Source organism: Opisthorchis viverrini (assembly GCF_000715545.1).
Source record: "Opisthorchis viverrini unplaced genomic scaffold opera_v5_133, whole genome shotgun sequence".
Taxonomy (NCBI): domain Eukaryota; kingdom Metazoa; phylum Platyhelminthes; class Trematoda; order Opisthorchiida; family Opisthorchiidae; genus Opisthorchis; species Opisthorchis viverrini.
In genome coordinates, this window is record NW_008751791.1 from 205,268 (window position 1) to 264,882 (window position 59,615).

Below are 59,615 nucleotides of genomic sequence, written 5' to 3' on the forward strand. Positions count from 1 at the left end.
GATGAAAAGAAACTTAAAATTCTAAATCAGTTAGAAAGAATCCCCCACTTTAAAATTAACTCGCAGATAAATCCCTAAAAATTCTGTCCATATAAAGTTAGGAGAGAATGCCAATTTTTGTGATCACTGCCTATCTGCGGCCTTATCAGTGAGTGTCCAATCACTTGACAGTATTTTACTTCGTCTTCTCGTTGTCCGTATCATCAAAACGGGCGATTCTTTTGCAGGAGACGTTCCTTGCATTAATTCTTTAGATGCGATGATATAAAATCCTTGAAAAGGAGCAATGTTGTTCGTAGCGCTTCAATCGCACTGTTGCTGTCTAGCCGGTACCGCTAATGTTAAATGGTCAGTAAACAAGGTCAACATCGTATATCTTTCAATTTAGGTTCATCAGTTTCTGTTTATTGTTGGCGCTATTATCGTGAAAATTAGCCATCCATTTGTCAGTAACTTTCTTACTAGACGTTTGTACCGTCGCTTCATTGGTGTGCTTATTCTTTTAGCTTTGGCTTCCGTTCCTTGAGGAGGATCATTGTGTGTTTTGTCCTCACAAGCGTCCCTTTTGATAAAGTTCATGATTTCTTATTAGTTAACACAACGTTGAAGCTTTATTGAATGAAAAGTGACTAGCCACACGTGTCAAATGAGAAAAATTTCCAATTCGACAGGTATTTAGATTGGCTGGTTCCACCTATTCCTCAATTTTGTATATATACTCTCCGGGAGAAATTCAGACTGATGCGTTCTTACCAATAAAAAACGGCGAACAAGTTTTTTCTGCCTACCAAAATTGTCACACCGTACAGATGACACCAGACGACTACCAGTAGTCGACATCCCATTTTTCGGCAGAATTTCGTCCATACATAGTGTGATAGAAGGGTCGGATTATTTACATTACATTGTGGCTAGAATTTCAGTCATTAAATTACTGCGATTCTTAGAGAATTGCCTAGCAGTCTTTAGTGTTGAAATACATGTTCATATTGCAAACTACTGAGAAATATTTCTCTCTCCTACTATAGTCCCTTTTTTTAACTGTCAGTGTATTGTGTACCATGTCATTTTAGGTTGAGGATAAAGTACAAAGCACAACTCAACACTACTTAGAATTGCATCTCATTTACCAAGAGGGAAGCAGATCCTAAAGTAGATGACATATTTGCTTAAACTACAGGATAAAACCGGAAAATTTGAATGGTGCTTGTTGTATTCCAAGGCCCCACAGATTTCAACTCCAGTAAAAAGCGTTTACTTAACTTTTTAGCACAAAATTGTTGTGCTTTAGCTTCGCATGTTGTTTCTCCTAAATTTTTTATCGTGATATAGATGAGAGATGATGTGACCTGAGAACGTCAAAGGATTCGGCTGTAACTCGAACCACAGAAAAGGGTGTGGCAGCTGGACGGAAGCCTCAGAACTTTTTCAGTGTCAGGTGGCTGCGAAATTTCAATTAATGCAACTCGCTCATCGAGATTAGCTCATCCAACCTCGGTGTTGGATTACATTCTTTTCCACTTTCCTTTGGTGCTGCCTCGTGTGTGCGTGAATGTCGTCATACCCTGGTAACCATGGTAATAGAAGCCACACGCACGCGACAAGGGGTGCAAAACCGAATTCTGCGTTTGTTGTTTGAACTTTTTCCCCAACCACCTATTCTTAAGGGTCCACTTGCTCGAAAACCACAACGCTTTACTTGTACGTGGTCAGAATCTTGTGAGAACACACACACATGAACGGATGGAAGTCAGGAAAAGACTATTTGCTCTGTTGAGTAAACTCGTGTTCAAACCAGTTCTTGTTGACCATGTAGTCTGAAGGCAACTGATATGGCCACGCCTTCCTCGTCAATTTACCTGACTAAATAAGTTTAAGTAAACCTAGGTGAATAGAACGTATTCCAAAGTTTTGAGATTATTTGACTATAAGGGAACCTTTTCTAAATGGTTAATTCCGGTCTGAAATTGCCAAGGTTTATACTTTGAAACCATGAAATTCCAATTTACACAGCCCTATAAAAGTCCCCTAAAGCCGAAAAACGTTACTTGATTGAACTTTACTACAGTAGCCAATTGCATAATAAATATCCTTGCTTGCAAAAAGACGTCCAACAAATGGGGGAGGGAGCGTTTTCCTCCATGAGAGCCTATGCCTCTTAAGTGAAACCAAACAGATGGTGATATTAGGAAATCATGGTTTATCAACTTGAGAGACATCTATGACTTATTTCAGAAGTCCCTTCTTAGCGGCGTTTGTATGGCGTTCGCAACTGGTCCCTGCTTTTAGCCCTACCTTAGTATATGAAGTTTATCAATTCATAGTGTTTTCTTGCCATTTCCACTGTGAAGTGCTCTCACAATCGAACGCTGAGTGTAGAATACTTGAAAAACCATCTAGTGGTCAAACCATATTGGCTATCGATATCGTCAGATGAAAATATTATATTGTGCGCTGTGTATCTTTGGGAGACGTTAACCCGGTGACCAAACGCAGTATCGGTGTTACAAAAGTGATCGTGGTTTCAAATTAAACGTTCATGTAATGATCACCTGACTAGAAAAAACGATTGTAAGCTGTACAAATAAAAAAAGATTGCACTTACGTGTCCAAGATGGTTTTGTAATCCAAAATACCAGAGATTAACTGAGCCGCAAATCTGTCGAAACAACACAGCAGAAACCGATAAATTAATTCGCAAATTAACGGGAAAAATGAAGGAGAATAGGTTTTAATCGAACTATTTCACACATATCAGTTAATTTCAGACGAATTGATGAACGCTTCTCAAAATGCGTACTGAATCGTACTCCATGTAGATCGTGGTTTCTTAGAACGGCAGTCAGATATACGGCTTGTCTAAAAATTTGGCCTTATTCTCTGGTAGATGAAGGGTTTTCCTAAGTTTTGGTGGGGCTGTCAACAGACCGAAGATAAGCTCGCTTTTTCAACCTAGCAGAAGAGGATTTTTTAAATCAAGTTTAATCGATCAGACACTCGGTACTGTTGGCGTGGCACCAATAGTAGGATTTTAGTTCTCATACTTATACAAAATACGATGCGCTCAACGTTTTATACTTTTATGTGGTCTGGTGCTTACGCAGTGACCGAATCCTAAGTTTCCCCGCACAACAATGTACTTGCAAGAGTGAAACGTTATTTAGAGTGTCTTAATAAGTACTGCCATCTTTTTGTGCCCTGTTCGTTTACTCGGTAATTTCGCGATAAGAGCTTATTTTTTAAATTGCTGACCATTTGCCTTTTTATACGTGTTTCTTGGAGCAAGTTCGACTATTCACACTAGTCGCACAAATTCTACAAAGTTCAATGGGGTGATTTGTTAGTGGCATCGTGTATTTCCACAGCGCAATACCTTCCATATCACAGACCACTGAATCAAACAAACGAGTTCGTCTGATTCCATGGCTGAAGGATTTATCCGAAAGGACAGTGTACAAAAATGTGACCGACGTCATCACCCCTATCCAACGGTATGCGTTGACAGCAGCACACTGTTGTTCACATGACTTGGTATGATTGACAGTCAGGTAGGGAACAGGTTCGAACATTTCGCGCAGCTGCAGCTTGGGTTGGAGGTAGTCGGACGAAAATAGAATTAGCTAACCTTCTACACTATATTAGTGTAGTCCATCTTCGTAGAAAGCATAAATTGAAGAGAGCGCCGGTGAAGAAACAAATCTGGTGCTTTTCATCACCAGCAAACCCTCCGCCGAGAAGTTCCGCTTAAGAAACAAACTGATGAGCAAAAGCAACTTGATAGTGTGGCAGTTTGGGTGCACTGTATTGCCAAAACGTTGAATAAACCGAGGGAAGTGCACTAGAAATACCCCGAAGACTGCCCGGGAAAACGTGGAATAGTCATCGGAGTGGTGTGTAGTTTCAGATACGTATGCGATGATGACCTCATTTCGCTCGGCACACAAAGTGAACAGCACCAACCTAACTTATTCCAAGTCATCCAAAAAATAACAAGTGAACTGCATTCTGTTGTTGAACGCAGTTCGTATCATTCACCCAAACTCTATTACGAGCGAAGCGTCAACTATTATTGAAGCTGCTTTATTTCTCCTAAGCTACTACGTACCACTCGAGCAGTAATGGAGATGTTTCGAATCCACACGCTCTGAGAAATTACCACACACTGTATAATTTTCACAACAAATACGTAGACGATGGCACATTTGTGCACAGTAAGAAGGCTCAGAGAAGGTACACCACCCAGGAACGCAGTATTTTCGCAAAAAAAAACTTTGAAAAACTTATTAATTTTTCTAGCCACTTTCCCAATTCACGCGTAGCTTTATAGAAATTAGAAAAAGCAAAACCTCACAACTCTGCTTGTTTCCAGCGCCACTCTAGGTAAAAACCCCTAATCAAGCAATTCCCACCAGTGTTTGCCGGTCAAAATCATACAGATTCGACTTCGTGTTCTCAAATGACAGGACTTCTTTACGATCACGCGGACAGTGTTGTTTGGGAATCCCAGTGGCTTCAGAGAACAGTATACAGATCTCCAAAATTTTGTTAGAATTTTGCTGCAGCACCAAGCGAAGAATAAATTTAAAATAGTTAAGTTTAGGATAAGTCAACGTAGTTCACTCCAACCACATTGCAGTTGAAGAGCTGTCTGTCTGTTATGCTGTAATAATCTTCATCCCAGGTGAACCTAGCCAGTGGTTTACTTTTTCACAGGTCATCCTCATTAATATGGACTCCAATTTAAACTTCGGAGCAAGTACACCTAGGCGTTACCTCTCCAGGGTATGCTAGAAAAAATCACAAACACAAATGTACTTTTGCGTCGTTGTTAATTAACATGAACAAAGGTATTTCGTTTTTTAAACTTATATCTGCATTGTAATGGTGAGGGCTGGTGCACACGTTGAAACTGCTCAGGTAAGATGGAACCCGGATTCACTATTTTATTCACTCAGCAACATAGGCTGAGAATATTGATCTAGTGCTTCAGTAAACATAGGTAAACCCCAAGTTATTCAGTGCATCACCAAACGAGAGTTCCTGTGGGTGGATTTTGACTTAAGCACAGTGGAGAAGCGTGGTTTAGGTTCCATGATAAAAAGGGATGTAAACCTGGAGGTATCCATCCAAATGGTTACAGCAACGTAAGATAGGACCCAAGACTGAAGTTCGTTTATCTGTATTGCTGTTGTTAGTGGAATACCCAAAGATTATTTGTCACCGTGATGTGTAGCTGTAGGTCATTTTGGATGGACAACTACAGTATACTGGCGTAGCTGGACCACTTGGTTGCAGTCTTACCATAAAGTATGCAAAGGGATCGTCATAAAGTCACCGTAAAACACTCGGAATAGGAACATTTTTTCACTGGTTAGATAATATGTAAGGGTGTCATTCTGTAAATCCTAAGAGTAGCAAGTACTTTAGGGTTCCACTATGCTAAAATATTATGATCATTGGTAAATAAGCCTAACTCATTGCCGGAGTGATTTGGACACGGAGTGCGTGTTAACTATTCAAGCCTATTCAGATAGGCTGAAATCAATTTTATTCCTGTCAGTTCTCCGTGTGTTTGCAGGCAAGAGGTAGTCATAAAACTGACTGAAGAAGGTCTTTCGGACTGGGAGCAGCTATTCTTGTATACAAAGTCAGCAGCACTAAACTTACGCTACAGTTTGGAACGACGTGGTGCTTTTGTCCACTCAGTATAAATGGACTGTAAAAGTTCTGTCTAAGTGCACTATGCAAGCATTCGAACATCAAATCCGTTTGCGGAAGGGTTTCCACATGATTCTTTGACCATCTAATTCAATCTTGGTTATCCGAAATCGGATTACCTCATCTAGTACACCAAGCTCGGATGCGCAGCAAAATAGCTGGTAACTTAGTTACCGATTTGTCTAACCGGATCCTTTTGCCCTGGGGATTTTTAATGGCACCCTACTGAGTTGAGTTTGCCTGAATCGACAAAGTGGGACTTGTTTGAGAAACTTCTTCCACCCACAAGTCTTTAATGGGCGGTCGTCACTTTGGTTTGTGAAAAGAAAGCAACTAATAACTAATTTCCCTGAATAAAAAATCAATTCATCAGCAAGTGAATCTACAGGTTGATTCAACCTGAAGTGATATAAAGTTAGATAATAAACTTCAGGAGACCTCAACCTCATCTTTCAAAACCGAGTGGGTGCTTCTCGTCATTGCCCACATTGCTATTTACATCTGCCAAAGCAGTTCACAAAGACCGCTTTTTGCTCGTGTGAGAGATAACAAGTAAGTCCTTGAGTTGCTTCGTATACAGCACCTAAGCCCTATTGAAAACACCTTTAGTTTAATGATTTGCCACAAACGCAGTCTCTCAGATACACAAAGAGTTGCCTACCTGTGCAACACATTCAGAGCTCAGCTTCCTAATGTGTGTTTCAAATGAACCCCGGGGTCTGCGAAATGGGTCCCGCTATTGATGAGTGGCTGTGAATCCAATGAACTAAATTTATGTGAGCTGTTTTCTAAAAAACATTGCTTACCAGCGGTACCCTCTCCCTACTTATCGGATACTTATCGACTTACACTGTTTTATAATTTAGTTTCATTCTACCACTGCGTAATTCCAAGGATCATATCTAAAGCAACGAGCCTCTGTAGCCTCGTGCTCTTTTTAAAGGGAAGAACCGCCAAGACACGAACTAAACTTCACGCGCAGCAGTTTGTCTATCTCTATAGGTATTAGTAGGCAAACGACGACATGAAGAATACGTACCTACAAACAACTCCGATCCCCTGAAGTATTTTAACAGAGTGACATGAGACGCATAGAATTTACGCCCACCCACCCAAATTAACATTGAGAATTCGATGGGTTGCTTTTCAAGTGAGCGTTTCTCGGTAACCTGAGCTTCACGTAGTGAAATTCATTCTGAATAACCTTAGAAATCTATAGATTTTAAGAAAAATATTCAAGCTCTTTTATTACCCCGAGTTTGTTTGTTTAAGGCCTCCCCTCCTCCACTTGACTGTCAATAAATTAGTGCGATAATCCATTGAGGTCAGCGTGAAAAAATGATTTGTTTGAGTTAGGATTCCCTATCACTAGACTAAACCAACAAACTAGTCGCATGATAGTTGTCAAATGGTTGGTCTACAATACGCCTTTTCTTCCAAACTCAGTGCTAACTGAGACCGGCTGCACTAAAGGGTAAATAATATGTTTGTGGTAAGTATCGAAAATGCGGAAGAAGAAAACTGACTGAGATTTAGATTGAGAATTTTTGGATCTGCTAGCCAGTGGATCGAGCGGTGTCGTTACATAATCCATTCTTTTTATGGCACGATTCATGCCCTAAGGGGCACAGCTTTAAATGCGAGATAGTGCTCAATTTCAAAATCTACAGGCTTCGAAATGCTCACACTAATTTAACATTAAAAATGAGACGATTTTCTGCTCCCAACCTCTGCTTTCCAAGTCATGCGTTGAAATAGATCTCTTCCTGATTCGGAAAACTTGAGTGAAAAAATCGTGTGTTTGTTTAGATAATCAGGGTATTATCAGGGTATTATGTATCTTTTGGGGAATAAATGATCTTGGTTTAACATGTTCAAAAAAGAATTACTGTGTCATTTTTGTCACGGCAATGATTCTGTGACTCGTACGTTCCATACGTGTACTATGCGTGCCACATTTTGTGGTAAGGTTTGGACAAACGTGTCTTCAATCAGGTAATGGAACATATTTATCATTCATAAATCACGTTAGGCCCTTTATTAACCACTCTTTCAGTATCGTGTATAACAACTGTACGTTTTCCGTTTACACCTCACACTCTGGTGTCAAACTAGAGGTTTCTGTGGGAAGCTCAGGTATCGTTCAATAGTGCTAGACATTTGCGTGCAACATATGGACAGGCTGCGATAGGCCTGTTACCTTCTCATCCAACAAAATGACCCTGGAAATCCCGTCCATATTGGGAATCTGCTTGAGATACCTGACTCAAATGACTTATGTGGAGATGCAGGGATTTTATCAAAAGAAATTTCGTTCTGCAGTTAGCGCCAGTCTGTGCCGCGGAGATGAGAAGCACTGCGTAACTATCTTGTCCTTTTCCATTATTAACGGTGTAGATTTCACTGACCTCCATGAGGGAGTCAGAAGCACAACCTGTGAATGCAGTATATGGAGGCCAAACAGTCTGACCAATGGAAATGGTCATTAATGTGGGTAAAACTTGGCACCACTCATCGTTTGCTCATGGGAGTCACATCTAAGTACTTATTAAGTGGCTGTTCTGCTGATGACTACCCAGATAGATGTTCAGTTGCTCCCAGGGGGAATGATGGCGTTTTTCACTTCCTTTGTTTCTTCTTTGTCTGATTGTTTCTGCGATCACTGGTTGCACAACCTGAGAAATTCCGTATTCTAAAATGACTCCAGACTCTTTAAGCGGCACCTCACGATATTACCCGTGGTTTTACATCTTCGACTGCAATAATGGTTGCAGTAGCAGCTCATGACTTGGTTCTGGGTCGCACATTGTTGGCACTTACAACATATAACTTGCAAGACATGCTGGAATCCGGGAAAACCTCTCGGTGAAAATATCATTGTACAGTCATGTCCAAAATGTACACTGATCTCTGGCTTGCTTTAAGAACCCACCTGCTATCTGGCTTCATAATTGCTAAAGACAGTCATAGAATTTTTGCGAGTGAGGTTTTGACATTCGTAATGAAGAAATTTGGAACTGTGCATGTTGCTTGTACAGGTGAGCCAAAAGACGACCCACAATGTTGTGTAATACAGACGTGGATTTGTATCCGAATAGAAAAGTGTTTTTCCTGATGTCTGGAGCAGTTTTCAGGATACAGAATATACGGGAATTTCTTTGTCCTAACTCAGAGTGCCCATCTTGCAATATTTTAATTTACCATGTTTTACTGCCACTAAGGTGGTTTTATTCTCCTCACAACCACCGGGGTCCTTGAGTTGTCGCAGTGGTATCAAGCAATGACGAAAACCTGGTTTGAATACGTATGAAACTATGGTTTAACTGGTCCATTTAAAAAATTCCAATGGAGGTCCCACAGCACAAGTGGTATCTATCTATGCTCAAAAAACTTAGAAGGTTTCTTGCTGTTGGAAATCATTAACGATGTGCATCGCAAGAACTCCTGGTATATTTGAACCCACGCACTCTCGATTAATTGTTGAACTCTGCACGGCTGTGCACAGTGTGACAAAAGTGTGACTGAATCTAAGTAAGACTCCTGCATACTGATGGTCAGCGACTCGTGTTAGAGTGAAAAAGTGTTCAGGCGGGGAATTTCGGTTACGAATTTCCCCAGAGTTTATTGATGTGCATAAAACTGATAACTTCTAACATGGCACAGTCTTACTTTTCTTGGATTTCCACATAGAGTGACGTCATTTCACACGTTAAATTTTTTTCAGACTCCCAGCAAACTATGTGCAAAGTGTCGTTTTGAATGTAACCCAACGCATGATTAGACATTTATATGAGTGGACAATTCGAACCATAATAATTACCATAACGCTTAGTGCCGCAAGATAAAGTAGATGAACGTTCCCTCCGCACGTGAGCAGAAGCTTCACGGTCACCATCGTTTCTCTGTTCCACTGTCCGCTTGATATGTAGGATCACGTGGGACGTCGTAAACGCTTATACACCATTCATTCGATGACAGTATTGCATAACAATATTTGCTCACCTTGTCCTTCCAGTCACCAATGAAAAAGTGTGCATTATCATCAAAGTTACATCAAACGTTTGAAAAAAGTGTCAGTTAGCTTACTACTATTCTCATGTACACATAGGATTAGCGTATTTCCTGTGCACTTCAATAGCACGAAAACCAGCAGCAGTCGCCGGTGCGCAAAGAGTTAAGCAGGTAGTCTTCCGGGTTTTCAACAACACCTCCACAAATTCGTCCTCAGTATTCTATGGACAGAATAACTTTGTTCATACATCTAGCGGTAACTGTGTAGGTGTGACTCTTTTATCTGTTTCTTGCCTTTTACTTGTTTTGACCCACTCAGCTACTGAGACTGCAAGCTGCAGTGTTCTTTTCAAACCTAAGCTGCAAACTTATCAGGAAGCACATTTGGGGAAAAGGTTGTAGAACTTTGCAGCAAATACTGGATTTTCTGGATAATATAAAATTATCTTCCCAGTGGATTCAAAGTCTTATTGGAAGCTGACAATGTCATTCTTCTTGAAAGTGCCTTTTTCCCCGTGTCTTTTATGGTGAGTGAATGTGCCTGTTACAATCAAAATCACCCGTTCCACAGGTCCCTTTGGAAGCTTTTATAACTGACAGTAAGAAGCTTAATGTGATGAAAAACGAGCAGAATTAGCGAGAACAAGCGTGTTATCCAATAAGTTCTGATTGTCTCACCTGAGCTGCTGCCGACTGCTGATAAATGAATGTCTGGGAAACACCATGCCCGGACTAGAGTTGATAGGCAATGGCAGTGGGTTCATTAGATACATATCGTCCAGCCACCAATCCGTGACCTTGGAAAAGAAAGGTGTAGCAACTTGCAGGGTGGCGAATGGAATCCACTGTATCGTGATATACCAGCTCAAAACCCTGGTTTCGAAAATTTTGCAAAACAGGCTGATACTCGTTTTTATTGCTTTTTAACCTAGTTTTCAATTTTATCCTGTTGATTATGGTTAACTCTGGCATAATTATTCAGTTGGTCGGTTTACTACCTATGGTGAACAATCGGACGACTTTTACTGTGATGGATATGCAGGAAAGGATGTCTCACCCCAAAACCTACTTTCATAGACCTATGTATTCTTAATGGGCGGTCATGGTCACAGTCGGTGCCGTATGAACAAAAATACGTCTACCTTGGACAGCACTCTACTCCTGTGTTTGTCACCAAATTCTGTGTGCAAGTTCACGGTCTTCATCTGCAATTAGCCGAATCAGTCCATCAATACGCAAGTGAATCAATTCGTCGCATCCCGATACCATGTTGAAACATAGCTGGAAACTTTGGTAACCAAAATCCAATAAGTGACCGTGCAAAGTGAGCATTCGTTGATCGATACACCAGCTGTGTTTTAGCATTTCGAGAAACAATTTCCTTTGATGATTAGAGGGTATTAGCGCCCCCACGGATCGGCAAAAGCAAATACCTTTGTCTCTGCGATAACGATCAGTATATATCAAAGATGGCTAGAAGCATTCCTCAGTGAAATAAACTACGAGACAAATGTGGTATTCCTTCTGTATGCCCTAGACGAAATCTTAATGTGACACTTTGGAAACAATCAACTGAGTAGAACGTGGTTAAACTTGGGGCTACTCGGCTAATTCCCCGCCAAAAAACACCTGCAAGGATGAATGTACAACTCTAAGAGGTAGGAAGATCTCTTCGGTTTGAATATTTTCCCCATTCCGACAGTTGAGTTCCTCTTGGAAAAAGAATGACCTTCTTGTCAAGGTATGAGCATTTTGTAGGCATTGTTCATGATACACACCCAAGCATTACCATCATTCATTAAGTGGCTGTTCTGGTCAATCTCGGTTCGTGTTAACCAACCGAATGCTTAAAATAAATGCTTGTTTGTTTATCGTCTACAGTAAATCCTCCCTAATCTTCCACGTTGGGAATAAGGAAAGCATTAGCACACCCACCTGAACGTACAACATCCCGTAGTCAGAAATAACTTTCTTCTGTTGGCTCGACTCTTCTTACCATAAAAATGAACTTCAATTAACCCATTTTGATTTTATAAAGGCACGATAAGTAATACATAGTTTTGTACCGGAAAGGTTAGCACATAATTGTTGACAATTTCTTAGTTTGAGAACCGCTAATTTCAGATGTATATCGCAAAACTATTGGGCCTATTAAGATCCTTTGACGGCTTTAGGAGCACTTCATCTTGGAGGAGACTGTGGGCTTTGGCATATGTCTTTTAGTATGCCATTCTGTCAAGTCTTGTGATTGTGGGACGAACTGGAGGTATGGTGCACCCAAACAAAATTGACAGAGATGAAGAAGCCGGGATAGACTGTGCATGCAACCACATCCAAGCGATTTCCAAAGAGTCGCGAAAATTGTATTCTTAGAAAGTAACATACAACCCGTTTCCCTGTCGTTAACTATATGCACTAAACGCCAAACACAATGCTCCCAGCTAGTTATCTCTTTATAGGAGGACAAACAGAGTAAGTCAGCGAAAAGCCAAATGCAAACCGAACACTCGTACTCTTAAAAATTCTAACTACTCACAACGGTGAAGAAACCACGACATTTTATAAACTGAATGAACTAAATGAGAATTTTCAGGTTCAACTACAGAACATTTAGGATAAAGGCCATTCAGTGTTTTGCACCAATGATGAACTTGATTGTATATCAATTTTCGCTTCAGTTTCAGAAGGACGCACTAAATTAATTGGATGGATGTGTGAATAAGTAAATTTGTATTTGTTTTCAAGCAAACAATTCAAGACGTCACATGCAATCTCAAGTCTAACATAAGGTAAAGTTTCATTAGCTCATAAATTAATCCAATCCTTTGTGGCACTGGTGCTCTACTTTCTGAAATCAAAAATATATCCTTATATTTGAAAGGGTAGATAGATTAAAAGCCTTTAGGATTAGACAATAAATATACAAGTCATCATTGAATTAACCACAAGATATCGATTGCAGTTTATGGAATCTCATTAAAAACTTTGTACAAGATATCAGCAAATTTTATTTATTATTAAGTTAGCGAAACAACCAATATTACATTAGGAAATAACTTGTGAAGACTGCGTATTTGCAGTTAAACGCTCCGAGTTTCACAAAAACTAAAAGTTGGATTGCATTATCTTCTCAGATGCTGACAAACCGCAGCCAAGTAGCAACAGTTCTGTTATCATAACAAAGATGACACTGAGAAACTGTGCCATGCATTTCTTATATATATATTCACACATATACGGTGAAGCTTGTCGCTTGCTTGTTCGCTTGGCTGGGCAATTTGACTTCAAGCGTTTAACCATCAACAGGGTTGACTTCACCAGTGAATTGTTAGGAAGCGCAGTGGAGCACAGCGATAGGTCAGCGGTTGAACACTCACTAAATTATTACGCCTTGAAGCACCTTTGAAGGTTGTGTGGTAACGTGTACAAGTGAAACACCAATGAGTTTCATATGCCCAACCCTGAATGCATTCAGAGTTTTTCTTGAAAATAAAAACGAAGTCTACTACATTGAATTAAACCTCGGTCATTGCTTTGCATACGCAGCCATGATGTACCGTCTAATATGCAGTCCTGGAGACAGGTATTCAGGCACCGTAACGAAGGAGAGTTTATTTTCTAGCTGGTTATACAGCCTGGCTTAACCATTAAATTCAAAACTTTATTTAGTTTAGCGTTCAGGAAATGGATTTGGATACCCATGATAATGATATCCACAACAGTGACAACTATCGCTCACAGAAGCGAATGGAGGTGTGAGGCCCTGAATACTGGTAACACACAAGACGGAGTTCTATTGACATTTTTAAGGGGTTGTGCAATAACAAGGGACTTTGCTGCGTAGATAGCAAGTTGTGCGTGATGCACTCACGTTGGATCCGCCACGAAAGAAATCTGGTCGGAATGATTAAAACGTTAGGATCTTGACACTTTCATAGTGTTGTCGGGAGTTGCACAGATGTCTCAACCTGGCATGCATTCACAGTGTGCGCAACTGAGTGGGGATCAGTCAGAAGTTTTCTAATACGCAAAGATGATTGCTGTGCACACACAGCATAACCTGCTTTTTAAGATACGCACAAAGCCTGCGACAAAACACCCCGTTTGGAAATGTGCCTCCTAACCATCGGTTCATTTTTTCTCGTGCCTCATACTTTCCAGGGAAAGTTAACATATTAAAAAAACTTTGATTTATGCTGTTTCCGTGAAACCATTTGCTAAACAATTTTAATAAATGCATCAAATTTCCGTAAACTGCTAGGTCTACTGACGACTCCCATACCAAAATCTTGATTGCATCCTTGGGACCATTTATGAAAAAAAAACGAAATATTCTAACCAGGAAACTTTTTTACTGGCATTCGACAATCACATTACTGCCCAACTGCCTGGAATTTTATACGAAAAAAATGTGATAATGGTGAACATTTTGGTTGCCGAACACATACCCAGTTGAGCTGCTTTTCTGCAAACTCTTCAAGAAGTTTTTGTAGACGTTCTCCTTCACCGCCTGGTCGGCCAAACTCCTCTACTATCTTCCTCGTGCGCTCATAAGCATCTGGTGCAACGACTGGTGCCACCAAACGAAGATAACGGTCCAAAGTGTTTTTGAGCTTGGGAACCGGTAGACGTGGTAGTGGAGCCTTTTCGAGGAAGAAAAAATCATGTAAATTTTTCTTTAGTCAAAATCCTTCTGAATCGAGCGCATCATTTTAATCGCCTCATTTTGGTTTCCAGCGATCTCCAATCTCTTTATTCTTTAGCTACTTCGGGTTAGTCGGTCCAGTTTTTGTATCGAATAACTTACATTGGTGGAATTTCTTCTGTGTCATTAGGGACACGTTATCCTCCATTGCGCATAGCCTGGGAAAGTAATTCATGGTTCTAAACGTTGCTACCTCAATCACTTTGTGGGTTTCTAGGACAGTGAGGTATAGTATGTTGCTCATGTATTATTGACTTCTTCTTCCAGACATGTTGGCATCCTGCGAAACTGGTCACAAGAAACAAACTGGACTTAGTATTTATGATTTTTCTGACAATGTGAGGCAAAAACACCAGAAAACGTAATAAATTCTGTCTCACTATGGGATGTTTCGCTTCGAGTTATTATTACAGAACCGAATGTTCCCCCAGTACTTTCTACATTTTACTGCTTGGAGAATATCTAGGTCTTTTCACACGCCAGGGAGAGGGCACGAACAGCCTCCTCAGTGATGATCTACAGTGCAGCTGTTCAGTGTACAGCTTCGTTTAAAATGACCAATCCCCCAAGACAAAGCCCCTCTTGTACGTGAGTTCCTTTAAATACTCCTGTATGGTGCGAAACAAGCGCTTTTCTTGGATTGCTGTCGTAAAATTTTAGGCGGTTGGTTTCCGCCTGGTTCTTCAAAGCAACCTGTCATTTTGAAACTAATAGCCATTTTAGGATAATATCAGATGGCGCAAAGTAGTAAAAACAAATTTTTCCATCTAACAGTTATTATGCAGAGATTTAGAAATTTGCTTCCGGAGCTGCGGTTTCAACCGGAAATTACTAAATGGCTTGACACCTAAGGTGGATGATCCCAATGGTAAACATTTACTTTTTCCAAACCAATGATCGATACATCTTTAAACGTACTTTTGTAAATCTGCATCTGAGTCTACCCTGTTAACTTTGGTTTGGAAATTTACTCGGTGAAAAACGAACAGCTTCCCAGGTCTTAATAGATGGTAAACAAAGAAACTACTGAGCACAGAACACATTTGAGGTCCAAAGCTTCCAAAGATTAACACTCAGCAGTGTTGAACGCGAGATAGTACAATTTTTATATGCTGCGGAACTCCATTCATTTCAACAAACTTAAGTGCGATCGTCGCTGGTTAGTAGGATATATTTTTGCTTCTTTGAGTGAGATCATGCCCAGTCTCCACACACGCTTGCGCACGATACAGTGCCTGTGGGCTAGAAAGCAGTTTATCAACCTGAATAAGTGACGAGATCACAGTTCCTGTAAAATACATGCCCCAAGATAACATAAAATTACCGTGAATTTCAGTTATTGAAGTGGATGCAGACATGTAGAAAGAGGATTGACAGGAGGTAGCCAAGCTAAAGTCGTGATGTTGGTTTGCTCGCAAGCCATTAGTCAAAAGGTTCACCTAGGTCATTATAACTCAGGCACAAAGTGATCGCTACTTCCCTGGCCAACATAATTACTCACCTAGCTGGCTGAATCAACACAATTCACGTGGAAACATACTGGTTGCATGTTCTCAAATGATTTCGACAAATATCTGACCAGCTTTCAGTAATCAACAGTTCAACGATATCGCGCACTAAAACGTGTACAGCAATCCTACTTTTAAAAGAGGACTGCAGTAACTTATTTTAACAGAAGTAGTTAGTAATCGGCACGCTGAATGATCCATGTCTTTGGTCACTGCGGAAAACCAAGCGCACATTTTGGCAATGAAACTTAGGCAGTGTTTGAAGCCTGCGAAATCTCGTGATTCACGGCAAGTTTTGCCCAGTTCGGTTCACACTTAACCTTCATACACATTTCGTTCTACAACGCAGGATACTTGGTTTTGCTTGGTCGCTGGATCCGTTATCCATGGCGCAGCACAATTAGTTTCTGAACAACACCGGAATATTTTGTTCATCCGAACGTTTAATTGTTGTGCGAGATCTGGAGCTAACAGTGGTTGAAATTTCACGGAAACTTGCATTTTCTGCAAGGTACACAACAATCGGCTATAGAATAGAAATGTAAGCAGATAGGTTCGGAAAACGAGACAACTGGGTGAGAATTCGCTATTCACCTTCTATCTACAATAAAATAACAACTTGTTCTGAATTCTTTTACAAAACCTCGGGCTTAAATAGAACCGCCTGGAGGTCGTAAAAATAGTTGGTCGACTATATATAGTTAATACTGATAAAGCAGGTTACGACAGGTTCTAAATGCCCAAGAAATTCACCCAAAATTTGGTACACTAGTGTGATTGAGAGATTCATTTTATATATTTGCTTTGTAAAATTGCTTTTCTTAAGTTATATGCTTCTTTGTTCTGCTTTCAGAGAAGGTGCCCGTTTTCCCTGTCTCAATAAACCAGATTTTGATTCAAATGGGAGAAGACGTCAGTCGAGGCACTGTCAGTGTTGTGCGCCCCGATGGGTTCAATGTGCAACAGAGTTTTCTAGGTTAGACGGTGGTCGTCTGCCACTGACGTAATTCTGTCTTTTGCGACTTGTGTTGCATTGCAGTATGACGCAGTGTCATCAGCAGTGCCAACCCCCAAATCAAATCTATACAGATCAACATCATGTTGAAATATTTGTTTCCCAGGAAGTTCTCAGTCTCATATAATTCATTTCCACTTCATGTTGGCCTGACCACAACAGTCTCATTACTACTGGAAAAAATGCGGAGTAGGATCGGGACTGCCTTCATATGAAATATAAATTACAACATTGTTGCAAATGGGAGAGGCATATTGTTGGTTCACATCTATGAATAGTTACACGCCCCTGAGCTTAGGACTGCTGGCGGAGAATCTTTCAAACAAATTGGAATTTCGTGCCTTGATAACGGCATTCCTTGCAACCCAATCCATTCTTCCAATAAACAATTTTGGAGTTACGTGAAGTTCTGCACAACTACTTAAGATTAGTTTTACTCTATTCCCCAACCGGAGTCTTAGTTTCTGGAATTTTCAGAAATTTAATCGATACTGCTATCAGTGCGTATCATCTTCAAACGATTTGCCCGGTGCAAGGCTAGGAGTACGGTGGGCATAGTTGTGGTCGTTTGTAGTCCCTCTTGGAAAGCAGATCCAAAATCCCTCGCGGTCTTGAACAGAGCACAAATTTAGGGACTAGAAAACCAGGTATTTGAAAAGATAGGACAGGCATTAAAACAAACGCAAAGAGCGTTTCTACTCTGGATAAAAATTGCCCACTACACCACAGCAATTTTCAGTTGCCCACAGAAATCTCCTAAAATTTACATTTCTTGTTTCTTCTTCTACAAGTCTAGACGCCGGCTTCGAAAAACATTGTGAGTTTCAGCGAAATACACTCATTTTCAAACGGATTTGGTTTTTCGAGAGACTCACCTGGAACCCAGCTTAATCTCTCGTTTGCGGTGTTTCCAGGCAACTGAATGTGCTGCACCAGGCCGCCTCATGTTTCAGTCACCACGATATTCAAGATATCCCGATACATATATATTTTTGTAATGCACTACTCATAAGGATGCTTAAAACTCCTCGACAGCCCACCACCGGTTTCGCCCTTTTTGGGGCTCATTAGGTAGGCGCAGTCCTCGAGTTTTCGTCAACCTTGGTTGCCACTTGAAATACACTCATTCGCCTCACTCAGTTGCCTGAAAACATCAAAACCGAGAGATTCGGATGGGTCCTAGGTGGATCTCCCGAAAAACCGAATTTGTTTGCAAATGGGTGTACTTCGCCAACTTCGTGCAATTCGGTTTTGAGTAGAACCTAAGGTTGACGAAACCTTGAGAGCTGCGCCTACCTAATGAGCCCCAAGAAGGGCGAAACCGGTCGTGGGCTGTCGAGGAGTTTTCAGCAACCTTATGAGTAGTGCATTACAAAAATATACACCATGAATTTCCATGCATAAAGAAAGAATTCAGTCACATTCTACGCATTCAAAACTCTGAAACGCTTGACAAATACATGGAAACGATAACTGTTACTCTTAGGCGCTTACATTGTCCCGTAAGTTTTTGAGCTCATGGTCACATTGTTTTACGAGGCCCTCCGTTTGCCATATAATCTTGTAAGCTTGGATCCTGCTAATGCCATGGATCGTAGCGAAACGAGTAGCAATTTGCTCCCACTTTTGAGCTTCAATCATTTGCAGTCTGTTGACGTCAGAAATTTTGTGCGGCTTTTCATGTTTCACACAAACCCATGCTGTTGCAGCCCTCTAAGCGTAACCCTTTCAGGTCACCAATTATATCAAAGATGCACCCGAGTGACAGGCACAACAGACACAGGTCTGTGCTCCGAAAATTTCGACTGGTGCTCAGTGTGTGGGTGTATGAAAATCGAAGGTTATCTCAACCAACATAAAACGAACATTCAGGTCTGCACACACCATGGGTTGATCGAAGGAGATACATCAAATTTGACTTTCCTTGTGAACTGGAAATGTGGAAATGTTCAGCTAGCGCATTCAGTGTCACTTGGCGGAACATACCACGGCCTCCAGATATATAACGTCGTGAAAGTATTTAGAGAAAAATTAACAGGTCCTAACCATGAATAAAGCTTCCCATCAACCGTACGCTCTAAACTGCCTGTGCTTGGTGTCAAAATATGCTAAGTTTGCCGTGTTCATAGTAAATCTTGACCAGCGGATAATTCTTACTTTGCACCCATCCTTGAGAGCGCGAACTTCTCTAATGAAAACATTTGAGTTCCATTTAGAAATTAAACTAAGATGTTCCACTCGGTGGTCAAATTCTATAACATGACGATCTTACTATTATCTCGGACACAGAACTCTGAACGGTGAATGGTTTATCTCGGAGTTGCAATGTAGTTATGGGAGCACATGTGCTGCCAGAAACTTCTCTTGAAATCTGAAGGTCAGACAGTTGTCAACCATGCTTGAAGTGGTCAAGAAATCCTGCACTTTTTTAACAAAACAATGCAAACATGCATGTGTATTGAAATTTGATATTACGCGAGAAGAAACCGTCTTGACTGAGCCCGTCTTTGTGACCAGAAAAAAGAGAGGTTGACATCGTAATACGCTACTCATTAGGTCACTGAAAATTCTTCAAGAGCTTGAAAACATCATAAACGAGAGATTAAGTTGGGTTCTAGGTGAGTCTCCTGCAAAACAAAATTTGTTTGCAAATGATTGTATTTTTCCAAGGTTACCATCTGCTGGCTAAAACTTCATTGGTCTCCGACACCATTTAAGTATTCTTTACATAAACAAAATAAAAAAACTTGGATGATGGCAGATGACCATCGAAAGACCATCGCTGCAGATTCGAAAAGCGCTTGTTTACCGCACAGCTAGACACCTCCTTGCTACTGAAATTTCGAAAGCAAGGATAAGCCAATTACTTTAAAACTGTGTGTGAATTGAGGTTGTATGTTCTGAGTGGTACCGTGGTAAACTTGTTTAATCTGACGCATGCGACGCATGTTGCGTTTTGGTCCGAACATCACAGTGAATGGCGGTTAGACAGAGCAACACCCTGGTCGAATAGCCAAGTGGTTGCCTTGACTATCTGCTATTTAATCATCTAAGTATGAGTTAACCCCAATAACTTCTTAAGCTCTTCTCTAAATAGCCCTTTTCAGTGTTGTTAATTTAGTTCCAAGTAGAGCAACCCAAAATAAGAAAATATATCAACCTTTCAGAGGGGTTTGGTAAACAATCGGTGGATTTATTGCTGGGCAACGTTAGGCCAAGTGAGTAAGTAAGTAGGTTGATTGAGTTTTAAGGCAGTCAGGGAACCAATCCGTGAGATTCCTTATGACTAGTGACGTCATCAGTGCTGGGTGTTCAGTTTGATGTTCCTGTTTGTTGATTAGTGGGGATGACTAAGGTGTACGATAGATTGGTTAGCGGGATTTGTCTTCATGACGAACCCGGATTTTTCGTCCTTGCTCCTTCACTCTAGGGCACCTTAATGGAAAATTCCTCTTGGAGTCGTTCACAGACTTCGTTCAGCCGTGTTCGTCCAAGAGTGCTGGGACAATTGGGTTGGGGATGGGGGTGGGGTGGTTAATTGGATCAAACTCTACTTGGATTTTCTACTTTTAGAAATCAGCGATTTCGCTGATAACTGAACACTGCCTCGTGTCATCTCGGCTGATCTAAGACCGCTCTCCACACTTTTGCAAGTTCTACCTTCTCTATTGTATCCACGCTGGGATGCTTGGCGATTTCCAGCGCCTCGGGCACAAATCGCTGTGGTGTAAATCTTAAATCCCGTCTCAGGATGTCCACATTTTCTAAATCTATCCTATGTCCAGTGTTTATACCATGCCCTGCGATTGCCGAATCTTTGACCAACGCCTGATATTCCTCTGCGTTTCTCGGTGGTCTGTTAATGGGACGCTTATGCTCACCGATTCTGGTGTGCAATTCCCTGACTCTCTGACCTATATAAAGCTTCGTACAGTCGTTACATTCTATTTTGTGTACGCAGTTCCTATTCCTATCAACCGGAAGGCGATCCTCCAAATGCACCAACACCGAGCGTAAAGTCTTCCTCTTCTGGAAAGTTACTCTAATGTTAGCCGTATTTGGTGCCCTTCTAATGACTTCAGATGTCCTTGTTTTGTATGGAATGACCGCTGTTCCGATCCAATCCTTGTTGGGCCTTGGTGCTGCCACCAATACCCGTCTTAGTTGCCGCTTAATGTGACCCACTGGGTATCCGCTATCTTGAAGTCGCTTTCTTACCTCAACTTGTGCTGCCCTTCGGTCGAACTCCTCTGTACACACAGTTGTTGCGTCCAATATAGTAGTTAAAGAATATTAGTCAACCGCATTGCAGACACACAACGGGAGTGAATACACGAGCGACTGATGGGAAACTACGTTTAATAAACTGAATCTTCCGCAACCCGTGAAACAGAATTTTAAAGTACGAATGGCCTGGAGTGACAAATATGCAAACGAGCTGTAATAAACCTAACTGTCGGATGTCGCTTCACTTCCTGGTGCTATTTTACGAGCAACCCTTACACGCGCCCATAAGACTAAACAGTCTGCGGAAATTTTGAGGAAATTTGGCCCTATTTTTACCTTGAACTTTTGCCTGTGACACTGTAATTTTCAATGCAAACCCTTCCCAAGTTACGGTTCTTTTGGCACGCCAGGTCGGATCATTGTGATGGTTTAATTCGCATTTCCATGTAGCAAGTCTCGTTCATACTGTTGCTAGTTGTGATATAAATATTTCAGATAGCAAATGTAAGAGGTGTTGAGTTCTACCCTCCAAACAACTGAACAGAGCTTACTGGAAGACAGCTTTCAAGGAGATCACCTGGCAGCCTCATGTTTCATGCCACGGATTCAGGCCGTGCCACAAAGTCGGAGAACACATGGCATTTCATCGCCACAAGCCACTAGTACGCGCCAAAAATTGTCTTTTATCTTTGTTTTTCTACTCTAGTGAGAGAATATGGTACAGATTGCGTTAAATGTTTTCAATGCGAGACTGCTTCTCAAACTAAGCGGAAACGCGCCGCCGTCATAATTCAATTGTGCTCAGCGTGCGCTGGTAAAATAGCAGCAACATGCTCGCCTCGAATGCCTGATGACCAGGGCCACGGGCATGCAATGCCAATAAGTTCTAATAAAAGCAAAACTCGTGTCCAGTGTTTATCACGCTTGGTGTTAACCCATCAGAATCAGTGCTCCGCGACAGGGGAAAATGCCTACAACAAAGAGGGGCGTGAACGTGAATAGCGTGATTCCCCATTTTGTTGTTTTCGTTTTGGACCTATACCGCCTTTTTCGTTTTTTAGCTGAACGTAAGCCACTCTTTGATCTTGTTATTACAAATCTTGTTTGAATCAACACTTGGGATTCACTATCATGTGGTTAATTTACCACCATGCACAGTTTTATTATTTTATTAAGGTATTCATAGCGCCGCATTTGTTGATAAACTTCCTGGGGTTTTGCACGTGGTCCAGTTGGTTGCTGGAAGCAATCAATACTTTCTTGAAAGTCCTTTCTTCTCTATATTAGATGTCCGCTAAATTTATGCTGGAACTCTTTTGCATCCTTATAGTTCACAATGAGTATCACTCCAGAGAGTATACTCAGAGAAGTACTTTGTCCAGTCCCAGTGGTGTGCACTCTTCGGTGAAGGTATGAAGTATGAATTTACGTGCAACGTTGGATTCATCGATCAGTAGCAAGAATAAATCGACATAAAATAAATTACACCCAAACTTCTATAAAACTAGAAGCAACCCTTGATTCGACGATAATTTCAAGACATCTATTAAAGATAATGACAATAATAAACGGTAGCAACACCAGACACACATGTGTTTTCGACGAAAATCGCCAGTGTTGGTAAGTGACCGCCGTATGCCACCATAAAAAGATAAGTGGATAAGTGTGCAAACAGATAAAATCCCACAACAAGAGCCATCCGCGAATAAATTGCTTGATTACGTTTGAAATGAGCTTGGCCGCATTAACTCAGAGAGAGTATTCAAATCTAAATATTGTTTTTGACTTCTGGTTGGCAGGCTTACCTTTGTACTACACGCAATATATGAGTGCCCAAGTGGTCTTGAATGCTTTACCGGTGGCTATCATACAAAATTGTTTGTAGTATCTTTGTTTACAGAAACAGCGGGATACATGGAAACATGGTAATGAAGCTACCAAGTATGAGAAACGTCGTCAAAGTCCTGAGTATATTTTTCCATACTTTTTTCCCTCCAACTAGGTTGGCCTGGATGTCCTCCTTTGACGGCCGGGACCTTGACGTCACTGGTAATAATGGACCCTAAGTACGGCGGTAAGGAATCAGCATTAATATCAAGGAAGGTGAGATAAACTAGTAGGACTGTGAAGCTGTCGAATTTATCCGTTCTTGACGCTAGAACCGGTCGATGCGCGTGATACCTTTAGCTCAAATTCTTGTTTCAATATCATTATAGACCCACAGTTGGGTCACCAATTAGTAGGTGTTAAGGCCACCCAACAACACCTGAAGCTTAATGCACTCTCAGAAAGCCATTGTTATTCTCTTTGGAGGTCACTGGGTTAATGGAAGAATGGCTGTTGGTAGCTTACATTTCAAATCGGTCTTCGCTATGTATTACACGACCAAAAATTTGACCACAGAAGTAATTAAATCGGTGTACGAAAACAACTCAAAAGTTTTAATTCTTAAGTTTGATTTTGTACGATTCAATACAAAACCTCAGGTGAAAGAAGGCTCCCCTACCGAGAGGCACAGTAGCTGTCACTGGTGGAAAGTGAATCAGTGTCAGACTCGTCTGTGTCTAATTCTGAAAGCTAAATAACCTAAATTCCTCCGTTTTCTGTCAGCAGCAGCACCTCTGACAAGTGTAAACCTATTGCCACACACTGGATAATCAGAATTTTATGATGACCACATAGCTGCTGCCTTTTGACAGTTTTACCCCTAATGAATGGTCAGAGATTGAAAACGCACACCTAGTCCGCCAGTATGTGAAGATCGATCCAATCTAGCCACTCTCTTCAACCGGTGAGATTAAGCAGTCGTCCACCGTTGGATGCAACAAATTCGCACTCACTTATTCTGATACGTTGTATAAGGGCTGGTGATTTAAAAGCCTAAAGGGCGCAGTCGTGTAAAAGTTGGCGGACATATAGCTATCATTGGTTTCCGTATGAGCCTGCCACGTCGAACTAAGCTGAATTTAAATGCGGTTTGCGCTTATCCATAAATACATCTGGCCGAACGTCCTCTATTCGACGTAAACCTGAGGGTAAACGACGAGTGAGTGAATAGGAGGAGACAGTTCTTTGGTCATCAGCATGCTCACGCGATGGTATGTAGCTGTCGAGTGAAGCAGTTTCTCCTACAGTTCATCCAAATGGACACCTAGCGTCCCACACCAGTCGACAGACGCATCCAGCTGGGTCTGTACAACGTCGGTCACAGAGAGTCACTTCTGGAACTTAGGTAAGCCTAAAAACCCGGATTAGCGCACTTACATTGCTCACAAAAGATGCTGTCTACAATGACATGCTTTGGAATGTACTGGGATTCTAAACTGTCCATTGTTTCAAATTATCTCTTATCCCATGTTTTTTTCAGCCTCGTACCCGAAGCACGTCTATACTGAACCAGATAATTTGGTCAGTGTTTGATATTGAGGCTGGTAAACTATAGAATGACGTTAGTCAACATTTGATGGACGGCCATAGATACTCTCATCAACAGGGGCGGAATATTTTTAGTTTGTGGTTGCTCAACAAGTCCCAACCTTCAGAATTATGTTGCAACACATCTCAACAGGTGTTAAGTTCCCAAGAACGTACGACCAAATGCGGTGTGCGTCAACTGACGCACATACTGTTTGTATCACCACTTGACGCACGTCCTCATTATGGGATGTGTCTATTGGAGATAAATCCATATGTCCTTCATGAGATTTTCTTTCATTTGGGATTCAGTGTATGAACTCAGGTCACCGTGTATCCTGACTTCACATCCATTTTTTCATCGAGGCAGAGTTGTCATAGCTAACCGTCACACACCAGAGTTGACTACAATGATGCTCATGATCTGACAGCTTTTGCTCTACTTCCTCGAATACCCCCTCTCTGTAGACACTGGCAAGGTGTATCGACATCTATGTAACGCAAAGTGGGGCCTATATATCAGCAGCAAAACTTGTGACACACACGATACTTTAGTGTAAGCTGTCTTTTGCACGTCTTTCTTACTGTCGTAACTGGGCGGGACAAACCAATAATGGCCTCCATCAACAAGAATAAATGAAGCTGTGTTATCAAATGCATATAAGCTTGCAGATCGAATGGGGAGAACGAAAGCTTGGTGTCTTGACATTTATAGTTGGTGCCGATATGACGCAGAGTTCGAACAGAAATACGATCTCACGTAAGAGGTTATGGGTATGCACTGTGAGACACAGCGGTGAATTGCATAAAGCGGAATGTCTGCCATTCACTGAATTGATGCCACACACTAGCAACCTTTGGAGCATCCATCAGTACTACCTGCTTCAATGTACTGCTCATAGTCGTCCAGTATTGGATTGATTTCATGACCAAATTCGGTGGGCGCGTGGTGTTTTATTAAAAGTAACAACAGATCGGATGGAGTAACATCACCAACCGTAGTTTGAACACCTCTCTCCTGTGTCAGAGTGAACGAAACAAACTGGATATCTGTATAGCCGTAATACACTTCTCATGACTTTGCTGCAAACTCTCCAAACTGAATATTGGATTCTTGGGCTGTTCGTAAGCTCTCCGACCGAACTGGAAACACCGTTCGGCCGCTAATGGCTGATAAGCACAGTGATTAACTCGCTCCTAGACAAGATACACATCCTTCAATCCCGGAAACCACACCACTCGGTCATGTGTTAACTAGTTCCTCAAATGGCGAATTTTTAGATGAGTGACCTGAGTATGAGTAAATCATAATTCTAATCAGCCACTTTCGGTCGAACGGTTAAACGAAACTCCCTTGGGTTTCGTCAGATACGCACTGCCGATGACTCCTAATAAGTATAAATGCACTGTACATTATTTATTGGCTTTTCTGAATGGGTTGAATTCATTCACATGAAGAAACCTCAGTTGAACATGGTAGACCTGTTAGCCATTTGTTGAGGATTCTGAAGCTCCAAAGGAACTCACATAAGCTGTTTACGCTCGGTCGGGTAACCTTTCGTCTTCTAAAGCGGAGCATATGAAATATAAGTTCAAGGCATAATACACGGAGATTGTTTTTCAGTGTGTTGCTGGTGTTTGTGTCTTGTGACAACGTTCCTTTAAAGCATGAAGCTACAGCCTTCTTATTTCGTGCCTTAGTCACTGGCAACTGCTCCAGACTACGTGTTAGCACGACCGAGCAACTAATTGCTGGGAATTATGTTCGCCCGAGCTCACCAAACTCACTGCAATAACTTCTAAGTAAAAGTGAGTGACCTTAACAACAAAACTGGCATTCGACTCGTTTGGAATGGGACGGTGATGATTTTTTTTGATTTNGACCTCTGAAATGACTTCTTTATCAGCAGGAATCGAGATCTGCTGTAGTGTGACGGATTTAGAGGTATGTTGTGCGTGTAGATTGTACCTCAACCGTAAATATTTATCCTTTGTGTGTTTCAAGCGAACAAAATTTCTTGATGACAAATCAAATTTAGATGCACTCTTTAACATTATTAAGTAGTGGTTACTGTAGGGAAGGGTTGCTTTCCTTTCGGGACTTCGTCGGGACATAAAAGTATATTTGACATAGCATGAGTGTAACTGTCTGTACCATTTAGCTTTAAAAGAGAACCCAAATTTAAAACCTTGATAAAACCAGTTTTATATTGGTTAACGCCTCCAGTCCTTCTCGCTACATGTGAATTTTTGTCTTGCAGTTGGCGGTGCGTAGGTCGCTCAGCTAACTTAGTCGGGTGTAATCCACAGGGCGCTGAAACCCTTTAAACCTAACGCTATATTGGACCAGAAGCTCAGATGTTCTGTACTCTTTAGTCATTTCAAGGATGACACTGCTGTGCCCCAACTAGTGCAGTGATCAGGATCCAATCTCATAGTCCTCGTCGAAATTCAGAAAGGGCCGCAGAGACTACTGGTCAACCTTGGACAACTACGAAATTCCGGTAGTTTAGACAGGAAAATTCTGGATGAATGCCGCGTGGTAGTGATGCCACTCAAACATGAACGACATCAATATCACTCACTAGTAAAACTCTGCAGTCAAACATAAATGGAATGGCAACTTGGGTAGCCGGATGTTCATTGTAGCTCCTCCATTCTCGTGGATGGGCAAGTGGGCTTACTTATTATCCAGTTTATAGCGGACTTTGCACAAATTTCAGTCAACTGAGACGGAGCAAGATCTTCGAAAAAGGCTTCAGTTGATGCCATACTTTTAATCACGGCCAAAAGGACGCTAAGCTTTGATTCTTGTTAAAAAAAATTGAGAAACAACAGGATAATAATCAGAGGATGGCTTGGTAGAGATGTGTTTAATTTTGCTTAGGTGATCTCGCATAATATAAATAACAGAAGATGATGTTTACCAAAAAAAATTAGACATACTCGGAAGCCATACATCTCCACCTCTGGAGAATTTTCCTTCTCTAGTTATTTTAATACAAACCTCCATCCAGCACTGTTAGTCCATGTTTGGTTTATAATTCCTGTTTCAGGAAATGATCCAACCAAATGGAAAGTGATACAAACATTTTATATGTGCTGACTTACATTCAGGTTCCATTCTGGATATTGTTCAATGTCTAAAGTTGAAATGCGTCGGACAAACTCCTTCACAGGATGCGTCATCTAATCGAAGGTAGAGGTAGGTCAAAAATTTGGATAGATTTCTAGCCCGTTGATCCAGCTGTCAGTATTAAGAAAAAAGTATGAAAATTGTTGGCAAAGTCGGATTATGTTCACCTTATATGTGTTACTTAGATGGCCTTGTTCAGGTCAATGAAATATGCCCGTTTATAATGCGCAAGCGTTGCATCAAGCGTTGGACGTGCAACTGCCCGTTTGTTCACCAGTCACCAAAGTGTAAAAATGTTCTTCAGTAAGAGGTGAAAAATCTGCTAACTTTTGTCCAAAAATGGCTTAATAGAGTGCTCAAAAAACCACATAAGTCCGTCTTCTGTGCTTGCATACGAGATCAATACTAGATTTTTTGTGACAAAGAACGAAGCCATAATGTAAAAATAGCATCGTTGACAAGAGCCAACACTTCAATGAGTTGACAGAATCAGGCCATTGTTGACTATAACGTGCCACCCAAATAAAACAAAACCTGTTTTAGTTTTAGCGTAATGGCATCTAAAATGCACCACAGATATGTATCAGAATAATACAGTTCTAAACAGCGACAAAACTATGCATACTTATGAAGTAAAAAACATCTTTCAGGATAACTATATTCGATATGACACAATATCCATTACCAAAGCCCGTCTCAATTAGCTTCGATCCGTTATCCTTTGTCGAACAGAAAGCTTCAGTAGAGAAAAGAACTCCTCTAAACTCACATTTCAAATGCAAAACACCATATATTTTATGATCTAAGAGGTATTCTCGGTAAAGTCTTCCGGTTTCATTCCACTACCGACGTGATTCATTTTCCTGCTTCTATGAGAATTGTTTCACTTTTCCGGAAGATTCGCTTGCCTCACCTATTAGGCTATTTGGGTATAAATTCCCTTGGATCACACCCCCCAAAAAGGTATTTAGTTCCTCACCTTGTTTTTGAATGTATCCATCCTTTTCACAAAAACAGTATTTTTCTGGTAATTTTTTCAAGCAAAATGCTAAGAGTAGACAGCGTGCAGAGCCTTGCATTTTTACAGAATAGTCCTCCTATGTTTCACCACATCTCACTTAGCACATATTGCGTCAACATAATAATTAGAATATCATCCTTGTTTGGTGCAGTATGTTTCTTGAAAATGGCTGCTCTCTGACATGTCAACTGCAACAATAACACAACTGGTCGATATTCGCACTCCATATGCTTTGTACCAATGGGGTGTGACTGCCAGGTAGTACAAAACCAGAAACAATAGGTAAGCATCTAAGTTCACAATGCACGTGGACACCCTGGGCGCGTGGTCGCAGCACGTGTCTATTACTGCTGGGATGAAACATTCCACCCAAAATACTATTCACTCTCATTTCGTGGGACATTACCTCTGAAAGTTGTACCTGGATGGCTAACCGCAAACTTGGTGTACTTGTGTCTGGAATTCAAAACAGACAGAGAAAGTCTCTACATGGGAAAACTACCTTATATCTCGTATACATCGCACTCAGGGACCAGTGTTCCTCTATGCTTGCAATCGTTATCCTGGCCTACCAGGAAAATAATTTTATCTCCAAACGTCAAATACCATTGCACTTTTTAATCAGGCTTTAGTCCTGTAGATAAAGTTAGTCTATACCGCCGATTATGGCTGGGTCATTCTTGTTGCTAACCATCAGTAGTGTGCATCTCACAAATCTCCCAGGAGGGTTCAAACTTTTTCTGGTTAGTGGTTAAAGACGAAAAATATCGCCACGAGTGATTCACCAGCGGTGTAGGTGACTTTTACCTCAACAGGATGTGTCTTCACTCACGTAATCCACATCACACTGCCAAATGCTGGCTGTCTCCTCAGGTAAAGCCTTCCAGTTAGAAGGTTTGCTAGCTGTGTGAATTATTCTTCCTTCCAAGCTATTTATAGTGCTTTGGTAGCATAGGAGATTTCAAAATTCACTGCTAAAGTCTTTGTCCTTCAGTGGTCAGTCCTACACAAAAAAGCCAACTCAATTGCACCGCTCGTGGCCCGTTTGCTAAGCCTCTAACGGCTAGTCAGGAGATTGCAAGATCGAGTCCCCATGGGTGTTATTATTATTATGCGTACTGCCGATGATTCTAATCAGGAATGAAATAGCCGCAGGGTGCCCACATGCTTTACAGTATAGATTGACTTTCCTTACACGACAAAAACTCTATTGAAATGCATTCGAGTTTCCTCATAATACCACCTGTATTGCCATTCCACGTGCGTCGTTGTGTGATTCACCACAAGCTTTGGCAAAACTGTAATCTGTCTTGGTTAATTGGGCGAACACTGGACTAAAACTTTCTGCTTTATGAACCAGCTGAAGATATCATTCACAATGCCACCATCAACTGGGTCCATTGGATGTAAGACATTTGGCGAACTAAAACATTTAATTTAGTACCCTCCTTTACAGGATGTTTAATCGATTTACCAGGGCACTTCGAAAAGTATTTCAAACCGCATAGCGTTTCCGCAAATTTTTGGTTTTAGCTGACTGGCCAAACATAAGATTGGCTCAGCTTCGCATCTTTACTGATATTTACTCATCATTCTTATACACAATTAATAAAGTAGTAATGTAGAGGTAAAGACCAGTAGCCGATATTCCGCAGCTAGTGTTTTAAAGCTAAAGTCTCCATACAGCCTGTCGTAACTACAAGCTTTACGATAAACTGACTGATTGAACTTGAGGTGCAGAGCACAAACGGCCGGACGGCGGGGGGATGTCGGCATGACTTACAGAGTTTGAAGGAACATTTAAATATAAAAGTTAGAAAATCAAAAGCACATATCAATCATAGTGATCCACTGTCGCATGATGCATTTTCACTCACACGTATAAACCTGATTTATACAATTACTCCCTGTGCTTCTTCTCGCCACTAATTCATCTTAAGCCTGGCATTTTTGTTTTTTTTTTCCGACAAAGTCAAAAAGCGGAGATATTTTTTCAAACTGACTGCACGTGTGTCATGTTTTTCTACACAATCACTGCCAACACGTCGTCCTTGGTCGCTATTTTCATGTAACAGCTTGGTTTGTGACCACTGAGGTTGACCTTCAATTTTCACGTTAACATTCTTTCCCTTTATTGTTAGCTTGATCATACGGTTTACTCTTCTCGGCAGTTCTGATTCAATTCCAGTCACGCATTTATTCTTCTTGCTTGAGTTCCAAGTGGACTTGTCTGACCCGGGTTTTCAAAGAAGAATTGCTCAGCTTTTGGTATCTATGCGTAATCAGGTGGCCTTCGGAAGGCATAAAGACAAATAACCACATAAAGGTAGTCAAAGCTGTCATCGCTTTTCAGGCATATTGATGACATTATTGCCGAAGAACCTCCATAATAAAGTTTCATTGACAGAACTAGCCGCAATATTGTAGGATATGGATTCGATATTGCCACGCAAAATTTGCCTTAAAGTCTGCAACATAGCCGCGTAGAAGGCTGGATTAGATGGGACATATGACCGAATCTATATATAGAGTTTGTGCTCACTGTGTCAAGTTACTAAGACTTCAGGGGCCAAAAAATATTCCAGACCAACGAGGAGCGCTCGCATTGATGAATTGGCGACTGAAAGGTTGCGCACTGTAGAAAGGCCTTAATTCTTCATTTTCTGTAGATAAAATGCTTAGTTCACATTAAACTGTTGCTCATCTGTATGAGGTGATTCAAAATGTCTGTGTGCTCTGTGTGTATTTGTGTGACTTTCTGAACCCATGGATCTTTTGGACTAAAATAATTTTTTGTGGCTTGCTGTAAACCCAACAAATATTTTTTGAAATTATCAGTTGTTACTCCGTACGAGGCAGCCTGAGATTGTTTTACTGCACCCAAGGCAAGTAAAAACACTATCGACAAAACTTATTTGCAACGGCTGCAGTAGTCCACGGAACTCGCCACGAGAATCAATGCCTGTCTAAGCAAATCTACCCGACAACCGCCTCTTCTTGCAGGCATCTACGAAGGATGTTCACAAAGTCTACCGTCAATATACACTCGATATTTTTTTCTGCACTGATTTTAGTGCCATATGTGAGAAAATATTTCTGAGGATAATCCTATAACTATATTGAACGGGGCCATATATATTGTATATTAAGACCGACTAACAGTAACGTTTAGCATTTGCCCGTTCTGAAATAGGCTTATAGTCCCCATATCACTACCTTGAAAATTAAGGATGAGAGAACATTCATAACTTGTGAAATGAAGCACTTGCTTGGCGAACCGAGATAATGTTGGTATACAAATCTCTTTCATTGGATTCACAGGAAAAAATCTGTTGCGTGGATCGGTTGTGCTTGCCAGTGGATTTTTAGCAACCTCATATGTAGCGTAACAGACAATAAGGGGTGTGTCCGTTCAGAGTAAAATCCTAATGTCGGCTAACTTGACCATATGGCAGTACCAAACATTCGGTTATGGGAACCAGAGTTTTTTAGGGTGCCACGATTATTCAAATGAATATATAATTCAAGATATGTTCGTTCGATTAGGAAAGAAGACTTATGGAACCACGAGACAATCCTCCGGCTAGTACAGGCTGACTGTGGGTTAGATTTTTGGGTTGGTTTATTGAGGTCGAAAGCGATTTGTTTGCTAGAAAAACAACCTTTTGTCGTTTCCATTTTGTGGAACATAGTTACTCTGGTAAGCAAAGTAATTTTGTTATAATATAAGTTTATGTACAAATAGTAACTTCCGGTGGTTTTACTGTCTCGGGCATCATCAAGCAGTGTAGGATAAGCAAGAGACCCTGAGAAAAGACAACACTTACTACATGTGTTCCGTGTAGAGCTTCATTCGGTTTTTCAAACGCTCTCCCTAGACCTATTGTTGATTTTCTGGTACTCGATTAGTCTCAAGAGTAGTTTTTCTAAATGAGTTGTTTTGTTCAGTTGGACAAAGACAGTAACTCAAAGAATGTTTGGAAAATAAAGGGAATGCTAAACGCAGGACTTGGACGTACAACTTAAGAATTGGTGCTCAGAGTCATTGGTCAGTGGGTAACGGATAAAACTATCAATGAAAACGTTCAGACTGGATGATGATGATGCTTATGGATATTGAAATTCCTCAGAGAGGTAATTCCACTTTATCGGGAATGTGATTGGATGTTTACGTGATCGCTTCAGTCAACTAAAACTGGATGCGTAAATTTCGACGGACGTGTCACAGCTATGAAGAACACAAAATAACAAGTTACTGATGAAACAGAAAGATAATACAAAGGAAAAGAGCGCACAATACGCTGGAATAAAGTTCATCTTATTCTATCCGTAACCATAGCCATCGTGTTTCGCATTGAATTCGTCGGGCATTTCATTGTATCCTTCATAGGAACCGTGCGCGGACCTTCCGAATGTAACGGTTTTCTGAGGATGGATGTGTTTGGTAGTCCTATCTTCGAATTCTTGCTGTTCATAACCAGGATAGGTTGGCTGACCTGTCCCCTCCGTAATCCCCAGTGCATCCGTTGTTGCAGACATAGAATATCGCTTAGCATCAGCCGAAAAAGTACTCCGTCTTCGGAGATCTCGACTCGCTGCAGTGATTTCGTTCTCCAGGTAACAGCCTCGTAGCAGATATAGGACTGGGACGTAAATTAGCGTGACCAATGTCATCACGATATTTAAACCTAAGAACTTGATTGCTTGAACTAGTTCTCCTGCCACAATCGGACCAAGTGCATAAGCAACGCTGTAGGAGAGGTCGGCAATTGCATAGACTGATCCGTACACAGATACGTGGCGCGTGTCAACCAGAAAACCCATTGTAGGTAGAATTGCTGTATCTACCAGGGCAATACCGTAGCAGAGAATGCTGATTGGTATCATCAGAGCTAGAAAGTTCGTGCAGAATGGTATTAGAAAACAACTCATACCCTCTATTGCCAGACCAGCTGCAGCCATCAACCACTGATATTTAGGGTATTTGGCAGCCAACTTTACGGTTGTGATAACACCAGCCAAATGCGGTAGAAATGCTGGTAGCCAAACGAGGCCTTCTTGTGCATTAGTGGCGTGCATGGTTTCAGACATCCAGTTGGATATGGTTGGCTCCAAGAAGGCTAAAGATACATTTGCAATGGTTAGACATCCAGCACAAATGGCTACATAGGGGTCCAGAAGAAGACGATGAATTGGAGTTCCTTTAGGTAGATTTCCCTCCGCTTTCAAAACAGTCCTTTCAATTCGGACTGGTTGCATTATGATCATTAAAAGAAATCCATCAAATAGTGCAACAAATGCCAGGCTGATGAAAGGGAGCTCTTTCCCAAAAAACTGATACAAGATTCCACCAAATGGAGGCGCAACAAGTGAGCCGAACGAAATAAACGCAAGCGCTATGCCTAGTGCTTTTGTGCGTTCTGCCTCAATAGTGTATCGATCAGCAATCATGGCCAAACCAGAAGTATCAGCAAACGCAGATCCGACTCCTTGAAGTCCACGCGCAAGAAACAAAACGCCGAACGACGAACCAAATGCAAACATTGACGTAGACACAAAAATCACACAGAGACCAAACATCATGGGTAGGTCGTAACCTATTCGATCAATAATGGTTCCCGAGATAGGATTGAACAGAAGTTGTACAATCGCTTTGAATGCGAACAAGGTACCGATTTTTGTATCCGACTCGTGTACTAACCACCTTAGTTGATACTGTCCACTTGTAGCGGTGAAATTATCACTTAGCATTGAAATTCGTTTGCTGTGGGTTGCGTTGATCCACAGAACTTCCTCATGTCCCAGACCAGACATGGTTTGCAAATAGTCCGGTATTATTGGAACAATGACCATGTACAGCATATTGTCAAGCAGTAGCGCCACGCACACCACGCAGAGGACCATACGACGCTGCGATTCTGGGTCCTGAATACGACCGGAGAATCCGGAGACAATCTTGTCGAAATCAAACGTGCGCACCATGTTGAGAACTTTGGGCTGATTCGGATTGCAGCGAAGGAGGGAGAAGAAGAAAAGAGAGAACAGAAAAGTAAAGGTAAAGTACATGTTTAGTGCCGAGTGATATTTGATAATTTTCAAAATATTCTGTTTTCATTCGGAGTCCGATCAGTTGGGCAGAGGAAAGAAATGGATACAAGTAATTGAATGCAGATTAGGGGTTTTCGATTGAAACCCTCTTTGAAGGTCAACCCGGCCGCCTGAAGTGTGAAATAACTCAAGAAAGTGTGGAAACGAAAGTAAGAGTAAAAAGAGGTTTTCGTTCTCTGTTGATTCCACCATTCAGCCAGCACAATCTGCATCGATATTTTCCGTACTGTGCTTGACAGTTCGCCATCTTCTGGTGGTTCGATACCATAAGACAAACTGATTCATGAGATGAAGGAGACGGAACAAATAAACTGAAAATGTTACAGGAAGGGTCTAGAGAATAGAACGTAAGAGAGCTCACAAAACTAAGATGCATCAAATGAGATTGGTAAGGCGTAGGTTTTGAAACAGTTTACGCAAGAGGGGGAGTATTTATGAACAAAAATGTTTGTGTAAAGTGGTTATGATAAATGCCCAGTAGAACCAAAAATTAGATACCTATTCCAACAAATTAGTTGAGTTATGAGATCTGCGTGAATATCATTTTAAAAAAACACAATCTTACTGCAATGATGTTATCAGAAGCAAAATTCCGAAAAGTAATACCCACAAGGTCAACGTCCAGTTACAGGTTTCGTCCCTCTTGGGGCTCATCATGCGGATTTATTCATTAAATCTCCACTAATCTTATTTCGTACTTGCAAACGGGAGTTCGGGTAAACGCCAATTGAGTCTCTCATCTACATCAACGTAAAAAACTCTACAGTCTGTTCCCAATTCTTATAAGTTTATCCACAAAACAGACGTCGACATCCAGTGTGATCCCTTTGTCAGCAACTGACCGGCAGATCTGAGCAAACTAGGTTAAACTACAATGCCTTGAATGGGATTTGGCGTTGGCGAACGGTTATTGTTTTTCCCTGAAAATTCAGCAAGAGTCATAAAGTCATGTTAGAGGTAAGTTTGTTACAACTCATACAATGCGGTATTGAATAGAACTAATTCTGGTTTGATGATCAAAGCTAGGAGGTTTTGTTCAAATTTTTACATTTGACAGGCCACTGCTTTCATAAACAACAAAAACGATCAAACGAGGGTTAATCACATGACGATGTGATGGTAATCATGCAAAGATAGTTTGAATTGACATCAGATTTGTACGAAAACCTGAAATTCACCTGATATTTGGTGAAGCGCGGTTAACTCAGTGTGTAAGTCAATCTGAGCCGCGTAATCGTCTGCTAAACGCTTACATCTCGTCCGATTAACAGTTTATCCCCACAGTCTCCCTACTTGACGAGTTCATTGGTCACTTCAGAAAGATGAAAATTTTTTAGGTGAACTAAGAGACGGCTCATCTACTCAGCGTACGGATGAATAGTTGAATAACTAAATAAATGCAGCACCGAATTCATATTTTCTCCTCCATATAAAAGCTGTGGAAATTTTCTGGTTTCTTATGAGAAGCCCTTAGCTCTATTCCTTCCCCTTGTAGCCCATAGCTCTTGGTAACAAACAACTTAATTTGAAATTTCAAAGGTAGTCGCTTCATTTGAGATCCATTTTAAAGAGACTAACCCATATAATCCGCAGATTATATTTATGAGCAACTCTTTGGGGATAGCTTGCTGATGTATAGAGCTTCTGTGGATCAAAAGGTGTATGAAAGTGCGATATCTGTATCGCTGCCATGGATAACTTCAGCCATCTCACTACAATAGCTTCTCTTTCAATAAAAAACAACGCTAATATTTTGTCTGTTTGGTCCAGTGCTCACTAGTGAACTTCTCTTTGAACAGTGTAACTAAATTTCCTTCGTAGAGCTGCATTCCTGTTTAACTTGCCACTGCACAAAACGGTGCCCAAACAAATACTGTCCAAACCATTCAACTTATTAAATTCTCATCGAATTATATTTCTGCTTATAACAACGGAATTGTGGCCAGGTCAAAATATTCCACTAACAACGCTAAAGTGGAAATCTTAAATTCATGTCAATATTATTTTCACTCTGCTGGAAAACGTCGGGTTACACTGTATCCTACCCTAGAGAGCAACTGTCTTCGACGAACCTCATCTGTAAGGAAGTCTCACCGTTGTAGATATGTGCAGTACTAGACAGTGAAATATCCATCCTTCGAAGATTTACCTATGCTATTAAGTAAAGTAGATGATGATTGCATACATTTTTTACCCATTTGAAATATTTTGTTTTTTATCAGCAACATCACACAAGGTGATTAAACAAGACCCGAGTTCTAGCTGTAGTGACCTATTTGCTTTTCCTACAACCTAAGTATCCGGAGCCTTTGGTGAGCCGTGACTGATCAGACCAACTGTACTGCCAACAGTCGATGCCCCATCATGCTATCTACTTTAAAGTTTACCAAATGAGCAACCATACCTTCGTTTAAAATCCGATACAGATTCTTGAAATGTGCACGACAATAAGATTTCAGTGAAAACCGATCGGCCTCAGAGTTTTACGGGAAATTACTTATCTACTGACCTACACATGTTCTAGTTGGACGTCATAACTTTCTCATTATTACTGTTTCCTGATTATTTGACGACGAGTAGTAACAAAAGCGCACCAATACTCTGAAAGAGATACGTCAAAAAAGAAGACTAAGTGGTCCTGAAAGACTTTAAATCCTCGAAGCTACCAAATGCAGAAGTGATATTAGTACAAAATGCATGAGACTATCATTTCAGTGATTTTGAAGATTATAAATCGCCATGTGAGGCAAAATTTGAGAACTTTCTCAGTACATCCTACGTTGAGTTACCTTTGGGGCTCTTATTCATTTTTTCGCTACCATAGTACTGTATTCTGTTAGAGGTGAGTTTTGTTGGCGAGTTTAACGCAAATAGCACTGCTGACCACGGACCCGCCAATCAAATTGCTCACAACTGACGGAAGGGGCTGATAAAAACGGAGATACTGTTCAGAATATTCACAAGTGTGGCGTTTCGATTTGCTCCATCCAACTTACTTAGCTTATAACCTTTCCTAATTCAGTGGTATGTAATCTTGAATCACAAAAGACCATCTTTTTTATGAACAATTAATTTTGTTTCTGTTAACTAAAAATTTATCTTACTCTCAAAGAGACAAGCGACTTAGTTCAACAAATTCTTTATTCTTCTCCTATTACGATTAGTCGGATTAGCAAGTTTTGAGTGATGGAAAACGACAGAACGCTATACAAATGTTCAGGAATATGCTGTTGCCAACAGGATGGTCTCATTGGAGCCAGATTCACTAGAGTTATCTTCCCTTTATCAGAAAACCTAATATTTTCCCAAATTATACTTCTCTGTATCACATATAATTCTGCTTCGAAAAACGGTCATCCGATAGAAAAAAACCTGAAGTTGGACGATCTACTATTGCAGCGAGAGAGCTCTGCGAAAAATAGCTCCAGATGCTATATCTTAACTGGGCAACAACCAAAAGTAATTATTGTTTCAGTAAATAAGAGTTCCGCTCTGGACCGGACTATCCGATGCACATATGTTTGAAACTCGGGGATACCGTGGCTTATTAACAAACCAGTATGGTTCATTCAGTCCTAACCTGTTTGACTCCTGCGCATTTCGGCTGGCAAACGTAAACAAACGTGTAGTCGCATTTTTTCTAGAAATCCTCCATCACAGGACACCACCGAATGCATGATTCCAAAGCTTCATTTTACTTGGTTTGGCCTATTGCAAGCGGTAGGATAAAGGCTTAGAAAAACATACAATGAGAAAGGTTGGAAAAATTCAATAAGGATTTGTGAATGCTCAGAAAATGTAATAAATTTTGCTTTGGCACTGAAGGTGTACTTTTCCATAAATTTGAGTAGTATTGCGTAATTTTTTGCCGTCACCTTTTACAGCTTGTAGAGTTTCTCAAAATTTTATACTGCGTTTATTCTGTCGTCTGAAAAGTGCACCTAAATTCTAATTTTTAAGATTTGAAATAATCCACTAGAAGACAAGGCGTCTTTTACGAACGGTTTTCCGTTTTCTCTGTCGACTTAGCCGATGTTCTGTGTAAATAATTAATCAAATTTATCCCATTTTGATTCTTTTTGTACCTGGAATTTGCCGCAACCCTTAATGGCGACATCCATGACAATGAGCATTGTCAACCTATGGGCCAAGAATAGGTAGTAAAAGAAAAGTTCACAGACACGTAGATGAGCGAAAACAACTTCCAGACGTCGAAACATTGTTCATATTTTTTATGCACAATATCTGACGGTAAGGTAGAACAAGTCCTCAGAATAAAACCAACTTCATCATCACTCTCGCTTCTTCAAAAGCCAACAAAATAAGTAATCTCGTAGCCCAGAAGAGAAGCGTATTCGAATTCAAAATAGCCGTCTCAACACAGCAAATCAAATGGAAATGGCCATGCACCCTGACGTTGAATGGTAAATACTCTTAGTCGTAATACACTACCCACAAAGTTCTTGAAAACTCCTCGGAAATCTCCGACGAGAGAGTTATCTGGAATTCAGGTGGGTTTCCCGTGAAAAACCAAATCGGTTTGAAAATAGGTGTCTGTGTTGACTGCTCTTAACTTTTACAATGAACGAGTGTTAATGATGTATCAAAAGGTTGGTAACTATGGTGTGTATATTTTTTGCAGACCAAGTGGCTCGGTGGACTAACCATCCGCCGTTTAATTTGTGGTAAACGGATCAGCAGTGTGATTCCGTAAAATCATACAAATGTGCCACATATGTACCACAGGTTCACACACATGCCGACCGTAAATATCTTATATAACAGCTTTCCTCAGCGACAATTTCTTGGACCATGGTACATTCTCATTAACGTAGAACGGTTTGTTTGGTATTCATGAGATCACTTATTTCTCCTTCTTTCCGCCCATATCCATTTCGTTTTCTACAAAACATGTTTTGATGATCATAAATGGAGCTGTTCTAAGTATTACGATGTTAGTTCTCTAGCAAAAGAAAGTTGTAGTATAGCAGTTGTTGGTTCAATCGATGAGGAAATTATCTGATTTCGGACAGTCAGGCAAACCTCAGAGAACTCAAATGCAGATCTAGCTATCAATTTAGACAGGAAACTTCTGGTGCATTACTCCTCATGGGTATCATGGACGAGGTACATGAGTACGACCGACGTTGCACATTACCAACGAGTGGAATAGGTCGTCCATTTTGCGTTAATGAGCCGGATAAAGAAAAGTTCTAAACATTAACAGTTATCACCGTTCGTAAGGCGGCTAATACTTATTTACCAGAAATGATGTGGTAAATAGATTTTTAACCAGTCCAGTTCAAGCGGTGGAGAGAGAAATGGAACTTATCTGATTCAGGAAATAGGGATGAGAGCTGAATAGTAAACCTTCATCATTCTTTTCACTTATCAGTGCCATGAAAGAAATTCAAACGCCCTGGTTTCGAATAGCTAGGTGTCATATAGTGAGACCCACGAAGGGGTAAAAATTACAGATGAGAAAGACTATGTTGAGCAGGCAGCAAATAACCTGAACTCAGGTATGTTATGCTCGACAAAATACAGTGTGCCTGCTGCACACTAGAAGAGAATAACCAAGTAGTATGCGGTGGACCGCCAAACAGCCATTTTAAAACTTGTGACGAAATGTTCTGCAGCCCTAATCGAAGAACCCGGTAAACACTTGAAAAAACTACGAAAGAATTTCATAGTGCTATGATAGCAGAACATATACGAGGAATAAAAACCACTGTTGTGTTTACGCACCAGCTCAGAACATATTATACCCTTTATCTTTACTTCTCAATGCGGCGAGCCGTGAGAAGGCTAGCTTTTGAAGGGCTGAAATTTAAAAGATTTTTCTAAGGCGCGATAAGCTTTACGTATACTTAAATTGCCGGATAACAACTTATCAGTTTGTCCCACACTTCTAGAAAAAAACAGCTGAGAAAGACATTCCGTATCAGAACTTTAGACCTTTTCGACAGACAGCATGTTTGTGTGCTTCGGTCGGAATGGCGTTTGTATATCTCAGCTAAATATTGGCTGATATACCGTAACACTTATGAAATGGAAACCACATGCCACTTCTGCTTTTCAGGGAGAGACACAGAGGCAACAAGGTATTACATGGCAGCTTCTGAAGACGGGATTTCGAAAGACGTTAGGTTTCTTGAATAAACAGACTATTACTAGGCTGCCCAGTGTTTGTATTCAACCGCTGGATTTTCAATACTTCGGCGTTTTTTTAAATATTCTTGATTACCTGGAAGTAGTTATGATTAGTTCACCAAAGGGGCGCTAATCTCCCACCAAGAAGGTTAAACCACAAACCGGTGCTTATAAATCCGGAGAAAACTAGCCGAGATGATCTCATTTGAAAGAAAATGGTCTTCCTAAATTAAAATATTTTACTAGCCATTTTCGAGAGAGCAGTTTGTAACGTTTTCTCAAATAAAATTTGGAGGAGCAAACATAGAGCCGCACGCCCTTAGAAGAGTCACCGTTTATGAAAGTCAGCGGTTAAAGAGACACGGATTTGTCCTACCTTTGAGAGATAACTCGATGGTCAACATCAGATAGGTGAACCCTATTTATTTTCAAACTACACTGATAGTAACGACTGGATCAACGAATCTTTCGCTTGTGGTATGCTTCAAAGGAACGTGCTTCATTAAAGGCCATCCGTTATTTCAGTCGGCATGATATTCTAGATATTGTGGTTTGTCTTCTTGACAAAACACACAATTTTGAAGGTTGGTTACTGAAAGTTTTTAGTAACCTTCTGGGGACTGTGTTACATTAACACTCCCCGGTTCATCAGCTGACTGGTTTACTACACACACAGAATATTGGTCTCCATATTGAGTAGTTGTTCTGGTTTAGAGAGATCTAGCCAAAGAATAGGATAAGGCTATCTAACCAACTGAAGATGTTTTCTATCTCCAAATGGTCACAATTATTTGTTTCTCCTTGTCCAGCGGACAATTTGTTTTAATTTTTATTTGCTGTCATTATGGGCAAACTAGCTAGCAAGTGAGCTGTTCATCTGTAACACTTCTGTGGATGAGGTTCGGCCTACAATCAACATACACACATTGAGTATCCTCTTCCAGTTACAGTTGTGTGAACCATCACCCAGAAGCCGTATATTCTGTCATTTATTGAAGATATTGGCTGTAGCATACATAATATATTGAAGACTCCCAGAGGCCAGCAGCCTCTGTTTTCTCAGCCACAGTTGACGACTCAAACTAATCAACTTATTTATCAAACTCGGAGGGAAACTCGAGAATATGCATCAGCATTTCTCACACGGGATTCTTTATATAAAAAAGGCACGAGATTTCTCCGTACTTCACCATGAAAGAGGTCACTCGTTCCAATTTCTGCTTGGTTTAATGCCTCCTTGTTTGTAGTAAGTTCTTTTCGGTTCTTGGGAACCACCATACTCGGCTTACTTATTTAAGAAAATGGTGTCCAGGTGAATCATGCATACTGAAAAAAAATCACGAAACTTACCTACCTCAGGTTCAAAGAGGAGTAGGAATAGTAAACCGCTTAAAGTCAAACGGCATTCAACACATCGTTCCTTTGACCAGTCGAATAAAGATGGAGACACGGACAGATCAGGTTGGCCGGAGAAGTTGGAAAGAGAGTGCTTGCGACTATCGGCAGTCCAAACTACCTTTCTTTCTGTAAACGTAGCCCAAGTTCCTGCATTAAGAGATGTCACTGGGTAGACATATCTCTCATAGGACGTAACCAGTTAGGCTCTCCCGTACACTCGACTGCCACAGAATGTGTGTGCCATCCCACCGGCCCAAACGTATCAGAAGCCAACTACGCACCCCCTAAATACCGTTCAACCTATTTAAGCCACTGCAAAAGGGGGGTAAGATGCGTTGAAGAGATGTAATTGGCGAATTCGCCGCAGTATATTAGTTGTTCCCCAAACGTTGTTCTCCCATTGGCTCTTCCCTCACATACACACATCAACACGAACACGCACTGAAAGATAGATACAGAAACACAAGCATTCAAGCACAAGCCTGTCAACAGGTTTACCCATTGACAGGTTGTTTAGATTCAACAGTGGGAAATCTTCAGGACTACGCTATATAGAACAGCAATTACTAAATTGGTCTACTGGACTATGAAAAAATTATGAGTTGCTTGGATTAGAAGGTCAATTTTCCTCTCATTAACGAAATAATCCAGAAGCATCTGAGTGGATCTTTTCATATTTTGTCTGCCGTTAATGTGATAAACAAGGGAGTATTTATTTTTAAGTCTACATACATGATGATATTGCTTGAGCCAAAGGCTTGAGTGAGTACCTCTTGATCGAAATCAGTCGGCGGATTCTGAGCACTCTTTACATACTACATAATTCAGAACCAAACAAAAAATTGCCAAGAAAACAAATAATATCCAGCACCCAAGTTCCGGACCAATCAGGGTTGGGCCAACGGACAAATACCTTGTCAGATCAGGTTTTCGAGAGAACAACTGCTCCTGCGAGTTGAAATTAACCTCTTGTGTGCAGTGGTAGCCATGTGAGTATGGATTGTGGTCACCTACAACCGTCGGGCAAGGAAAGATGCTGACTGCAGTCAGTTGGGTGACCTCCAATAGGCATCGGAAAGAAAATAATCTGATTGTTCGATAACGCTCATTTACAAACGATTTGTGGAAAATGTATTGTTGGTCTATAATACGGCCTCTGAATGTCAACCACCAGAATGTATCAGTGTTTCTCATTGCTGACGAATTTCTACAAATTGAGACGACCAGAAAGCATAATAGGATGTTGTTTCCTAATAAAACACTACTGGCAAATCTGGGGAAGAGTGCAGCGTTCTACAGCATAACTGGATTTTAAAGTTTCTGCACTATAGAAAAATATTTGAGAAAGTTTTCACTACAATGAATATTTCTTTCTTCTAACAAATTTTACGTAAACTACGAAAAAACTTGTGAGTGCTCGTGGGTCCTGTAAATTTATTCTACTGCTGTTAAACCAGAAACGGCTGTCTCTGAGAAATAACAAGTTTATATAGTTTAGTTTCCTTTTGGGCACGCGGATTTCATACCAGGGTTGCTTATATGGTCAACTACTAAGACCGATTGCGGCGAAAAACTTTTTCTTGGTTTGAAGTCCTGTGCAATTATCGCGGGGCCGTCTTCTTTATAAATCAATCAACGCAAGACCTCAGTTGACCTCTTTGTATTTTTCTTTCAAAAGGGGAATATAAAATCAACAAACCCACCAGCTCTTTGCCATAGTTTTTTGAAATTTAACCTTTTTACTTCTTCTGAGGTCTCAATTTCTGTTGATGCTTGTGGTGGATTGAGCCTGTTGGTATGTCTGGTTATCTTTACTCAAAGTCGTCTTGCCGTTGTGTTATATATACATCGCAAGATTGCCCATTTAATCTGGATACTTACTCTCTGTTCCGAAAATTGATATGGTTCCGCGTCTGATATTTGCAGGAGATAAACAAAACTGATAAATTCAGCAAGTTTGATATGCTCCAAAACGCCTGCTTTGTATTTGTAGCCGTCTACGACGGTCAAATCGCTTCTTTATCTGTTTAGCGGACGCAAGAAAACCTCTTGTTTTACCTGTTGGTTTGTGGTTGCCTATGTAAGCAAACTTCAACGGCAAGTTGCCAAATACGTGCCAGCCAAGAATGGATGTAGCGCGAGTGGGCCTAACGTGCCTCATATGTTCCTAAAAATGGCGTCACTTGTTCCCATAAACAGACCTCCAGAAAATACGTCTAAATTGCTCGACGAGCAGCTCAAAAGTGAGTTGAAGCTTCTGACACTTCCACCAATTTCACACTCACTCATCGCTGAAAAACTCGGATATGTTGGGGAGGTAACTCTGATCGGATAAAGGACAACGATTGTAACTTCAAGAAGTAATTTGCACTCCAACATGGGACGTATTGTCTTCTGATTGTAGAGGTTTGCGCATTTACAAACTTCACACTTTCAGGTTAGATCAAAAAACGGAAAGAGAGTTTTATACACAGCAGAAACAGAGCATAAGAGAGACCCATTGATGTCATCAAACGGACTGACGCCGAAATTGTGAACTTTAATTCAATGCCCACTTGAGGGATTACTGGAGTTCCTCAGGTTTTCATTATCGTTCGCACAACTGATTTGTGCATTAGTTTGAACGCATATTATTTGGGTGTAGCGTTGATAAAATCACGCATGGGAGAAGATTAACTGACAAGTTTGACCTAGCCACGTAAGGGCAACTACTAAAGCACCCCTTTACGAAGCGGAACTCAGAATATGACCTGTGTTCTTTGTTTATCTGCGTCCAGAAGCTCAGTTTAGTCGCGCAAGCTCGATGGTGTGACAAACAGAGGTGACATAATAAGGCTGAAAGAGTCCTTAAAGTAGCCTGCGATCCGAGAGATTTACTGGAGCCAATTACAACAATCGAAGGGTGTGTTGCCATCGCTAACTTGTTTGTCTCCAGGGTGTACAGGTTTTTGTCAGACGATTCACATAGTACTAAAAAGGGACACAAAAAAGATTCAACTAAATCCGCTGTTTGCGATACTGTCTAAATAAATGTATTGTACAAACATCACCCTATGTTTCAACGTAGGTGAGAATGTCGGCGCATTTTTCCTCAACACTACACTAAATTGAGGTTGGAGAAGGACTGTTTGACAGCCCATCGTCAGCTTCAATCTTTAGAGGCTCATAAGACTAATAGCAGGCTGCAGGGAAGGTTTTTGCGGCCACTGAAAATACCAAAGGTAGATGTATCTGTTACGCATGAAGACGGGTTGATCCCACCGACTGCTAGTAATTTACCAAATTAGAGGACTTCTACGTGTCCGTTATTGATAATTCTTCCGTGGATACGTCCACACCCAAAAAACACCCCTATGGCCTTACATAAATTTGATTTAAAGCAAGTCAAGAAAGGGAGATCCGACCCGAAATTAGCAAATTATGCCCTCTACTAAAGAGGCAAAAGATGTGTCTCGCATCATTTTCGGCTTACCAATTAATCCAAACTGATATTCCACAGGGAGGTAGAGAGCAAAGTAAACTCTGTATGCACTATTTTTATTCAGTCCGTCCTAGGTTATGTGACCGGTTATGAAGATTTTAACCATTTCCTCACCATTTAACTTCTAGAGTATCCGAAATTCTCAGTACGTCCTAGCGACATAGGACCGAGCGATTGTTTTCTGTGCACCACGGAAAATAGCCGAAGGCACAAGTATCCTAATTTTAACCGTCTTCTTTGGTCCATATCACTATCGTTGTTTGATGAAGGAATTGCTTAATTTCAGTGTTTTTACGATGTTTTTATAATGTGTTGTGATAACAACGCAGTTGTTTGATGATATATATATATATATCACCAGTTAACGAGATCACAGTTTGATGGTTGGTCACACTACATGATTGGCTGAAAAAGTCCATTTGACCTACGTGTGTCTCAAGGAGATTGGCAAGGCTCACTTAACTGACTTTGACGCGGATGGGTAATCGTCAAGTTCGATGTAATCAATCGCACAAGTGATTGAAAGAAATCAATATGGCTGGTATCTGTGACGCTGTAAACTCCAAAATCAACAGTACTAAGTTCCGTGAACTGGGCGAAGTGTTAAGATCACAGCTAATTAGATGAGGGTTAAACTTCGAGAAGTGAGGCCTTGAAAAACAACCCTGAAGTGAAAGGTTTTGAATTGTGGGTAGGTATGCAAATTAAAATCCAAATTTTTTAAGAAGTAAGCATGTTCTTGTCAGATCTCAGTGGCTAAAAACTCGACCTCTCCAAGGGTAATGGATGCCCATCAGATGGCAGCCTAAATATTTAGACGAGACAATATAGTCTACATATCTTTGGATGCCAGTGAGAAAATGGGCAGTTTTGCAGGCGCTACTTGTTTCCACTTCCCCCAAACGAATTCTTCCCTGTTTCGAAATAACTAACGAGTCGTTGTGGCAGGGGAAAAAGTCCGAAAAATGTGTCGTTTTTATGGAACGAAAGTGTATCACTCGCTCACTAGTACATCACTAGTTGAGCAAGTGTCAGACAGGAGTTAAGCACCAGTAAAATGCCTGTAGATGTTGATCGGTGCTGCCATACCACTAAAAAGGAAAAGCACTGGAAATCCTCTGATTTCAAATGAATCCCCAGTTTTCCATGAGTTCAATTTACTCCAGGTTGGCTCCGTAAAGGCACGATGTACGCAATTCTGATGGACTCAGCAGCGAAACTGTGATTCAAGAAACGAACATCGTGGATGATGTGCGATGTGGTATATTTGGGATAGGAAATTATTGAACTATTTATAAATGACTATCATCATTACGTTGGATCCGCTTGCTTCTTATTCAACACGTTCTCCTGGCTAGGTGAACACATTTGACCTTTTCGACGGTTTTAATGCATGAATGGACTATCGTTTCAAAGGGCTTTGGTAACCACTTGGCAAGGCAACCGCTAGGCAACGTTCTTCTCTTTTGACATAAAAACTTCGTCTGGTCATTGGGGTCTCAGACATCACAGGCAGGTATAGAGAGTGATGCTGGTCTCTGATGAGTGACAATAAGTCTTCGATCACAGATTTTTGTGTCGCTTGAATTAACTATGAGATTGCCATATTGGTCTTTAGTTGGGTTTGGGACTATTGTGTTATCTACCATCGCTGGTTTTTTTCAGAACTGTCGCTCCAAAATTCGATCACTGAATCTGACCGGTTTTTCGGAGTTTTCATTATTTCTGTAAGAATCCCGATCACAAATCTGTGATGTCTTATGGCCCATAGGAAGTGAGCTCGCTCAATACGGGACGGTGTTAACGGCTGATGTATTTTTTACGACCAGTATACTGTAGTCAAAGCACGAACTGCCGTATTTGAATTAACATTTTCCAATTATAGACGTAATACAATACTCTTTATTGCTTAGACGTGTTCGTTTTCTGCATGCTGTTTTCCCGATATTTCGAATATAACTGTAAGTGTGTAACTAAGTGGCTTAACTCAAATAACGATCAAAAAAGTTTCTGAACGAGTCACATCTCCTAACAAAAACTAAAGAGTTTTAAGAGACCTATTATTTATTTCATTCTAATGCTGTGCATCCTGGTATTCAAGTGCTCCTCAAGAACAAAAAAATCTTGCACTGTGCTAAACGCAGACCATCACCACGGGAAACGTAAGTTCAGCAAACTTGAAAAAATAATCTTTTTCGCACATGCTTCCTTCAATGTGGGGAGTTTTTCTTGATATTCTTAGCGTATCTTATTATCAGCATTTGTATGTTACCTGCAACATACTCCCCAAGTGTTTGTGCTGCTGTAATCTGACGACTGTTTCAGTCACTTCCGCTATTCGGATTGAAGTTGACAAATGAGTCAACATTGCATTCACCCTGCCTGAGGAACCCCAAGAACAATAGAACTTTACTCTGTGGTTTTTTCCTGCGTGTTTGCTTGTGCGCGCGCCTTGAGAGGCTTCCAATAGTCTCCTGAACAGAGAGTACTTTTGAGTAACGACCGAAGTGGTCTTGGATGATCTGTCTTTAACAAATCGTGCGAGTGAACTCTGATAACAACAAAGTCTTTTCGTTGTAATACTACGACGAGAGGGTAAGGTTACGTAGTAGTTTTACCGCATTATCACCAGTACTGTTTTCATGGAAATAGGATTGCGTCATTCAAAACACCGCTTCTAAAAATATCACGTAGACTGGAAGTTGCTCTGAGTGATCAGGTGGATGTACATGTGGCTGAACGCAAGCTGTGACATCACCCACTGCGCACGAGTGTTCACCGGCTTCATGGATCTGAAAAGCAAATTTGAGAACGGTTACCAGTCCACTGAAGCAATTCTCACATGGCAAGATGCGCCAATTGCAAACGAACAGACCTACCCTAACATAATGCTCCACCCGTACGGTTGCGTACATAATTGCCTCGCCAGAAGTCTACCTGAGCCACCATTTTCCCGTAATTCAAGCAAAACGGGCAATTACTGAGTTTGGCTAGCATTTTAGTCTCCTAGATTATGGGGAAAAGCATCCGTTGTCTGGTAATAGAACAGTTTTTTCGTTTTTGGTTGCTCATTTTCGTATCCGGCAACAGAATGTGTCGTAACACAACTCTGACCAAATCATCTATCCTCTAATGTGGATTACAGTCAACAACCACTGACTCTGTGTAGACTACCATTCAGTGAGCTGCACTTCTACACCAGTTGCAAACACTTCTAGGAATACTTGAAAACTGGATAAACTGGTTAGCGTTATAATCATTCGGGTTATTAAATAGTGGAAAATTTTTTCACTGAAGACACTTGTGGGATATCTCTTCGAATATTCACTGCAAAATAAGGAGAGATCCTACAAATGACTCCTCAAAAAGTCGATACTTCTGATTCAGTACTGTATTCCGATGCACGCTCGTGGTAGGTGTCTCACTGGTACCCGGAATAGAGATTTATCAGTCCGACAAGCTAGTTAATGGATATATTACTAGTCAATATGCTTGCAAACAGGTCCATGTGCATATGCCCCCGCTTCGGACCAAATACATGATTCCATTGTAACCACTGGTAGTGTTGATTCAATTATTCCACACTCATGTATAACTGCATTCTACCCCAGTTTCGTGACAGTGCCTATAGATGTTAATATCCGTGTTGTCACTGGACCTTCTGGACCTCTAGTTGATAGTTGCACGATTCCTGTGAGACTGCCTCAAGATACCTCTCTCGATTTTATCACTTTAGTTTCAACCTCGGGACCATCGATTTTCGGACTCAAATTTCGCGCTTACTGCGAACTTGTACCACGGTGCTGACTTCTGTAAGTAAAAATGTACTCAAACAACTGATTTTTAAATGTCCTAACGGTACAGGTGGCGTACAGATGCTCAAGGAGAAACTCGAAGCTACAGGAGATCCCATATTTCTTGAGAGACGAATTATACCATTTAGCTTACTGGAACCTGTTCGTCAAGGATCGAATTCATTGTGCGACTCAAGCATATTTACGCTGGTCTGAAGTTTTTTCAATTGCCTCTCCGAGTGTTGGATTCACACAGCAAGTATTGAGGAAAGTATTCAGCCATAAAGCTGTAGCAACTGTTTTGATCACTGACAATGGCACACACTTCACTGCAAAATTCCTCGAGGAATGGTCAAAGGGTGTTGGATGTCGACATCTGTTTCACTGCTCCACGACACTCCAAGTCGAACGGGCCTGCTGAGAATTTTGTCCGAACACTAAAATCTACCATTGCTTCATTTCCTTCTGCTTCTTTCGTGGTATTAGATTGTGGACTTGATAATCTTCTGATTCATACAGGAATACCGTTCAGTCAGTTACTGGGAATGGTCCCGCGATTCTCTTTAAATCTCGCTCGTTACGTATAAGTGTCGACTGTGCCAAGACTGTTGACGTTACGTTTTTCAGGGTTAAGGATTTACGGCCTGCCGCCAGAATAGTACTTTCATCATATGGTAAACGTATGGTCACAGTTTGCGATTTGGATGATCCCTATTGTCACCGGAGACACGTTGATCAGGCTGAGTTCAGTACCAGAGATCAGTCTGTTAACGGTACTCCTGCTGTTTCAAATACTAATAAATCATTTGTAGACGATCTTATTGTATCCGAACGAAACGCTATCTCTGAAGAACATACTACCTGCGAAGATCTTGAAGTTTCCAATCCGAGAAGATCCGAAAGATGACGATCAAGACTACCACTGAACTGTAAGCGCCCACACGCTCATTCAAGTTGTGGCGGATGTAATGGAAATAATTGATGCTCTATTCATTGCCTCGCTGATTATTCTCTTGTTTCAATACTCTAAACGCTGTATACACATATTAACCGGAATAAATACGCACTGTTTGCTACGCTGTGCTGGAGCTTAGTATTCGCACAATCGAGTTGAATTTTCAAAAGTTGTAGCGTGTCCCTGATAGACTAAAGCAATCGGAAAATTGAGAGTACCAGTCCAAATTTTGAGCTCCATTTAGGCATCCGGGGTCTCAGCTATCCCGGACAATTATTCCACAAGGTTTCTCAGCCAGAAGCACGGTTGCTTCAATGAACAATAGAATTTGGTGAGCTGTGAATGTAGATTGGGATGGTTTTCGGTTTGAGCACCAACGCCACGAAATGCAACATTTGGGCTTCGAAAGTTTTACTCCACTTCAAAGGTTTTTCGGCTGACCGAAATGTGCGGATAATGGGCACCCGCTGTGCTGGGTTGTAGATTCCTAGTTCATATGGTTTTTCTCGATATACTTGCTGAAGTTAAGTATTAAAAACACGTAGCCTTTATCAAGGGTGTACACTGAGCTACTACGAAAATAGTGACCGGCCTTAAATCTATGCATTATGGAACGCATTTCATGGTGCTTGAGCCTTTTCCCTGGAGCGTTGTCGCCTCCGAAATGACCTGCCCTGTCTTTTTCCCGCGCTGTGCTTTCAAAATCGGTGTCGCTTCCCCTCGTACAAGTTTGTGAAAGAATTCTATCTAGTTACAGAGTCCACGCATGTCATCTGTTGAAATTTTCACCATGGCATAACATTCCCATGATAGACTCTGCCAGTTTACGCTCAGTCCTGCGGTGCACACAGTCTCAATTGACTCAAATAAATACAGGCTACTTTCTACACCCATCAATAGACCACAACATCTGTGGGTAAAATGGGTGTCCATCGAATGTACAACGTGGTATTCAGTGCAAAATCTGCAAGGCCTGGTGGCAATTTAAATGTACGGGTTTACGGACCAACGAGATAAGCCAGCAATTTAGCCTTCCTGTTCCGATTTTGCGAGCCAGCCGTCCGTATTTTAAGGGTGCAATGCATTGAGCAACTAAAACGAGAGGTATCAAAGACGAAAGCAAATCCTGCTTGACAAATCGTAGAAGAACAGTGTGAATGTTCCGCTTTTTTCGGGGTACTTGACGCAAAACTGCGGCTTCTTTCTAAATCTCTGGATAACATAGGCAGAAGGGACACAACGAAAGCTGATGAAGAATTATCCCAGCTGGATGAGTACTTTTTGCTATCCATCCCGGGTCCATTGGCTGCGAACGTCATTCAGCTATCTGATGCAGCAATAAAGATCACCATGGCCCCTCTAGTGGACAAGCGCATAAGGGACAGCAGATTGATCCTCTTGGGGTCGTAATCCGGGTAACTCACGCCAGCAAAGCAGGCGCAGTCGTTCCTTTGTAGTATCCTCACGAAGTCTGGTCACGACTCGCTTCACGCAGACTGATAATGCCAGAAGAGAAGCAAGTGAACCCTCAAGCTTCTAACCACCTTGTTCTCCCCACTTGCCGTGCAGAAGATCTTGGAGCAGACTGTCAGCGTTCAAAAAGCGTACATAGTGATCAGGCGTATACCTGAGGAGCACTCTCTAGAGGCACAAAAGCTGCGCTACAGCAGTCGTGATGGATAGGCGCGGAACGGGCTCCCGATTAGGGCTGGTTAGCCGGCCTAAAACTTGTGGCCAAAACGATGGTAGTTACAGCAACTTATGCTCCTGAATGCACACCGGCGCAGCCGGCCGGGACTCAGGATCGCATTTTCTATTCAACCACTGCAGACGCCCCAACAACCAAAGACAGCGATGCTCGGGAGGAAGCTAGTCTCGCGTGGATGCAGCACCAAAAGTATGTCGTGCTATCATCGCTTATTTCCGTAACAGACAACAAAGACGCATCAGTGAACTCCCCATCCGAGGCACAACTTGTGAACTGGGCTGGGTCAGACGTGCAAAGACAAGTGGGTAAGCCTACCGACAAATCAAACACGAGCGTTGACTTCGGCATCTGGAAACTCTGAAAGAATCTTACAACCAATGGCAACGTGAGACTGCCTATTTCCAGCCCCACTCCTTCAAAAGTGCTTTTTCTATTGTGAACACAGTTTTTGCCCATGAGCCCGACAGCCAGGGCGACAAACGCGACAATAACTAACTGAGAAATTTCTCGTACATCCAGTTGGCCACGCTGATTGCGGGCGAATCGAAAGTCCACACAAAAACGAGGGAAAAGCTATTGGATGCAAACAAACCACCTGGACTTGGCCAAATAAAAAAACTGTTGGCTAACTCAAAGGAGCAGTCTTAGGCAAAAACGAGTCTCACATGAACACCAGAAGGAATACTTCTTCGTGCTGCCACCCAACGCTAAGGCTTTCACGGAGACACCTTGTAGATGAAATCGCGCCAGAACGCCCAAGAAACCAAAGAGACGCAGGCTTGTCCTGAATACTGGAACAACAGCGGTAATGAACGAGCCACAAATAGCAGTGTCCGAAAGTTTTGCCAACGCAGGAGAAACTGCGTCTCCAAAAGACAGAAGGCCCACACAAACTGGATCCTCACAGAGTTCGGAATTCCGCAAATGAAAACCAGTTCTTGAAACGACTGGGGCAGGAAGCAGACAAGTACACCGCAGAGGCCCGCTTGGAGCCTTGGGCTCAAGCCCGACACAGCCAATAAATCTGATAACCTGTCTGACAGCGCACATCTCGACTTCCCAAGTTCGGAGACAGTAAAGACAGTGTTTAAACGCTTCTTAACAAACTGCCTTAGCCTTTTCAACAAACTATGCTACATCACAATTTAGTTTGCCTTAGACGGGCGTCCATAATCAATATCACAGAGACCTGGCTCCCGCCAAATGTCTCTGACGCGGATTTTTTGATGGATGCACCCTATGTTTTTCAGGCTGACTCAAAACAAAAGGAGAGTGGTGCGGTTGCCATGTGGTTACATGCGGCCCTGAGCACTACAGTTGCCAATCTGATACCACTCCTTGCGATGCACAGTGGATTCAAATCCCTCTGCGAGGGTCTTATTCTACACTTATCGTTTTGGTCTACCGTAGCCTCTCGAGCTCTCCAGAAGATGACCAATTCATCATACAAATTCTTGAGCAACTCTCCTTAAGATACCGCTTCACTCATCTCTTGCTGGTAGGTTATTTCGACGCTCCAAAAGCCCCCTGGATAAAGCTCCAGCGTGTCGAATCAAGTGAACATTTTACCGCGACACTACTCGAAGTCATTTAAGAGGGGGCTTGGATTCAGCAAGTCGTTGTACCCACGAGATACCGCGCAGGCCGGCCACCATCCCTCCCGGATTTGGCACTTCGTCAATCCGGTTAGAATTAACCACACACTAAGACATAGAAAAACCGCTGTGTGCTGGCCTTTGACTTCATCTCCCACGGGGCCGGAAATCTCGAAACTAAAACGTGGATTCCAAAACCCCCGGAGTGCAGACTTCTCAAAAATGAGCATCTTTTTTGAACAAGGTTATCTGTGATCAGTCTCAGTGGAAGACTTACATACGACAACTTTCCAAGAGGCTTATAAGGCTTACTCGATGTTCGGTTAAAAAAAACAGTATGCAGTCGGATGGGCCTCAGGCTACCCAAAAGGATTCTTTGTCTTCTGCGAAGAAGGTCCCAACTATTTTTTCGAAAAGTTGACTACAGGACACGAAGGATGAGCTGCCATTTCGTCAAATGTGGAACCGCTGTAAATCAGAAATCCGTCAATGGAGTATGCAAAAGCAAACCCCAATCCCGTACTACCCCGAAAATAAAACGGAAATGTGTTGTTTGAATACATGAGAAATCGCCGCAGAAATATGCCATCTGCGTTCTCTTTGAAGGACAGGAACAGAGAACCCACGAGCGACCCGATATCGCCATCTGAAGCTTATATTCAGCCACAGCGTCTTCTTTGCTTCCAAACTTGTCAAGGCTTAGTCACGAACGGACTTTACGGTGAACATTCGTCAACTCTTGTACAAGATCAACCAATGCTGCACGTCGGGCTCGACGAGGTTCATCTAGAGACCCTGAAGGGAACGTTTACATGGCAAAACATTTCCACCTGCTGTTTCGTCAGTCGCTTGTCAAAGGCCACCTTCCTTTGGCTTGAAAGGAAGCGATTATCACACCAATCTACAAAATTGGTGACTGTCACCCGGAAGCTAAATTCCTGTTAGCCCCACCAGCTTGCCGTCCGAGGTGATGGAGTGCATTCTAAAGCGATTCATCCTAGATCACCTTACTACGAATAACTTGATATCTCCATTTCAATACAGATTCCTCTCAAACCGTTCTTGTGTGAGGAACAGGCTCACATTTATGGACTGCTTAACCCAAGCCAAAGACGAAGAATTCATATCGGCCTTCAAAATCGACTTTACAAGGCATTTCATTGGGTCCAACGCGTCCCTTTGCTTCACAAACTTCAGCCTCACACGATTCAAGGAAAAATGCTACACTGGATTAAGCCGTTCCTACCAGACAGAACATTCCGAATAAAAGTTGGCTCGACATGCTCTTCTCCAGAGCCAACCTCCATTGGAGTTCATCGAGGCTGCCTTAGGACCAATCATTAATCTGATCTATGACTTTCCACACGTACATTCGAGTCCATATCTACCTTTGCGGATGACGTAAAATCCTGCAATCAAATTGCTAGTGCCCCCACTCACAAATTCCTGTAGAAGCTGCAAACCGTGTCGATGGAGTGACACCTGTGATGTTTCGCAAATCAATGTTACATTTTCCCCATTTTCTACTCTCTTCATATAAACTTGAATTGCAATTTGTAAACACTGTACACGTATCATGACATTTTGTTTTATTGTACCAATAATTACATTAAAATCGAAAATGGTGAAATACACATTTTCTTGGCGCGACTTCCCTGCTTTTTGCTGAGTCAGTGAAATTGCATCCGATTGAACTGATCGCTGTTTGCTGAAGTCGTGGAATTGGATTATTGTGTTTGTGTGTGAACTGTTGAACGTCACAATAACTCCTTGTGACAATTTTCAGCTGTGATAAATTCCTACCGTGGAATTTACTTCTAACACTCGAACTATCCGTGGAGAATATCCTTCTTACTCTGGATATATTCTTTGCCGCCGAATACGATTACTGCACAACATTTCGTGTAGTGGGATTATTGGACCCCCAATTTAGTGAGTCTGTTCCATTCACTTGTTCATTTCTTATTGCCATTTGTTGTTTCTAATCTGATATTTTGATTTTATATTTTATTGAACACGCATAATTGGGTCCTTTTCCGCTACACACCTTCCTCTGAATGACGAAAATTTTGTCCATATGTCATTCGTAGGAGACCAGAGAACGCCGTTGTCATGTATGGTGAGAATTGTCCAGGGGACAGAGAGGATAGAGAGAGAGGATAGAGACCAAAACGGATTCGGCTATCCGGAGCTCCTCAAACATGTCCTTCTCACCGCAACATGAGAAATCGGCTCAAAAGTATTTTACCACCCCCCAGATTATTTGCCTCACCCTCTACCGTATTACTTGCATGGACTTCCAAATACTATGTGGGGCGTACGTCAGACTGCTTGTTGATTATTCCCACCAAACTGTCTACTCAGGACGTAACCTTCAATAAGCTTGTCCATTGAGCTGCTACGAAAATTGTTGCCGGCTGTAACTTCGTGAAATATGAAAGGCTTTTCGCAGTGCTTGACCTCATTTCCGCGATAGTCATCGCTGTTGCAACCTCGTATGTAGTTAAACTTGCTTCCCATCTTGAATGACTGCCTTCTCGGTTAACAATTCAAATGAACCGCCCTCTTGTAAAAGAATCTTATTTCAGTTTGACAAGACATTTATACTTTCGTTTTCCATACCGCGCAACTCGTTTTTACCGCTTCTCTCATGCTATTTTTGTATCAAAATACTGGTCAACTATAAATTTGTTTTATTGCATGAGTTTGCCACCCGGTTTTGATCACGCGTAGACTGTTGATCCATATCGGCTTTGCCGCCCTTTAGAGTAGCTTACTGTTTGTCGAAAACCGTTGACGCTTTTAAATTTATATTCCGTGTAACTACTTTTATTTTTATAGGGCAGCACATTTGCGTAGCCAATTGTTCGGAGTTTTGCCAGTTAGGTTGCTAACCTTGGTATTCGTTGCTCAAGCTATCGAAACGGCCGTTACAGTCGCCTCAGAGGTGACCGGGTTCTTACTTATGCCCTGATTGACCAAGGTTTGACCAACGATTTTTTCGCCGTCAATCCATGTTTACACAAATGGCGGGGGAGTGGTAAAGAGGTTTTCAAGCACAGAGCGCACACTGTTACTAGGCAACACTATCTCATTTCGTGTAGTTGCTGCATGAAATAGACTTCCTCCGACGGTTATCCACGCTCATTCTAAAACCCAGTTCAGAGCACTGTTGAACACCTTTGTACGCGAGCCCTTTCGCTGGCAAGCCTACTATCTCGGGCTGACAACTTGAAGAGCAGTGCTACATCCTTTTTTGCTTGTGCCGCTCAGGTGAACGGCAGCCTCTGGAGGACAAGAACAAAACCGACCCGAATAACTTGCGCAAAGGTCTCGATACTGTGCATCAGTTCGTGAGTGCGTGAACAAGATTTAGCCGGCAGGCTCTCTACAGTTAACCAATTAAAACGCTGTGGGGAGCACACGCGTTGAATAGCCCCCTACTGAATGTTGTTGACACCGCATCAAGTACCTAATTCTAAGCACCATTAGATGCCTTTTTGGTTGAGTCCTTACGCTGGCAGGATTGCTGTTCCATGCTGAGAACATAAAGAGTATTGCTACCTAAACCTTCCATCCAGGCATCATTCCACGAGTCCGTGAATGACAACCTCAGGCATGGCATACACATCGCGTTTTTCCTAAGTCCCTGCCAACCCGTCAGTCAACTGGTTTATACTACTTTGCTTGGGTGCTAGTGTCAACTGCTTCCTCATTTTGTCACAGAATAGTTTAGATATCATAATCTTGTGGTTCAGTTAGTGAGAAAACGGGACTACATGGGTCCAGGTTTTTGCATGTGGGGACTCATAGATGGTCTCGTATCGCCCAGTGATGGCTCTATGTTAGCTTGGCGGATTCGACCGCGCAAACAACTGGATCAGTATGGGGACCATAGCAAAGCAGCTATTGTGCTCAATACATTCAAGGAAGCCGCTGGATTCTCAGGAGATTACAAGGATTAAGGATGAAACCTTTCAAAAGAATTGCTTGTGTTTTTGAAGAACACGCCTTTGATGCCAGTAAAAGTTAACGATAATAATAATGTTTATTCCCGACTAGTGTGTAGCACGGCGTGATGCATGATCATAATGTTACTGTCGGAATAAAAGCAAGACCGTTGGTATCTGTGGCCACAAGGGATTACGGAGAAAAGCGAGAGTGCTGTAGAGTGGGTATGATCCAATGCAAGCGACAGAATTTGGTGGTAGCCGGCTAAGACAAAACGAAGGAGGTTAAAGCAAGAGGTATGTTGCCTAATGCATGAAAAGCACACTGCTAATTAGGGGGAAAGGATGAACCTGAGGCAGCAGACTTGGCATAATCCAGCCGGTCAATTTGAACCAACAAATAACAAAGACCACTGTGGAATGATCAGTATTCGCACAATGGAATTGGATTTTCGAAATCTACGACGTGTCCATGATGGAATACAGCAATCAAACAATTGAGTTGAGAGTACCGGTCCAAACTTTTCAGTCCCTTTTACGCATTCCGGGGTCCCAGAGATGCTTGGAAATTATCCCACAAGGCTTTTCATTCAGGTGCACGGTTCCTCCGGTGAACAATGAAATTTGGTGAGCTGCAAAAATGTGAATGGAAGTTATGACGGTTTCAGCCTTGAGCACATATTCAACAAAATGCAATATTTCGGTGCAGAAAGATTTACTCTATTTGTGAAGATTTTGCAGCTGAGAGCATTGTGCGGATAATGGGGTCACTGAGGCACCGAGCCTTCGATGCACACCCAAAATTCATTAGAAAACGTTGTTTGAAGAAAGGAATCTTTAACATAGTGTTATTAGAGTATTATGGTATGTATTTCGGCGGCAGCAGATTTAACGGAGGTTGTTACAACGAACACAAAGTCCACTGTTGCCGCGGCGGCTTCGCGCGCGGTTAACTGGAAGCATACCTAAAATACTTTCCGCGAAACACTAGTGTTTGAAGTTGTGACGGGCAGTTAGTCTAATCAACTTTTATCTTCCAGCGACGTGTTGCTCGTAGTATTTCATTTAAGTAAACGAAATTCCAAGGTCATATACCATCACCGATCTGCATTTCGTTAACGGTTTACACGAGATAAAACACGGAATCGCTTTTCAACATGTTTTGGCGCTCTTCGGTGTTAATTAAGAATAAACTAACATCTAAAAAATATCTAATGCAAATTCCACCCTGGAAGATCTGTCATTGATGTTTGTTTGCTTTACATTCCTCAGATTTAACGAATGAGATTATTTTGTTTGGCGAACTTAGTCGCGACACACTTTCCTAGGGAGCCCAACATTGTTGGACAACAGCATGAACTACGTATTGGCGATGTGAGGGCTATCTCTGTGGACGATTTCCTACCCCAGATATGATAACTAGAAGCGTCATGATATACCCGCGGGTATCATTCCTATTATGAACATGACGCTCTATGGGGCCGCTCGCTATTCGCACAGTGAGATTGAGTTCTCGAAATCTACGGCATTTTCAGACTTGCCACTTCGTATTGTATAATGTATATACAATGTATAATATAATATAATGTAATATATATTATGTATGTATATAATGCAATATAATGCAATATTATAATATAATGTATAATGTATATGCTCCCGTGTTATTAAAAATCCTTTAGTATGGCGATTTGTTTAAGTGAACCAAATCTCCAGGT

At 41.5% G+C, this 59,615-nt stretch overlaps 3 protein-coding genes across 3 annotated transcripts; all 3 read right to left on the reverse strand.

Annotated features, from left to right (window-relative positions):
* Window positions 1-2,548: 2,548 nt before the first annotated feature.
* Window positions 2,549-27,787, reverse strand: T265_06480 (hypothetical protein; the record flags this gene model as incomplete). The annotated part of the gene is made up of 5 exons (XM_009171754.1): window positions 2,549-2,576; window positions 2,606-2,659; window positions 10,408-10,526; window positions 14,178-14,372; window positions 27,710-27,787. 5 exons carry the CDS (start codon window positions 27,785-27,787, stop codon window positions 2,549-2,551), a joined length of 474 nt encoding a protein of 157 aa, XP_009170018.1.
* A 5,291-nt stretch (window positions 27,788-33,078) lies between these two features.
* On the reverse strand, window positions 33,079-34,821 carry T265_06481 (hypothetical protein; the record flags this gene model as incomplete). Its single annotated transcript, XM_009171755.1, has 1 exon — window positions 33,079-34,821. The coding sequence occupies one exon, from the start codon at window positions 34,819-34,821 to the stop codon at window positions 33,079-33,081; it is 1,743 nt and encodes a 580-aa protein (XP_009170019.1).
* Window positions 34,822-34,850: 29 nt separating this feature from the next.
* Window positions 34,851-49,873, reverse strand: T265_06482 (hypothetical protein; the record flags this gene model as incomplete). Its single annotated transcript, XM_009171756.1, has 3 exons — window positions 34,851-34,973; window positions 48,568-48,687; window positions 49,844-49,873. The coding sequence occupies 3 exons, from the start codon at window positions 49,871-49,873 to the stop codon at window positions 34,851-34,853; spliced, it is 273 nt and encodes a 90-aa protein (XP_009170020.1).
* Between the last annotated feature and the right edge of the window lie 9,742 nt (window positions 49,874-59,615).